We start from the raw sequence: 72,089 nt of genomic DNA, 5'->3' as shown, positions 1-72,089 counted from the left end.
CCCTAGGGGCAAAAAAAAAAATCTCAATTTTTGCTTTTATTAACCCCTGAATATTAGCTCCTAATTTTTATTTCATACTGTGTGGGCTCAGGTAACCCTACTGGTTTCCCAAAGTATTTTAAATTAATATTGCCTGAGGGGCAGATTTATATACACTGTCTTATAACACCAGGAAGGGGAAGCATTCCCCAGTGAGATATAATGCCTATCCCACAATATAATTAGGCAAAAGAGATATAACCATCTTATATAAAGCCCATTTAAATATATCTATCTTTATAAACTTTCATTTCAATTCTATCAACTCTTATACCTAACTTTAGCCTCCATTAAGACTCCATCAACAAGTCTTGGTCATACAAGGAGTCCCAGAAACTTTCCTTTTTGTCCCCTGGTCATTTTATCTATTTTTGTATAAAAGGCCTTGGAGCTCCCAATGAGGAGTTGAGACAAGGCACTCAGGTCCTTTTATCAATCTTTTAATTTGATTAATTGGCCTAACTGTTGCCCCAAGCAATTGTTCAAGTATCTCAGTGTAATTTTCTTCCAGCCTTAATTTTTTTTAAACTGTGGCAAATAGAGCAGACTTGTTTGGGGCACCCATAAGAGATCCCTTTGGCTCATTCAACCTTAGGTAGTGTTGTGTCAAAACCTTTGTTTTAATCTCACAAATGTATGCTTTATTTATCCCCATTTCTTAATTACACTCTAAAGAGTTCCATCCTGTTGGGACAAGTCTCTTTAAAATTTTCACCTTATTAGGAAGATGTCTCTAGACTTTCACCTCAGCTTCTTCTTATTCCCCTGTGAAGCTAATTAATATTAATTAATCTAATGTTTTTGTCAGCATCTATAAGACCCATTGAGGGGAAGCCAAGACCACAAATAAGGCTTCCCAAACCATTGTTTTTGTTTGTTTTAAACTAAGAGAGTTCTTAAGGTTAGTCATTATATTTTTTGTACCCACCTTCTAATTTGATCTTTTCATAGGTACCAATAAAATAGTTTATAATGAGAGCTCTCTAAAAATTTACCAGTTTAGAAGTTTCTCCAACTTAAAGGATCCATCATCTGGCCATTGACCAGTAGTATCTTAATAGCGATTCAAACCAATAAAATGCAAGAAGCATACCCACAAGAAAGTGCAAAGAATGTTACCTTCACAAGATCTAGCAAGTTTAGTCCCAAAAATAGTTTAAGAAAGTAAAGACTTTCATTGTACAGGGGCACACAACTAAGGTTAAGATAACAAATGCTCCTTAAGGGCTGGGACCACTTATGACAAATTTCCCTGAGATCTGGCATAGCCAGACAAAAAGACTGCTTGGAATCCCATTCTATTTGAGTGCCTGCCGAATGTACACCATGTTCGTACTTTCAAGATGGCAGAGATCAAGCTCTCAAAACACAGAACAAAATGCCTAAGAAGATCAGATAGAAAATTTACATCTCAAAGACGCAGGGAGAGAAATACAAGTTCCTCTTAGAAGGGCTTTTGTTTCTTCAGGTTTAAGGTCAGAATTCTGAAAAGATGTTTCATCAAGCCAGGTTTTCTGTTTGTTGGTTTGTTTGTTTTTTAGCTGTGCACACAATTAATTAAAAAAGTAATTTTGGAATGTCAAAGAAACAACAACAACAACAATTTGACCACTTTTAGGGCAAGATTTCCTTTAATTTCCAGTTAAGTAAGTACTTGTACGTATAAACACTGTACATACATAGTAAAATCTTCCCAGTGTCTCTCAACTGAGATAACGCACTCAAGTGTCTTTAAACTGAAGAAAATCTTCCCAGCATTTTTCAACTGGACTCCCCTAGTACTTCAACTGGGGGGGTGGGATTCTTCAGTATATTCCAACTGGGGGACCACGTACCTGTTATACACCACCAAATAAAGCTCAAGATCATCAACCAATAATCGGGATATCTGAGAACCAGGAGAGATTTACCCAAATTTGTCTGCCTTCACCAAGGAGGTGAATGGACACAAGAGACCCTTGCTGGTACCGAGATTCTGGATCCTCATACAGTTCAGACGAAGGAAAGAAGTCTGCTCTGGGTCCCTTCATGGTTGTCAAAACTGTCAACTGAAGAAAAATGCACAACCTAAAAGTTGTGAGTTAAGTTTTCTTCAGGAATCTTACTGACTATAACCTGGGAGACAACCTCTCAGATACCTCTGAGAAAGTGCTCCAGACAGGTAAAGGGGGAGCCAGGATATACAGGAGTTTTTGCTGGGAAAAAAAATTAGCTGACCATCAAAAGATTACTGCTAATCACAAAGAACAAGCATCTCAAGTTAATGATTCTAGCGCTTTCCTAAAGCACTGAATCAGTTTGGGCTCATTGAAATTATTCCTTAGATGTGCATCTTAACTATCTAAGGACCAGTATCCAAAGCACAAAATGCTTCCTGTTTTAATCCATCATGAATTTCTCTCAGTGCACCATCAAGGGGTAGCTACAGACTGATGGCTTGATGTTTTTGTAGAACTGGAATTGAGGGCAACATTCTTTGTTTACTGGAAAGGCAGGGAACATTCCCTGTCCACAAGACAAAAGAAGAATTTGGGGTGGGGAGTGGGGTGAGGGGAGTAGCTAGTTATGGGAGGTTATCAGACAAAGCATAGTAAAGGATGGTATGGTTGTAATGCAGATTTAAGTTGGTGCTTAAATGGTCCTCTCCATTGATAAGAGTTTCTAGAAATTTTGTCATCCTTCTCTTCAGGGTACAGAGAGGGAAACACCCTTACAAATATATTTCCCTTTTAAATGTAAATTTCCCTTACAAAAGGGTAACTTCTACTCAGTTTTCAGAGCTTTTCCTGTGTCTGCTGTTCCTTAAAAATAACCAGCTCAAAATAATCCATATGCCAAATAGGCATATTTTGGGATGGCATATAATATAAGCTTATATTTCTTATAATAATTCATATATTTCTTTTAACAATTCTACATGTGTGATTTCATTTGAAGAAAGAGTCCTGCTAAAGCTAAAATTTTCAAAAATACTGTGATATTGTGACTTATACTAGGAAATATATATTTGATCTTTGATCCTGTTCCTGGCACAGAACTCCTAAAACCCTTGGAATTTCTTAAGTGAATGTAGGGGAGATGTTTTTGTTATGTTAATCAGGTGACTGTTGGAAAGCCCCAGAGGATGAGGGCTGGTTTCCAGTGAAGCTAACCAGGTGGCTTGAGTGTTGAAATGTTGAATCCTCCCCCAAAGCCCCCCAACCTCTTGAGGGGAGAGAGGGACTAGAGATTGAATTCAATTGCCAATGGCCAATAATTTAATCAATCATATCTAAGTAATGAAGCTTCCATACAATCCCAAAAGGACGAGGTTCAAGAACTCTTGGGATCGTGAACAGGTAGAGATATGGGGAGAGTGGTGTGCTCAGAGAAGGCATGGAAGCTCCAAGCCCTTTCCCCACACTTTGCCCTATGCATTTCTTCCATCTACCTATTCCTGAGTTATATCCTTTTATAGTAAACCAGTAATCTAGTCAGTAAAATGTCTCTCTGAGTTCTGTGAGCACTCTAGCAAGTTAGTTGAACACAAGGAGGATGTCATGGAAACTTCCTATCCGTAGCCAGTCAGTCAGAAGCACAGGTAACAACCTGGCCTTGTGATTGGCATCTGAAGCTGAGGGCAGTCTTATAGGACTGAACGCTTAACTCATGGGATCTGACTCTATTGCCAGGTAGATAGTGTCAGGACTGAGCTGAATTGTAGGACACCCAGCTGGTGCTGGAGAATTGCTTGGATGTGGGGAAACAATGCCCTCCCCACCACCACAGTCGAATTGAGGCAAGAGATAGATGGGCCCCAGGCTGAGCAGCTGGAGTTTGTCCCCTGTGGGGGGACAGGAGAGAGGAGGAGCTGAGCCCCAACCAGATAAAAGAAAAAGAGACCCCATATTTCTCATTCTTGAGGTCAAGGAGACCTTACTGACTACACATGAAGAGAAGGGCTCCTCGGGGGTCAAAAGGAGATGGGGTGCCACCCTATAGTAGGTGATATCAACCTACACATGGGCCTCTTCACTAGAATCCATCTTGCCTAAGAGATGCGTGCGCACACAGGGGAGGACCTTAAGATAAACCAGGCAAAGCAAGGTGATTGGACAGAGGAAACCCAGAAGAAATGTCGCATATAGGAGATTCAAGCTACCATGAGGGCACGACTCTCACTGAGTTCACCTGTGTGAGTCTATTCACACGTACTCTTTTTCCTCCTAATGAACACCTTAGTTGTTTCACTATTTTCCCTCTCTTTGTGGAAATTCATTTCTACAAAGTCAACAGGCCAAGTTCTTGTCACTGGCCACTGGTCCCTGGTGGTCTAGTGGCTAGGATTCAGTGCTCTTACTGCCACGGCCTGACTTCAGTCTCTGGCCAGGGAACCGAAATCCTGCTTCAAGCCGTTGCAGGCCAAGGTCACCCAGGGTCAGACCCAGCCAGTTTAAATGACTTGCTCAAGGTCACACAGTCAGTGAAGTAAATAGATGAGAACCTAGATGTCCTGAGTCTGGATATCTAATGTGTGTCCTCCCTATTTGATCCCCATAACCTAAGAAGTAGGTCCTATATCTGCTTAGATGTGAAAAAGGGTAGAGTTGGATTTTAGAATACAGGTTGTTTAAAATACTTTTCCTGCCAGTGTGGTGCACCATATGTTACACCACTGATTTGCTCATTTTCTGGTTTATTATATTCTTTCAGAATCTGATGAATGCTATGGACCACCTCCCAGAAAAGTATACTATGTGCTTGCTGAGTGTTAAACATAATGGGCATTCTGAAATTCATCCATGGGCAAAGGTCTAGGAAGAGGTTGTGGAGCCTAGGTTAGAAATAGTATCATGCTTGTAAATATTTAGCAATCTACTCTCCTCATGTACTTCTGCCATAAATATTTGTTGATAGTTTCATTTATTCTAACGAGTAAGATGAAAGTGAAATAATAATGTATTGTTTTTCTAATGACATAAGGACCTTTTTGCCAAATCAGATAACAGTTTTCAAATACTGGAAAAATATTTCTCAATTCTTTGTGCTATTCACAATGTAATGGCAACAGTCACAACTTACTTTTAGGTTTAATCTGCATTATTAACGCTTTTCCTTCACTGTCTCGAGTCCAGACAATCAACAAAACAATAAATAAAGACCTGATTTGTAGCATTTGCCAATTTCTGTGGTACAAATACTCCCACCAGGGCAGATTTCAAGCTACCAATGTATTGAATACGGAGTTGGGATGATATGTGTAGTAGCACGTTATTATATAGAATTTATATACAATATATTATATAGTATTATATACAATAGACATAAATTCAAGAACAGATATTGTTAAAAAATAGTAATTAGAAATTGAGAGGTTTTTGTGTTTATTACCTTTGTTTTAAAATATAATTTATTTAATAAGTTAATATAACTTTTAATTATGGCTGCATTTGACAACTTGCTTATAAAATTCCTGACAATATAACAATGGGCTCTTTCATGCCAGGTGTGAGCTTGCACACAACTGGTGAGAGAACCCACGGTACTGTACTATTTTGCCTCCTATCTACTCTGCTTATCGTGACTTGCTTAGCTTCCTTAGGACTTGGAAGCCTCCTCCTGCAATTTTCAAGCCTACTTTTTTCTTTTTTTGCTATCAAAATTGCCAAACTAAAAAGAAAGGCAATATTGTTGAGCCACTTCTCTCCACCTATGATGTCCTTGGGAGGGTTAAATTCTCCATGTTCTTCAGTCTTTTTCCCCCACTTTCTGCTAATCACTTTATAATTAAATTTCACTGTGTTTCTGGCAAGTATAATTTATGCTTTTCCCATTGACCTGCTACCTAAGGCCAGATTGAGAATACTCTGTGTGGGCCTATATAGACCTGAACTTTATATAATTTGGGGGAATATTTTAAGAAAACAGTACTCAAAATACAAATTCAAATAAGGTACAGGTCTTTGGAAATTCCTCTGCCTAAATTCACTTGGTTTCCTAATAAATCCTCCTCTCTAGCTCCTAAATTCTGTCTTGAAAATGCATGGGTAGTTGGAGGGTTGTGTGTGTGTGTGTGTGTGTGTGTGTGTGCACACACACACATGTACATTCATATCAACACGACGAGGAACATCCAGAGGAGAATGTGAGCTCGAGGGTGTGTTTTGGCAGGGTTGGGTCCAAGGTAACTTCACTTTCATCTGGAATCTCCCTGTTAATTTACTGGGTGATCCTCAGCAAGTTATTTGACTCCTGGAAGTCTCAGCTTTCTCAATTGTAAAATGAAGGGATTGTACTGAGTCCCTGTCAGTTTTTAATGGCACTTTAAATGTATTTTAAATTGTTAAGATATACGTGTTGGGGGGACAAGTATCTCAAAATAAGTATTTGTAGAATAAAAGTAGGATCTGTTCATGCTTATCACAATGAAGGGTGGTACACAGGTAAGCAAACCATTATTTCCCATTTTAATTATTGTTGGAAAGAGTGACCTGTCAGAAGGAAGAGAGAGAACTGAGTAAGAGATTGAGACTTATTTGTGTAATTTGTGTTTAAGTTCAGGCAATAGCCTCCTTTTAAACCTTTACTGCAGCTCTCCAGCTGTTTAACCCTTTATGACAGCTACCCAGCATCAGTAGCATTGTTACGCTAAATTATTTCTCCAGAAAAGGGGGTATGTCCTTCTCAGAAGAAATTTTCCAGTGGTAATCCCCTGAATTAAGTTCTGTCTCCCTCTGCTGGGCCTTTGTGTTCAACCCCAAGCCTATTTTTTTCTTGCTCCCTTTGATATGCTAAGTAAGGGTTTCATAGATTTCCCAACCTTACCCTCATTGGCTGCTGTTTCTCATTCCACCTTCTTACTTTTTGCAACAATTCTCTAAGTTCCTTCAGCTGCTGACACCTTTCCCAGCCCATCTCTCTCTTCCATGTTAGAGTCCACCCACACCTTCAGTAATGGCCCTATGACCTCCATCCATGGGCACAAGAGTGAGCTTGGGATTGTGAAGGAAGATCAAAGTGGAGTGGGTATTGCTAAGAAGGCTCTCTAAAATGGAGCTGAGAGGCCAATGAGGAAGTGCAGTTTATGCATGTCTCAGCCCAGATGGAATCTGAACTTTCACCACTTACTGTCTCAACATAGGCATCCAGAGCATCTACCCAATGTTCCAGGAACTCATTGGACCCTTACCCTAAATGACTTGTGACAGCCTATCCCTTAAAGATAAAATATGTCCTTTTTGTATCAAAGTCAGTCATAATTCTTGTAACTTTAACAGCTGTATAGCTTTTGCCTTTATAAGCCCCTGACTCTTATTTCTTCCCTGAATACTCTTTCGGTTTTACCCAAATCTGTGTCTCCCAAATTACAATTCCTAATACCCCACATAAAACTCTTTGTTCTTTGTAGCTTTGATATTGCTTATTGTTTTACAGAATCCCAACTCACAATTTACCAAACATGTCACCTCAGCCTAATTATTTAATTTCTCTTTGTCTTGATTTCCTCATTTATCAAATACAGATAGTAAGGGTACTTAATCCATATGTCTCTTGTAAAGATTAAATCAGTAGTCAATGTGCATTAAAGACTTAGCAGAGTACTTGCAGACAGTAAAGACTAAGTAGATGTGAGATATTATATGTTTATACTATTATATGTCATATTATATTATATATTTCTGTGCATACTCCAAAGGCAGGGCTTGTAGGCAATACAAGCACTCTTATTCCAACAGCACAGCTGACAAACTTTACTGAAAAGTTGAAATTTTTGGTAAAGTCAATTATTTTGCATCGTGTAAAAACCCCTCTCCTATCTATCTCCCTTCAAAAATCAAAGTTTTCTGAATTTATACCTCTATTTCTATAACACTTTATAATTGAACTTATTCTTGGTTATTACTAAACATTGTCAGTTTTACCTCTTCCTTTCCCATCTGGATGCCTTTTACTTTCTTTTTTCTTGCCTTATTGCACCAAATGGGACCTTCAGTACAATATTGAGTAGGAGTGATGAGGTGACCATTCTTGCTTTGTTCCTGATCTTAGGGAAAAACTTTAATATTTCACCACTAAATGATATTGTCTGTAATTATTTTGTAGATGTCTGTGATGGTCAATTTTGTGTGTCAACTTGACTATGCTAAGGGATGTACAGATAGCCGGTAAACATTATTTCTGGATATGTATGTAAGAGTATCTCCAGAAGAGATTACCATTTGGTTTAGGAGACTGAGAAAAGAAGATCATCCTCACCAATGCTGGTGGGCATCATCCAATCTGTTGAGTGTGTGAATTGAACAAAAAGGCGGCCTGCTTACTTGACCTGAGACATGCATCTTCTGCCCTCATACATTGTCACTCCTGGTTTGTGGGCTTTTGGATTCAGACCAGAACTTATTTACACCATTGGCTCCCAATTTTCAGGACTTTGAACTTGGAAAGAATTACACCATTTTCTGGGTTCATAAGCTTGCAGACAGCAGATTGTGGAACTTCTTAGCCTCCATAATTGTTTGAGCCAATTCCTATGAATAAATCTCTTCTTATATCTATCTATATCTAATCTATCTATCTATATACTATTGGTTCTTTTTTGCTCAGAGAACTCTAAGCCAATGCCCTTCATCAAATTGAGGATGTACCCTCATACTCCTAATTTTCTGAGAGTTGTTTTTGTCATGAATGGATTTCAAACTTTGACAAATGTTTTTTCATCTTCAGTTTTTTATGGTTACAAAATAACCCTAATTAATGGACATATACGTTGTTCACAAATTTGCTGTTACAAAAGAAATTGTGGTAAGCAGCACCATATTAATATCTTTAAGATAAATTTCCAGGAGCAGGAATATGGAAAGGGTGTTTATTTATAATTTTGATAAGTATAAACAATTGCCCTTCATAGGGATTGTACAAATGTACATTCCCTCCACCAATGTAAAAGAGTTCTCATTTCCTTTCAGGGTTGCTAACAGAGGGTACTTTTATTTTATTTATTTATTTATTTATTTATTTTGCAGTATGCGGGCCTCTCACCGCTGTGGCCTCTCCCGCTGCGGAGCACAGGCTCCGGATGCGCAGGCTCAGCGGCCATGGCCCACGGGCCCAGCCGCTCCCGCGGCACGTGGGATCCTCCCGGACCGGGCACGAACCCGCGTCCCCCTGCATCGGCAGGCGGACTCTCAACCACTGCACCACCAGGGAAGCTCCTATTTTTATTTACTTTATTATATTTCATTTTTGGCTGCACTGGGTCTTTGTTGCTGCCTGCGGGCTTTCTCTAGTTGCCGCAAGCGGGGGCTACTCTCCGTTGTGGTGTGCGGGCTTCTCATTGCGGTGGCTTTAATAGAGGGTAATTTTATTTTAAACTTATTTATTTTTTAAGATATATTTATTTATTTAAGTTATTTTTGGCTGCGTCAGGTCTTAGTTGCGGCACTCGGGATCTTCATTGAGGCATGCGGGATCTTCATTGAGGCATGCGGGAACTTTCGCTGTGGTGCGCGGGCCCTTCATTGTGGTGTGCGGTGTTCTCTCCAATTGTGGTGTGTGGGTTTTCTCTTCTCTAGTTGTGTTGCACAGGCTCAAGGGCACATGGGCACTGTAGTTGTGGCCACGCGGGTTTCAGAGCGCGTGGGCTCTGTAGTTTGCGGCACGTGGGCTCTAGTTGAGGCTCAGTAGTTGTGGCACACAGGCTTAGTTGCCCTGCGCCATGTGGGATCTTAGTTATCTGACCAGGGATTGAGTCCACATCCACTGGCACCAGGGAAGTCCCAACAGAGGGTAATTTTAAACTTTAGGATTTTCCTAATCTAAATTGGTAAAAAGTGGCTTTTCAGTAAATTTATAAATTGCATCTCTTCTTATAAGTGACCGTAACTATCTTCTATTAAGGGCCTTTTTTATATTTACTCTTCCCACCTTTTGCCCTTTTCTTTTTTTACTCTTTGTGTGTGTGTGTTTATGATTTTCTTATTGATTTTTTAGGAAATTGTTTATTATGTATCAATGTTTTTTTAGCCAATTTATTCTCTTTTCACTTTGCTTTTGGTATGTGTGTAAAGGCTATATTTTAGCTTAAGTGAGTCACATTATTTCCATTCTTTTTTTCTGATGAGCCTTTAGAAATGGGCCTTATGAGAACATCTGGGAAACCCTGTAATTTATCAATTCTTTTGACAAATTCATCTTGTGGAAAAGATGTCCACAGTAGTAAATCTTACAATAATAGTTTACTGATTCCTGCTAATTTTTTTTTCACAGAAGTACTCAATATAACTTGTTTTCTTCTTTCATTGGTGTGGATAGAAGGTACAATCCTCATTCACTCACATCATACCTTTAGGATTAGAGGAGCAGTAAAGGTAAAGAAACAGAGTCACACTATTTGATGCATATGGAGTTATGATGTCCCCTTGGACTCATGGTCACCTTGAAATGATTAGTGGCTTGGTTTCAAATAGAATGTTCCATACTTCTGAGGGTATACTCATCATTGGTATCTTAGCCCAAATCACATGTGGTAGTAGGAGAGTCCCAGGGCCTCATTTTACAACCCAGACACTCCAACTTGGGGATTTCTGAGAGCCTAATATTTTAGCCCTTACTTGGATATCAAAGTGCTGAGTTCACAGTGATAAACTCAACCAACTCTTTATTTAACTTGTACTGTCATTGCCTTCAATGTATGACACTATCTCATATGATGCTGGCACATACAACGGAAACAAAAGTTACTTTTTCTTTTAAAATTTATATTAAAGATATAGTGTTATGACATTAATATCTTCCTTCCTTCTCTCTAACTTCCGTTTTCTATAGCTTTTTTTAACCTCAACTCAACTGACCCACTTTTTCCTTAGCTTTTTTTGGATCAGTGTTTCAGTTCCTTTTTTCTTCTTCTTAGGACATACAGGAAAATCTCTTCCTAGAGCTAATTATGTTCATGTTTGTTACACTATTGAGAAATTTATTTTAATACATCAAAAAATATATTTTTAGAACGTCCAGGAAGAATGAGTATATGGTCAATTTCAATTACACCCGCTGCTTGAGGAAATCTACAGAGGTGGAGATACGGAGAGTAAAGTGAAGAATTTCATTCATTTATGTTTTTTGTCAAAGTTTTAAAAGTACTTAATCATAATAGTCATCATTCATTTATTGATGTTTCTATTTAACAAAGAATTGTTAAAATAAATGCATGCAAAATTATTTTCATACTCTGAGTTTTTAAAAAAGTAGATGGTTGATATAATCATTATCATCAAAGACAACTGGTGGACATCTAAGAAGCAAGACAAACAATAATGTAATCAATTTCTGGAAAAATAGAATGGTGGAGGCAATACAGAGCCAAAGCACAATATACCATAGCAGTATTTTTCCAGCCCCCTACTTCATATTTAGGTGCTTACAGCATCTTTAAACCTTTTCTAACTAATTTTAGTGAGGAGCAGGGCAATAAGTAAAGTCAGTGTTTGCATGTATAGTGTCTTTGCATGAATTACCCAAAGATGCCCACTTTGGTAAATAAATTACAAAAAGGCATTCACTTCTGAGTACGTTAAAACATATAAAAGATCCATGTCATGCATAGATTTTCCTATCTACTCCCATGTGCCTGCTCAAACGGGCCATAAGTACCTTGACCCTAGCATATTACAAAATGCCTGCATGTAGTAGATGCCTAATAAAACTTGTTGATTTGAATTGACCCTATACTTTTCTTCCTCTGTCCCTCCAGCTGTTAATAATATTACTTGTCACAACCTACTGCCAATGCATTAAGTGCCAGAGATGTCAAGGTTTCTGACTGAGTCCCCAGTGAAGCGAGAGCAGCTTACAAAACCACAAGAGACCCAATCCATTAATACATTGCTGGGAAAATGATGGATCAAAGCTGCCACCAGGATCAAAGCTGCCACCAGACCCCAGGCCATGGATGTTAAATCTAGCCATCCACAGACTGGTCCCTTCTCCCTAAGTCTCAGGTATTTCTCCATAGAAGCTGTGACAATAAGAGAAACAGGCACAGGGCAGAACTCAAAGTTTTCTCTCTTCTCCATCCTGGCCCCTTGTACGTGGATTGTTCTTTTGTACTTAGAAGAAGATTTAGAAGAATATTTTCCTGCCAACAAATTTCTGGTGAGCCATCCACAAGTGCTCCTGATATGTACAGGCTTAAAACTTAGAGGAAAAATGACTTTGAAGTTAGATATGGGTTTGAATGCCCACTCTTCTACTTACTAGCTATGAGTCTTTAATTTCCAAGCTACTTAATTTCTCTGCACCTCAATTCATTCATCAATAAAGAGAAGATAAAAATACCATTCCTAGTGGGCTGTGGGGAGAATATAGCAAATGTAAATATAAACAAATGCCTAACACAGTGCCTGGCCCAGAGTTGATGCAGAGAAAATGACAGCTATTATTTATTGAAGCAACATCTGAGCAAATACATGCTACTACTGTGCTGACATATCCTACTGGTCATACAGCAGTGAAAGAAGAGGGGTTGAGGAAGGGAGTTCAGAACAATAAATATAGTCATTAAAGGTATAGAGAAGGTAGGGTGGTTATTCTAGGCAGGGAAGACCACATGAGCGAAAACGTAGAGGTCAGAGTAAAAATCTTTATTTGGGGAAAGAGTAGAGGCCATGCTGTCTGAGGCAGAGCTTCCACTTTAGATGAATGAAGAATAAATTGGTTGAATTGGAGAAGTATAGGGAGTATGATGATTTATTGTTGCTCTGCTTATCCCACTCCCATTGACTTGCAATTTAGATCACTATATCACCATTAATGGGCTTAAAGGACTCTCAGTTTTAATTTAGCTCAGTCTGACTCAGGAGATGGTCTTGGGATTGCATCTCCAGGCAGTCACATTCTGGTGATATGAGCCTGGACTTTGCACATAACTTTTGTTCATCTATAATGAAACAATGATGCCAAACCTATAGAATTATTACAAGGATTAGAAAAGAAGATGCATGTGAGGGCCTGGAACCACAGCCTCGATCTCAGGAGTCAACCCTCAGTGACTCATCCATGACATAATCTCTGCTGCTATGGTCGTCCCTTCTGGGGACACAAAGACTTTAAGGAAAGTTTCACCATCTTTGGCTTATATGGCCAAATTTTGCAGATCTTATTATTGATCTTTCCCTTTTAGAAATTTCTCCTGTTGTGTCCTAAGAGTGAGTTTCATTTGGATTGTGAAATCTTTGTGTTTCACCTTTGGATAAAGAGGAATTGTCTCAGGTTAGCAACTGAGAGATTTCCAAGACTGAAAAACACTCTAGACATGTTGGGACACTGTCAGAGGAATGAGGGAGTCAGAGCAGTAACTTAGTCTAAGTATTTCTTTAATCTCGTTTCTCATGTAGATTTCCATTTTAGGTCTGGAAGCCTGGATGAGAAGGTAAAGGATTTGAGCCAGGATAAAATAGGGAGTTCCCCTTACTAGAACTTTAGAGCAGGCTTTCTGAGTTAAGTCTCTTCAGAGACCAAATTTGCTGAAAAGTCAATCATTATGAGTAACTGATCTATGAGGATCAGAGAATAGAGTTGCCAATGTGAGTCAATGGAAAAACGATAGTTTTTTTTTTTTTTTTTTTTTTTTGTGGCTGTGCTGTGGGTCATTGCAGGATAGATCCCTGACCAGGGACCTGTGCCCTCTGCAGTGGAAGCGCAGAGTCTTAACCAATGGACCACCAGGGAAGTCCCAGAAAAGGGATAGTCTTTTTAACAAATAGTGCTGAAACAATTTGACTATGGTAAAAAGAAGCAAACAATTGTTATCACCACCACCACCACCACCATATCAACAAGAAAAAACAGCTCTATCCCTAGCTGCACTATATATAAAAATTAACTAGAAATGGACTAAATGCAAGACAGAGGGTACAACACCAATGTGCATACACGTTCATATACACACCTGCACGCATATACTCACACACACACAAGCTTACATATGAAAGTAGTAACTTACAGTTTTGTTGTTAGCCAGAGAGATTAAGTTTTGAGTAGAGGAATGGGATGTATGTTGTATCTTAGAATTTTACCTGGCTGTTATATTATTAGTAGACTAATGGGTAAAAAGGGAAATAGAGAGAGGAAGGGAAGATTATTGTAATAATCCATGTAAGACTTGATGATGGTAGCATCAAAGAGAGTAAAAAAATGGTCAGATTCTGCATATATTTTGAAGCAGAGCTTTTAGGATTTCTTGATTGATTGACTAGGCCTGGTGGAAGAAAGGAAGGATCGAAAGGTAAATTCCAGAGAAAATGAAAAAAGTTGACATCAACTGGGTGGAGAAAATTGGGGAAATACTAGGTTTTAAGATCAATAGTTGTTTTTTACATGTTAGATTCTAAATGCCTATTAGAAAGCCAAGTGGAGATATTTAGTTATTTTTTAACTTTATTGAGAAATAATTGACAAATTGTATGTATTTAAAGTGTACAATATGATGATTTGATATACATATGCATTGTAGAATGATTAACAAGATCAAGATAATTAACACATCCATCACCACACACAGGCAACATAGTTAACTAGTGTGTGTGTGCGCATGTGTGTGCATGTTTTGAGACTGCCTAAGATCTACTCTCAGCAACTTTCAATTATAAAATACCATGTTATTAACTATGGTCAACATGCTGTATATTAGACCTTCAGAATGTTTTTATTTTTGCGGGAGGGCACACCAGGCGGCTTGTGGGATCTAGTTCCCTGATAAGGGATTGAACACGGGCCCCAGAGGTGAAAGAGCTGAGTCCTAACCACTGGACCACCAGGGAATTCCCTAGAACTTTTTTTTAAACATCTTTATTGGAGTATAATTGCTTAACAATGGTGTGTTAGTTTCTGCTTTATAACAAATTGAGTCAGCTATACATATACATATATCCCCATATCTCTTCCCCCTTGAGTCTCCCTCCCTCCCATCCTCCTTATCCCACCCCTCTAGGTAGTCACAAAGCACTGAGCTGATCTCCCTGTGCTATGTGGCTGCTTCCCACTAGCTATCTATTTTACACTTGTAGTGTATATATGTCCATGCCACTCTCTCACTTCATCCAATCTTACGCTTCCCACTCCCCGTGTCCTCAAGTCCATTCTCTAGGTCTGCGTCTTTATTCCTGTCCTGCCCCTCGGTTGTTCAGAACCATTTTTCTCTTGTTTTTAGATTCCATATATATGTTAGCATACAGTATTTGTTTTTCTCTTTCTGACTTACTTCACTCTATATGACAGACTCTAGGTCCATCCACCTCACTACAAATAACTCAATTTCGTTTCCTTTTATGGCTGAGTCATATTCCATTGTATATATGTGCCACATGTTCTTTATCCATTCATCTGTCGATGGACACTTAGGTTGCTTCCATATCCTGGCTATTGTAAACACAGCTACAATGAGCATTGTGGTACATGACTGTTTTTGAGTTACGATTTTCTCAGGGTATATGCCAAGAAGTGGGATTGCTGAGTCCTATGGTAGTTCTATTTTTAGTTTTTTAAGGAACCTCCATACTGTTCTCCATAGTGGCTGTATCAATTTACATTCCCACCAACAGTAGAAGAGGGTTCCCGTTTCTCCACACCCTCTCCAGCATTTATTGTTTGTAGATTTTTTGATGATGACTATTCTGACTGGTGTGAGGTGATACCTCATTGCAGTTTTGGTTTGCATTATTCTAATGATTAGTGATGTTGAACATCCTTTCATGTGTTTGTTGGCAATATCTTCTTTGGAGAAATGTCTATTTAGGTCTTCTGCCCGTTTTTGGATTGGGTTGTGTTTTTTTTGATATTGAGCTTCATGAGCTGCTTGTATATTTTGGAGATTAATCCTTTGTCAGTTGCTTCACTTGCAAATACTTTCTCCCATTCTGAGGGGTGTCTTTTTGTCTTGTTTATGGTTTCCATTGCTGTGCAAAAGCTTTTAAGTTACATTAGATCCCATTTGTTAATTTTTGTTTTTGTTTCCATTTCTTTAGGAGATGGGTCAAAAAGGATCGTGATGTGATTTATGTCATACAGTGCTCTGCCTATGTTTTCCTCTAAGAGTTTTATAGTGTCTGGACTTACATTTAGGTCTTTAATCCATTTTGAGTTTAATTTTGCGTATGGTATTAGGGAGTGTTCTAATTTCATCTTTTACATGTAGCTGTCCGGTTTTCTCAGCACCACTTATTTAAGAGGCTGTCTTTCCTCCATTGTATACTCGTGCCTCCTTTATCAAAGATAAAGTGACCATTTGTGTGTGGGTTTATCTCTGAGCTTCCTATCCTCTTCCATTGATCTATATTTCTGTTTTTGTACCAGTACTGTACTGCCTTGATTACTGTAGCTTTGTAGTATAGTCCAAAGTCTTGGAGCCTGATTCCTCCAGCTCTGTTTTTCTCTCTCAGGATTGCTTTGGCTATTCAGGATCTTTTGTGTTTCCATACAAATTGTGAAATTTTTTGCTCTAGTTCTGTGAAAAATGCCATTGGCACTTTGATAGGCATTACATTGAATCTATAGATTGCTTTGGGTAGTAGAGTCATTTTCACAATGTTGATTCTTCCAATCCAAGAACATGGTATATCTCTCCATCTGTTTGTATCATGTTTAATTTCTTTCATCAGTGTCTTATAGTTTTCTGCAGACAGGTCTCTTGTCTCCATAGGTAGGTATATTCCTAGGTATTTTGTTCTATTTGTTGCATTGGTAAATGGGACTGTTTCCTTAATTTCTCTTTCAGATTTTTCATCATTAGTGTATAGGAATGCCAGAGATTTCTGTGCATTAATTTTGTATCCTGCTACTTTACCAAATTCATTGATTAGCTCTAGTAGTTTTCTGGTAGCATCTTTAGGATTCTCTATGTATAGTATCATGTCATCTGCAAACAGTGACAGCTTTACTTCTTCTTTTCTGATTTGGATTCCTTTTATTTCTTTTTCTTCTCTGATTCCTGTGGCTAATACTTCCAAAACTAGGTTGAATAATAGTGGTGAACGTGGGCAACCTTGTCTTGTTCCTGATCTTAGAGGAAATGGTTTCAGTTGTTCACCATTGAGAACAATGTTGGCTATGGGTTTGTCATATATGGCCTTTATTATGTTGAGCTAAGTTCTCTCTATGCCTACTTTCTGGAGGATTTTCATCATAAATGGGTGTTGAATTTTGTTGAAAGCTTTTCCTGCATCTGTTGGCATGGTCATATGGTTTTTCACCTTCAATTTTTTAATATTGTGTATCACATTGATTGGTTTGCATGTATTGAAGAATCCTTGCATTCCTGGGATAAACCCTACTTGATCATGGTGTATGATCTTTTTAATGTGCTGTTGGATTCTGTTTGCTAGTATTGAGGATTTTTGCATCAATGTTGATCAGCGATATTAGACTGTAGTTTTCTTTTGTTGTCACATCTTTGTCTGGTTTTGGTATCAGGGTGATGGTGGCCTCGTAGAATGTGTTTGGGAATGTTCCTCCCTCTGCTATACTTTGTAAGAGTTTGAGAAGGATAGGTGTTAGCTCATCTCTAAATGTTTGATAGAATTCACCTGTGAAGCCATCTGGTCCTAGGATTTTCTTTGTTGGCAGATTTTTAATCACAGTTTCAATTTCAGTGCTTGTGATTGTTCTGTTTATGTTTTCTATTTCTTCCAGGTTCAGTCTTGGAATATTGTGCTTTTCTAAGACTTTGTTCATTTATTCCAGGTAGTCCATTTTATTGGCCTAGAGTTGCTTGTAGTAATTTCTCATGAACCTTTGTATTTCTGCAGTGTCAGTTGTTACTTCTCCCTTTTCATTTCTAATTCTATGGATTTGAGTCTTCTCCCTTTTTTTCTTGAGAAGTCTGGCTAATGGTTCATCAATTTTGTTTGTCTTCTCAAAGAACAGGCTTTTAGTTTTATTGATCTTTGCTATTGTTTCCTTCATTTCTTTTTCAGTTATTTCTGATCTATCTTTATGCTTTCTTTCCTTCTGCTAACTTTGTTGTTTTTGTTTGTTTGTTTGTTCTTCTTTCTCTAATTGCTTTAGGTGTAAGTTTAGGTTGTTTATTTGAGATGTTTCTTGTTTCTTGAAGTAGGATTGTAATGTTATAAGCTTCCCTCTTAGAACTGCTTTTGCTGCATCCCATAGGTTTTGGGTCATCATGTTTTCACTGTCATTTATTTCTAGGTATTTTTTTATTTCCTCCTTGATTTCCTCAGTGACCTCTTGACTATTAAGTTGTGTATTGTTTAGCCTCCATGTATTTGTATTTTTTACAGATATTTTCCTGTAATTGATATCTAGTCTCATAGCATTGTGGTCAGAAAAGATACTTGATATGATTTCAATTTTCTTAAATTTACCAAGGCTTGATTTGTGAGCCAAGGTATGATCTATCCTGGAGAATGTTTCATGAGCACTTGAGAAGAATGTGTATTGTGTTATTTTTGGATGGAATGTCCTATAAATATCAATTAAGTCCATCTTGTTTAATGTATCATTTAAAGTTTATGTTTCCTTATTTATTTTCATTTTGGATGATCTGTCCATCGGTAAAAGTGGGGTGTTAAAGTGCCCTATTATGATTATGTTACTGTTGATTTCCCCTTTAATGCCTGTTAGCATTTGCCTTATATATAGAGGTGCTCCTATGTTGGGTGCATAAATATTTTCAATTGTTGTATCTTCTCCTTGGATTGATTCCTTGATCATTATGTGGTATCCTTCTTTGTCTCTTGTAGTAGTCTTTATTTTATGAAGTCTATTTTGTCTGATATGAGAATTGCTACTCCAGCTTTCTTTTGATTTCCATTTGCATGGAATATCTTTTTCCATCCTCTCACTTTCAGTCTGTATGTGTCCCTAGGTCTGAAGTTGGTGTCTTGTAGACAGCATATAGATGGGTCTTGTTTTTGCATGCATTCAGCAGTCTAGGTCCTTTGCTTGGAGCATTTAATCCATTTACATTTAAGGTAGTTATTGATATGTATGTTCCTATTACCATTTTCTTAATTGTTTTGAGTTTGTTATTGTAGTTCTTTTCCTTCTTTTGTGTTTCCTGCCTAGAGGAGTTCCTTTAGCATTTGTGGTAAAGCTGGTTTGGTGGTGCTGAATTCTCTTAGCTTTTGCTTGTCTGTAAAGCTTTTAAGTTCTCCATCAAATCTGAATGAGATCCTTGCTGCAGAGAGTAATCTTGGTTGTAGGATTTTCCTGTTCATCCCTTTAAATATGTCCTGCCACTCCCTTCTGGCTTGCAGAGTTTCTGCTGAAAGATCAGATGTTAACCTTATGGGTATTCCCTTGTATGTTATTTTTCCCTTGCTGCTCTTGATATTTTTTCTTTGTATTTAATTTTTGATAGTTTGATTAGTTTGTGTCTTGGCATGTTTCTCCTTGCTTTTATCCTGTATGGGACTTTCTGTGCTTCCTGGACTTGATTGACTCTCTCCTTTCCCATATTAGGGAAGTTTTCAACTATAATCTCTTCAGATATTTTCTCAGTCCCTTTCTTTTTCTATTCTTCTCTGGGACCCCTATAATTCAAGTGTTGGTGTGTTTAATCTTGTCCCAGAGGTCTCTGAGACTGTCCTCAATTCTTTTCATTCTTTTGTCTTTATTCTGCTCTGTGGAAGTTATTTCCACTACTTTATCTTCCAGCTCACTTATCCCTTCTGCTGCCTCTGTTATTCAGCTATTGATTCCTTCTAGAGAATTTTTAATTTCATTTATTCTCTTGTTCAGCATTGTTTGTTTGCTCTTTAGTTCTTCTAGGTCCTTATTAAATGTTTCTTGTATTTTCTCCATCTATTTCCAAAATTTTGGATCATCCTTATTATCATCACTGAATTCTTTTTCAGGGTGACTGCCTATTTCCTCTTCATCTCTTTGTTCTGGTGGGTTTTTACCTTGCTCCTTCATCTGCTGTGTGTTTCTCTGTCTTTTCATTTTGCTTAACTTACTGTGTTTGGGGTCTCCTTTTCACAGGCTGCAGGTTCGTAGTTCCCATTGTTTTTGTTGTCTGCCCACAGTGGCTAAGGTTGGTTCAGTGGGTTGTGTAGGCTTCCTGGTGGAGGGGACTAGTGCCTGTGTTCTGGTGGATGAGGCTGGATCTTGTTTTTCTGGCGGGCAGGACCATGTCCGGTGGTGTGTTTTGGGCTGTCTGTTACCTTATGATTTTAGGCAACCTCTCTGCTAATGGGTGGGGTTGTGTTCCTGTCTTGCTAGTTGTTTGGCATAGGGTTTCCAGCACTGTAGCTTGCTGGTCGGTGAGTGGAGCTGGGTCTTAGGGTTGACATGGAGATCTCTAGGAGAGCTTTTGCTGTTTGATATTACGTGGAACCTGGAGGACTCTGGTGTCCAATGTCCTGAACTCAGCTCCCCCGCTTCAGAGGCAAAGGCCTGACACCCGGCTGCAGCACGAAGACCCTGTCCACCACACAGCTCAGAAGAAAAGGGAGAAAGAAAGAAAGAAAGAAAGAAAGAAAGAAAGAAAGAAAGAAAGAAATAGAAAGAAATGGAAGTTATTAAAATAAAAATTAAAAGTTATTAAAAATTTTAAAAATAAAAAAGTAATTAAGAAAAACTAAAGAAGGAGAGAAGAAAGCAGCCAAACCAAAAACTAAATCCACCAATGATAACAAGTGCTAAAAACTATACTTTAAAAAAAAAAAAAACAGGGCTTCCCTGGTGGCGCAGTGGTTGAGAGTCCTCCTGCCAATGCAGGGGACACGGGTTCGTGCCCCGGTCCGGGAAGGTCCTACATGCTGCGGAGCGCTAGGCCTGTGATCCATGGCCATTGAGTCTGCGCTTCTGGAGCCTGTGCTCTGCAACGGGAGAGGCCACAACAGTGAGAGGCCCGTGTACCGCAAAAACAAAAAAACAAACAAACAAAAAATGGACAGACATAACCCTAGGACAAATGGTAAAAGCAAAGATGTACAGACAAAATCACACAAAGAAGCATACACATACAAACTCACAAAAAGAGAAGAACAAAAAATATATATATCTATATATATAAAAAAAGGAAGAGAGCCACCAAATCAATAAATAAATCTACCAATGATTATAAACTCTAAATCCTAAACTAAGATAAACATAAAACCAGAAACAAATTAGATGCAGAAAGCAAACCCCAAGTGTACAGTTGCTCCCCATCTGGGGATGATTCATTGTCTATTCATGTATTCCAGAGAGCCAGGGTACATCAAGTTGATTGTGGGGATTTAATCCGCTGCTTCTGAGGCTGCTGGAAGAAATTTCCCTTTCTCTTCTTTGTTTGCAAAGCTCCTGGGGTTCAGCTTTGGATTCAGCCTGCCTCTGGGTGTAGGTCGCCTGAGGGCGTCTTTTCTTCATTCGAACAGGATGGGGTTAAAGTAACAGCTAATTAGGGAGCTCTGGCTCACTCAGGCCAGGGGGAGGGAGGGGTACAGGATGCTGGACGATCCTGCAGCTGCAGAGGCCGGTGTGACGTTGCAACAGCCTGAGGCGCGAAGTGTGTTCTCCTGGGGAAGTTGTCCCTGGATCCCGGGACCCTGGCAGTGGTGGGCTGCACAGGCTCCTGGGAGGGGAGGTGTGGATAGTCACCTGTGCTCGCACACAGGCTTCTTGGTGGCGGCAGCAGCAGCCTTAGCGTCTCATGCCTGTCTCTGGGGTCCGCGCTGATAGCCGCGGCTCATGGACGTCTCTGGAGCTTGTTTAGGCGGTGCTCTGAATCTCCTCTCCTCACGCACCCTGAAACAATGGTCTCTTGCCTCTTAGGCAGTTGCAGACTTTTGCCGGGACTCTCTCCTTGCTAGCTATGGCGCACTAGCCCCCTTCAGGCTGTGTTCACGTAGCCAACCCCAGTCCTTTCACTGGGATCTGACCTCCAAAGCCCGAGCCTCAGCTCCCAGCCCCCGCCCGCCCCAGCGGGTGAGCAGACAAGCCTCTCAGGCTGGTGAGAGCTGGTCGTCACCAATCCACTGTGCGGGAATCTCTCCGCTTTTCCCTCTGCACCCCTATTGCTGTGCTCTCCTCCGTGGCTCCGAAGCTCCCACCTCCTCGTCCCCACCAGTGAAGGGGCTTCCTAGTATGTGGAAGCTTTTCCTCCTTCACAGCTCCCTCCCAGAGGTTCAGGTCCTGTCCCTATTCTTTTGACTCTGTGTTTTCTTTTTTCTTTTGCGCTACCCAGGTACATGGGGAGTTTCTTGCCTTTTAGGAAGTCTGAGGTCTTCTGCCAGCGTTCCGCAGGTGTTCTGTAGGAGTTGTTCCCCATGTAGATGTATTTCTGGTGTATTTGTGGGGAGGAAGGTGATCTCCATGTCTTACTCCTCTGCCATCTTGAAGATCTCTAGAACTTCTTTTTATAACTGAGAATTTCTGCATGAAGTTATTTAATAGGCAATTAGATATATAAAAGTCTGGAATTTAGAAGAGAGGTTCAGACTAAAGATGTAAATTTTTGATTCAGGTAAATGGTGTTTAAAGCCATGGAACTAAATAGAATCATCTTGAAGACAGGGTCAAAGACTAAGCACTGGGGCCATTAAACTTTTACAGGTCAAGAAGATGAATAGGAACTAACAAAGGAAATTGAGAAGGAATAGCTAATCAGAGGGAAGGATAGCAAATGGTGGAGTTTTGGAGATCAATGGGAGTGTTATGAAGAAAGAGCAACCAGCTGGATCAAATTATGCCAGGAAGTCAAGTAAGAGGGGAAAGGAGAATTGACTATTAGGTTTAGCATCATGGTCGTTGCCAATAACCTTAACAAAAGTAAATTTGGTAGAGTGAAAGTGACAGCTTCATTAGACTTTGAGATTGGAGAGGGAAAGTAGAAACAGTGAGTAGAGACACATCAGGCAATTTTGCTGTAAAGAACATATAAATGGAATGGTAGTTGGAAATGAATGTGGGATCAAGGGGCTTTTGCTTTGTTTTTAAGTAGAAACTATTACAGCATGCTTGCATGCTGATAGAGTGATTCATTAAGAAAGTGTTGGGGAGTGGGAAATTTCCCCCTCTACCTCTCCTGAATTCTTGTGGCAGGACTAATAATAAAATTGACACAAGACAGATTAACAGGAGAAAAAGAACCAAATGTTAAATCATGCAAATGGAAGTCTCATAGAAATAGGACCTAAGAAGTGGCCACAGCTTTTATACTTTTTAGACAAAGAAACAATAAACTGGTGAAAAATTGACAGGACAAAGAAACTTAGGTTTGGAGTACTCAGTGAAGAATCTAAACAGAATTTAGGCTTAGGGTAGTAAATTTAAGAAGTAAAATGTTTATACTGGCTTCTTGGCCTGAATTTCCTATCTCTGGTGAGAAGGGTATCCTAATACCTCCAGATGCAGGGAGAGTGCCTTTTGCATGAGTGACTTATTTCCTGCTTTTGGGGATACAGAAAAGAGTGTCAAAGTGTCACTCTTCCATTGGCCGTTTCTTAAGTAACTTAATTCAAAATAATCAACATGCTACTGAGGCACGTTTCAGGGTGGCCTACCCTGGGCCCCAACAGAAGTAAAAATTGAGAGGCAGGATTGAACAGGGACAACTTTAGAACAATGTCTGAGTAGGAAAGAAGGAATTTCTTCTCTGGTACAATCAATCTGTGCAGGAATAGGAACAGGGAAAACATTTTTTTATCTGAAGGGAAAGCATAGTATATGGAGCAGGGAAGTTGGTACCTTTAGGAGTGGAGCACATAGACATTCTCTTTATGATTACCTCTACATTCTCAGTAAAATCAGAAGCTAAGCCATCCTCTGAGACTAAGGAGTGATAAGGAGTTATCGGAAGTTGGAGGTGAAATAATCATCTGGGAGAGTAAAAGAATGTTTATAAATGTAGGAGGGTTGCTGGGCAGTTCTAAGGTACCATCTGAACGAGGTGCTGACAGATTTAAAGTGAGAGAGTCAGCAGGATGTGTGTGTGTGCATGGGTACGCATTGGTGTGTTTCCAGTCACATTCTGTTGTTCAGATGCAGTCATTGAGAAAGTGATGATTTGGATTTGTTCAAGGTTTGTGTTTTGCCCTGGAAAGTTCAATTCAGGGAGAGAGGAGCAAGGACCTTGGGAGTTTGGGCAGTGGAGTAATAATGACCTTGGGCTTTGAAATCTAAGCTGAGTAAGGATCAAAGTGAGGATATGTAAGGAAGCAAGAGATGGATAAATCAATGAATTGCAGGTTCTAGGCCATTTGAGGAATTGTTGGATTAAATTAATTAACAAGTAGTAGTGGTAGTAGTAGTGGTCAAAGAGGAGAGCAATTGAAGTGGAGTTCATGAGTTATTAGTAATGACATAATGTAGTATATAACTCAGGAAGTCTATGTAAAAGTAGATTGAGAGACAAGATTATGGGAGGAGAGGACATAAAGAAATTATGAGCCCATAATATTGGAAGCATCATCTGTATATGTCCCAGCTATCTATTTTTGTATAACATATCTCCTCAAAACTTAGATAAAACAATGTATTATTATTAATATTTTTTATTTTGGCTGTGTTGGGTCTTCATTGCTGAGCACGGGCTTTCTCTAGTTGCAGCGAGCGGATGCTACTCTTTGCTGTGGTGTGCGGGCTTCTCATCTGTGGTGGCTTTTATTGTGGAGCAGGGGCTCTAAGCACACCGGCTTCAGTAGTTGTGGCACACGGGCTCATTAGTTGTGACGCACGGGCTTAGTTGCTCCACAGCATGTGGGATCTTCCTGGACCAGGGCTCGAACCTGTGGTGGATTCTTAACCACTGTGCCAGCAGGGAAGTCCCAACAATGTATTATCTCTCACAGTACTGTGGTTAGTTCCAGGTAATAGCTGGGATTACAGTCTTCTAAACACTCAACTGTGTGGAAATCCAAGATGGCTCATTCACATGGCTGACAGTTGATGCTGGCTGCTTGCCAGGAGCTCAGCTAGGCTGTTGACCAGAGTGCCAACATATGGTCTCTCCATGTAACTTGGACTTCTTACATCACATGTCTTGTGTTCCAAAGGCAAGTGTCCCAAGTGTGAGTGCTCCAAGAGGCAGGAAGCAGAAACTACAAAGCCAGTGAAGGGTTACACCCAAACTGGCACAGTGTTATTTCTACCATATTGTGTTGGTAGAAGCAACCTCAGGGCCCACACAGATTCAAGGGGGTGTGGGGAATAGATTCTAACTCTTGAACGTGGTGGCAAGGTAACATCGCAGAAGAACATGTCGAATGGAAGATATTGTTGTAGCCATCTTTGGAAAATAAAATTTGCCATAGCCTGGATACTGAAATCAATACGAATAATAATAGGACTAGTGTTGGAGGGAGAGAGTGAGCCAGGTGTTAAAATGCTGATTAGGAGAACAAAGAGCTATTTTGTTGTAGATATCTGCAACAAAGAGAAATAGAAGATAATGAGTTTGTTGGTATGAGCTTTAGCAAACTTGGGGTTTGAGGAAAAAGGAAGGGATAATGGTATAAAAATGGCAAGGAGGAACAAGAAGGATATCTACCTCACTCTCAGGTCAAGTGATAAAAGAGGAAAGAACTATCTACCCTTAAAGAAGGCTACAGGAAAGAGGTATTCTCAAGGGACAGCCAATCTCAGAGAAAGAAGGTAAAGATTATGTGTATACGATGGATTTTGCTAGTGACGAATGAAGAATTCCAGAAAATGGGGAATTCCCTGGAGGCCCAGTGGTTAGGATTCCACACTTCCACTGCAGGGGTTCAATCCTTGGTCAGGGAACTGGAAATTGTGGAAGGGTGTGTGGGGTTGGAGAAGGGTGGGAGACAGAGTTAGGTTAGGGAGTATACAGAGTCACGAGATGATAAATAACCTAAGAATCTTGAGATTCATTGGTGAAAACAAAATTACTGAGCATGATGGAATTAAGGCATGATGGTCTCTCTAAGACAAGTTGTTAAAGTTGCAAGAATTGGGGACAGTATCCTTGGAGCAAAGAGAGCGTTGTGAGACCCTTCTTCAGTTAAAGACCACTTTGGCCCCAGGAGTATGGGGATCTCTATAAGAAATAAAATGACTTTTAATATGTCCATGGGTAAATATTATATAGCTTCTTTTCTCTTTTGTTTTTGACAAGAGTATTGAAGTATAAATGACGTTAATAAACTACAGTTCTCAAGTGTACAATTTAATAAGGGTTGTGATAGTGTGACCATCACCAAAGTCAAGATAATGAACATATCCACAACCCCAGATATTTACTCAGGTCCCTTTATAATCTCTCTCTCTAGTCCTCCCTCCCTTCATTCTTCAGGCAATCACCAATCTGCTTTCTGTCATTACAGATTAATTTTAAATTACAAGAATTTTATGTAAATGAAGTAATACACTATGCACTCTTATTTTGTGTGTCCTTTCACACAGCATAATTATTTTGAGGTTCATCCATGTTGTTAGGTGTATCAGTAGTCCACACTACGTTTATATATTCACACGTTGATAGTTATGTGGGTGGTTTCCAGATTATAGTGATTACAAATATATCTGTTATGAACATTCATGTACACGTCTGTATGGACATATGCTCTCATTTATTTTTGGTCAATACCCAGGAATGTATAGGCTGAATCATATGGTAGATGTTTGTTTAACATTTTAAGAATCTGCCAAACTGTTTTCCAAAATGAGTATACTATTTACATTCCCACTAGTAAAGTATGAGTGTTCTAGATGCTCAGTATTGTTATTATTCTCTCTGATGATGTCTGCTTTTTATTGAGGGGTGTGATTATGACATTTACAGTTAATGTTTTTCTTGACGTAGTTAAAATGTATTCTCTTGCTAATTGTTTTCTCTTTGTCCTATATGTATCCCTTTTCTTCTTTTTCTCTCTTCTTTTGGATTAAGTTTATTACAACATTTTATCTCCCTTTTCTGGTTTATTAGCTGTTTTGTAACTTTATTCCTTGCTTTACTATTCATGGTGTAAACCTTTAACTTATGACAGTTTTTGTTCTAATGATGTTATATGATACAACTTTACTTATAGCATTATAGCCTTACAATTGAATATTTTCATTTCTCCCCTCCCAGCCTCTGGACTATTGTCAACTATTTATTTCTACATATGTGATAAACCCACAATTCTTTATTGTTACTTTCAATTTAACCAGATGATTGTTTAAATACATTTAAATAACAGGAAAAAAAATCTTATTTATTTACCCAAACAGTTACAATTTCTAGTGGTCTTCATTATGTTGTGTAGATCCTTATTTCCATTTGGTACTATTTTCTTTCCACCTAAGGAATATTTAACATTTCTTTAACATTTCTTGTAGTGTGCGCCTACTGTTAATGAATTATTTTAACTTTTGTATGTCTGAAAAACTCTTTTTTCTCCACTTTTGTTTTTGAAAGACATTTTTACTGGGTATAGAATTCTAAGCAACAGGCTTTTTTCTTTGAGTACTTAAAGACGTTGTTCACTTGTATTCTCATGCATTTTTTCCAACAAGAAATATTCTTCCATCTTTATATTTCTCCCTCTGTGCATATATAATCTTTTTTCTCTAGCTGCTTTTACATTTTTCTTTCTCACTTGTTTCGAGAAACTTAACTACAATGTACTTTGGTGTAGTTTTCTTGTTTCTGGGTTTCATTAAATTTCTTGAATCTATGGATCTATAGTTTTCATCAGATTTGAAAATGTTCTACCATTTTTTCATTTCATATGTTTTCTGTTCCTTAAGAACCCCTGCTTTCATTCAAAGTCACCGATTACACATATAATAGGACACTTCAAGTTATCCCACAACTCACTGATGCTTTGTTTAATTTTTGGTATTTTTTACTCTCTTTTTCATTTTGTTCAGTATGTCTTCCCATCCGTTAATCTTTTCTTCTGCAATGCTTAGGCTGTCATTAATTCCATACAGTTTATTTTTCATCTCAAACATTATAGTTTTCATCCCTAGATGTTTATTTAAAAGAAGCTTCCATGTTTCTATACTTAACATACTCAATCTTACCTGTAGCTCTTTGAACACATAAAATGTAGTCATTATAACTGGTTTTTTTGATTGTTTGTTTTTTATTTTTTTGTGGTATGTGTGCCTCTCACTGTTGTGGCCTCTCCCGTTGCGGAGCACAGGCTCTGGACGTGCAGGCTCAGCGGCCATGGCTCACGGGCCCAGCCGCTCCGCGGCATGTGGGATCTTCCTAGACCGGGGCACAAACTCGTGTCCCCTGCATCGGCAGGTGGACTCTCAACCACTGCGCCACCAGGGAAGCCCAATCCATAACTCTTTAAATGAAGAATGTGTGGACCAGGAAGTCAAACTAATTGCAAGCTATTCTGAGTCCCAGAAGGGCAACCCCTGCTCTAGAAATTGATGCAGGAGTACTAAGAAGTACTGATTGTTCTAAGAACCAATCCTTACTTAGTTACATGGATGGGCTGTACGTTGTTCTTTTTCTTTTTTATTTATTTATTTATTTATTTATTTTTGGCTGTGTTGGGTCTTCATTGCTGCACACGGGCTTTCTCTAGTTGCAGCGAGTGGGGGCTACTCTTTTTTGCAGTGTGCGGGCTTCATACTGCAGTGGCTTCTCTTGTTGAGGAGCAAGGGCTCTAGGTACAAGGGCTCAGTAGTTGTGGCTCGTGGGCTCTACAGCGCAGGCTCAGTAGTTGTGGTGCATGGGCTTAGTTGCTCTGCAGCATGTGGGATTTTCCCAGACCAGGGTTCGAACCAATGTCCCCTGCATTGGCAGGCAGATTCTTAAGCACTGAGCCACCAGGGAAGTCCCCTTCTTTTTTAAGTCTTTACTGAATTTTGTTACAATATTGCTTCTGTTTTATGTTTTGGTTTTCTGGCTGTGAGGCATGTGGGATCTTAGCTCCCTGACCAGGGATCAAACCCACATTCCCTGCATTGGAAGGTGAAGTCTTAACCACTGGACTACCAGGGAAGACCCTGTATGTTGTTCTTTCTCATTATCAAGACAATTCAAAGAAAAGGTCTAAAAATGCACCCTCTCATCCCAAATGATTCATTTTATTGCACAAATGCCACTGACTTTGTAGCTAATGGTCAGACCTCAGAAATAGAAACACTATTCCAGAAAATAGTGAAAGGTATTTTTATATTAATCTAACATTTTACTTGTGAAAAAGTATCTGGCAGGCAAGGAAAGTCCTGTGTATTTTTTTAGGAAAAATTCTGTATCATTTTTCTCTATAATGTAAAGGATCTCTAAGACTTTGTACACATGTAAATATAAAAAAATAAAATATAATATGCACTGTAATTTTTAGAAGCTATATATTTTACTAAACATAGGATTACTCAGTAAAAATTTGCTTAATGAATCTGCCCTAAGAATAAATTTCTTTTTGGAGGGGTTTAAATGATACAAAGTAATGACTTAGTATTGTAATAAAATTTCATAAATTTTATTAAAAGCAGATTCCATTTCTTCACATAGTTAAGTAAGTTTTGTGTTTTTTAAAAGCCCATTTTATTGTATTACTTCATAAGAGTAAGTTTGCTCAGTGAGACTGTCACTGATAAAGACATGTACAAAGTTAGCACCAAACAGCTATAAATGCAGATAGCCACAACGACCTTTCCAGTATGTACAAACTCCCTTTACACATACACACATATATTTACAGCTAATAAATAACATTTAAAGCCAAAGCATTGCTGATATATATAGTGAAGTCTGTAGAAGCCAGAGTTCCCAGGGGCATACACTGATTTGATTCATATTTTCTAAAGTTGATGCACACTTGCTCAAAACCCAAATCCAGAGAATTAATGAATTAACAATAAAGGGTGATGCCAACAACATGTCGCACAACATTTTATTTTTAGAGAGAATTCATTCCAAGCTGGCTGATGTCAATCACAACATTCATCCTATTTTGTACAGGCAAAACCATATTTCTCAGATGAAGGGCTTAAGTTCTGGCACCACTGGAACAATTTCTACTCCAATGTGTTCCAATACATCTCTTGATCATTTACCTTCCAAGCCACGCTGAGGAATAATCATACATGTGGGGCTTCATATGTGAATATGTGTTCAGACACCCACACACATTCACAGTTTGGATTCCCAGCAATAGCCTCTGAGATATTTGACTTCTTTATCATTTTATAATAATATATAGAAAAGCATTCTGAAAATATGAGATCTAGTTTATAAATAATTGTTCACTCACTCTTGACTAGTTGTTAAAAACAACAACAACTCTCATGATATTCCATGTGATTATAACAATGGAGGATCCTTTTAACTGCCCACGATGGTTTTAAGCACTGCCTATGAATATATCCTGTAACTCTTCTATTTCTTTACTTAGTAAAAACAATCCTTGTCTAAAATTTGTAAGAGTTTGCATGATGCAAAATTTGACCTTGAACACATATTTTCTTATCAAAATTAGGGAAGAAAGAGACATGCTCAAAGTCTGACTGAAGCATGGCTGAAATAAGCCTAAAATTAAATAGTAACCATCGTATATTACAGGACTTCAAATCAATGAATATAATTTTGAAAATCTGATAATAAAATTATTGTTTCATTTTCTTTCTCTGTAGTTAAAATTATGTGTAAGCTGATGATAACAGGCTCATTTTAAATGCCTATCCAGGGAAATTTGTTAAAATATAATCTTGAGACAAAGCAAGAAAAGGAAGGGGAAAGACTAAGCCATAAACAGTAAAGCCTATTAAGGTTTAATTGATCTCAATATTATATGTCCTTTAATTTGTAACTTTTTTATGATGCAACAAACCGCAGGGAGTATTTAAAGCTTTAGTGCTTTATCAACTCTATTCTCCATTCCTCTCTCCAAGTCACTAGTTCCTGGTTAACTCCTGGGCTACATCCCAATGGCAAGAGGATCATTCCAAGAAAGTAGGTATTTTGACTGATAAGTAAATGGGTCCGACTCATGCCACCGAAAATCACTTTCTATATTTAGACTTGGAGAAAACTTTGAAAAGGTTATCAGTCTAGAAAATGCAGAATTCAAATTAAAATGTGAGGCTCTAATCAATTTTAGGCTATGGCTAAACTTACTATATGAAGAGGTCTGATTATTTTACCATGAGCCCAAACAATTCTTATTTCTTTCTCAAAGGACAGAAGGCAGTGCTTTTCATATCTGCTATTTTTTAATGTTGAAAAATGTGCTATTTGGCCACTCTACTCCTCAAATTGAATTAGCCACGTTTCAGTATTTGAGACTGTCTCCTAAAATAACTAACAAGGCTATAGAGCTGGGATTAATACTCAGGAAAGTCCACCTTTAACCACCCAAAGCACTGGGCGTCTTTTGTAAAAGTTACTTCATTCTTCATAGAATTCATAGGCTGTTCTTTCTTCTGTAGATTTTCCCAGTTTCTGAGAGAAAACAGAGGAAGAACGGCAATTTATTACCTGCTTAGTGTTTTATAGCCCTTCCCCCCTCCCTCCACTACCTTCATGGTGAAAAAGTAGTCACCTGGAAGTTCAGAACAAAGGTTGTGAGAATAAACTGAATCAGAGGAAGTGGCAGGCTCATAGCAATAAAAGACACTCTAATATATACTTAGCCATGTCCTGATAAGCAGTATCATTTTCAGAAGACTGAACCAAATGATTTCAAAATTTAGGAAGATTGCTTACTTCTAAAACTTGTTAAATAAAATACCTATTTTTTCTTTTCTTGAGAGTTCTAACGAGTTATATCAGAAAGTGAGAGAAAGAGAAGCTTTTATTTGATTGATTAATTTAGTCACAGAGGCGACAAACTGCAGAGGGTTATTAGTCTGGTTCATAATTACCTCCTAGAAAAAGATCAGATGTAAAACAAAAAAAAAAGCTCTCTAAATACATGTTGTTCCAGTAGTCTTATAATCAGGTGAGGAATGTATCATAACTATCTCAGATAAAGTCTTATAACTTATATAAATAATATGACCAATATGACCAGAAATACTTCATAAACAGCTGGAGTTATTTCCTAATTTTTCGAGTTTTGTTTTTAAATTCACATTATATGTTTAGAGTTGTGGATGATTTGGAGAGAATGTATGCAGAGGTGTGTTTGCGTATGTTTATAGGTAACGTAAAAGCAATGTATAAAACTTCATATAGGAGTTCCTTTCAAAGAGTTAAAGCAAGTGTGAAATTGCCTCAGATTTGTGATGAGGAAAAACAAAGCAATGAAGCTCTTAGTAGAAGTCTCCACTTAGATAAATATTCAGTTATTCTCCCTGGCTCAATACCAGTAACTATTCTCTATTTCAAGTTTATCTTGAGTGCTCTTACATTAATGTTTTCAATCCAGATGGCTTCATCTTGTCACTCAAAGTACATATGTCATAATGCCATTATGTAAAAAAATTAAAAAATATAAATATTACATGTGCATAGAGAAAGTCTGAAAGGATATGAATTAAAATGCTAGTTGGGGGTTGTCCCTGGGTGATAGTTACAATGATTTTATTATCTTTTTGCCTATTTTCTCTAATCTATTCAAAATCCATAATTATCCATGGATAAACTATCTTATAAAATGGAAATTAAAAATAATAGAGATATTCCACATTAGGGTCTTTAATATACTTTTTTTGATTAGAAAATTCTTATTCTGTACTTTCATCTATAAATGTAACTGGGAGAAGACAAACTGAAAGCAATTGGCTTTTCTATTTCCAGATGATGTTGTGACCAACTTTTCCCATTGTTTCTTATGTCACTGCCTTCTATGATATGATATGATATGATCTAAGCTTTCCCCCTTTATACTTATAAGCCATCAGCACTTGGCTTCTGGCAGTGGAATGAGTGGAGGAATGAAAGTGGCACACTTTGGGAATTCAGGAGGGGACGGGGAAGGTCACATGTTCAGTCTCTACTTAGTACTGACACTCTGGAATGATTCAGCTGACAGCTGCCATGTGGATTAGCCTTAAAGGTCAGGTAGAAAAGAGCCAGGCAGTTGTTTTGAGATGGAAAAGAGAACCATCTCCTAAACTCTAAGTCCACTAGCTTTCCGTCTTTGGGGGTTTTGAGATGGATGCTTGGTGGCCGCCCCTTTGGCTCTCTGTCCTGGAATCTGCTGGCACTTGGAGAATCAAGGAGGACTCGGGCTGCAGCTGATGTTTTGCTCCCCTGGGTACATCTTGGGAGGAGCTGCACCCACAGCTGCAATCACAGCTACTAACTTGTGTTGTATCCACTGCACATAGGGTCTATAAATGGGGCAGTACAGGAAAAAGCAGAAGTGAAGATTTTGTGGTAGTTCAAGATGTAAAATAAAATCTAAAAAGTGCACCTGGGGTGAAGGTCAGAGCTGGCAGAAAGAACAGAAAGAAAAAGAAAATAGAGGAAGTACTGCCAAAAGCAAACGCACTGGTCTAATGTGTATGCAGGAGGCCTGAGAAAGGCCACCCGAAGGCTCTGATCACAAGCCTCAGTCCAAGCCTTTAGTTCAGGGGTGAAGGGTAATGCATGAAGCAGCATCCCTCAGAGAGCAAGTTCAAGATACCCAGACAGCCTTAGCCCACGATGCTCACCAGCCAGACTTTCTATTCAGAGACTTGTCATGGCATTTCACAAATATCACAGGTGACTTTCCTTTCTGCAGATGAGACATCTTCTCCCTGGAACAGAAGATCACCCTGTGGAAGAAAATGGACGTAAGCCCACCATATTGGAACAATAAAAATGTTCAAAAATAAATGGTTCAGTCAGGGCTGTTTGAATCCTACATAATCGTTCTGATTGTTTTGATATTTCCAATATTTACCTGTTTATACTCAGGCCACTCAGGTCAGCAACACATCCGAATCAGAGGGTTATCTGAGGGCTTAACCCACTGTCCAGCAGTAAAGCTAGTTCATCAGTACAGACAGGCACACAGACAGCACAGACAGCCTGGAACAGGCTTAAAATCACAATATTTTCACCAAAAAATGACACAAGATCAATTTTACCACTTCTTAGTTGTCTGCATTAGGGAATTCACAAACTAGCCTTCAACTGGCCCTGCTGGAAAAACAAATACTCTGTATAGCCTCTCCATTCACAACCTCTTTTCCCCCCTTTTGGTTATAAAAGAAAATGACAAAAGAGAAATACATTATCAACACTTATTTATTTATTTATTCATTCATTCATTCATTGGTCATGCCTCGTGGCTTAGGGGATCTTAGTTCCCCAGCCAGGGATTGAACCCAGGCCCTCCACAGTGAAAGCACTGAGTCCTAACCACTGGACCACCAGAGAATTTCTTATCAATCCTAATTTAAAGAGTCATTTTATTTACAATAATAGTATACTACAGTTTGCAAAATCCCTGTACATTTAGTATAAAATTTTAAATCTTATGGGGCTCTCTATGCAATTCATTTTATCTATGTGGAGTGGGGTTGGGAAGAGAGGATGAGATTATCTTGGAATCTTGTCCTTCTTGAAGAGGTTAGTTTTAATCTTTGAATGTCCAAGTGGCATCTCTGAGGTTCTCTGCATAACTGTTTTGTGCTTGCAAAAATCAGTGCTAAATGAGAAGCTGAGATTCTTGACTTCTAATCTCAACTCTCACTCAATGACTGTGGCAATTCAGAGTTTAGGTTTTCTTTCCACAAAATGCAGAGATACCATTACTTCCCTAGTATGACAATAAAATAACACACCTAAAAAATGATAGGTGTAATTATCTAGGTAATGTAGTTTTAAAGACAAAGCTTACTAAAGTTTCACCTGAACATTGGAGGCTCCATAAATACTATTTCTAGGTAATAACATTAGAGTGAATGAAAATGAACGGACAGGGGCGAAGTCGAGAGGGGTGGAGTCAAGATGGCATACTAGGAGGACTCGGAATTCGCGTCTCCTCACAACTAGGGCACCTACCAGGCACCGGTGGGGGACCACGGACACGTAAGGGGACTGGAGGAACCCCCAGCGACCAGGTAGAAACACGGAGAATGGGGGGAGTGAAGGGGGATGAGAAGTGGAGGCGGGATGGGACTGGCACCCCTGAGGGGTGGCTGGGGGAGGGGAAGGGATCCCACGCTGGAAGGGGTAAATTGGGGAACCACTGGGGGGCAGAGGATCAAAAGGAAGCATGGCCAGGTTTCCTCTGCCCACTTGGACCCCGAGGAACCTGCTGAGATCCCAGGCCTGATCCTCTACCCACCAAGGCCCCCTCCAGCCATGCTGGCCCTGAGGAAGTGGGAGGGTGAGAAGGGGGAGCAAAAACAAAGGCCGGACCTCCGGCACCCCTGAGGAGCAGCTGGCGGAGGGGAGAAGTTCCTACACCATAGGACCCACCCACAGTTAGGGGGTCCAGTAGGGTGGGGGAGACCCTAGGGGAGACGGTGGTCGTGGGACATGAAGGAATGGAAGGGAACGCAGCCAGTGCTTTCCCTGTCCACTTAGCAAATGGGAAGCCTGTTGGGCTTGCGGGCCTAATCCTCTGCCCTTGGAGCCTCCCTCCTGCCACGCAGAACCTGAGCCCCACCCCTACACCCCCAACCAGGGCCCCACCTCTACACTCTGAGGGCCCCTCCAATGTGCTCAGCCTAAACCCCACCCACACACGCTCACTCAGGGCCTTACCTCCAAATTCCAGAACCCCACACTCCAGAGGCCCTCCTTCCAATGTGCTGCCTCTCCCCTTCTGTGCACTTCCTAGGCAGAGGCCCTGCCCCACGCTTGAACGTCACCCCGCCTAGGTCCCGCCCCATGCTCAAGCGTCAGTCCCCCACCAGCCTAGGTACTGCCCTACCCAAAACCCCGCCCCTGCCTAAGTTCCACCCCCTGCCTAAATTCTACCCCCATAGCCAAGGATTTTTTTTTTTCTGTGTGGTTTTATTTTACCTTGTTACAGTTGTTTCAATTATAGTTTTATTTTTCCTAATATATTTTTTTTTGTTTGTTTGTTTGTTTATTTATTTATTTATTTTTGGCTGCACTGGGTCTTTGTTGCTGCACCTGGGCTTTCTCTAGTTGCAGAGAGTGGGGGCTACTCTTCCTTGCGGTGCGCAGGCTTCTCATTGCAGTGGCTTCTCTTGCTGCGGAGCACAGGCTCTAGGCACACGGGCTTCAGTAGTTGTGGCACATGGGCTCAGTAGTTGCGGCTCGCAGGCTCTAGAGCACAGGCTCAGCAGTTGTGGCACACAGGCTTAGTTGCTCTGTGGCATGTGGGATCATCCCAGACCAGGGCTCGAACCCGAGTCCCCTGCATTGGCAGGCGGACTCTTAACCACTGTGCCACCGGGGAAGTCCCCCTAATATATTTTTTATCTTTCTAATTTTATTTTGTTTTTATCCTTTTATATGGTACTGCTCCTTCCTTTCTTTCTGATTTCCTTTTTTGTTCTTAACCATGCCACAAAGCTTGTGAGATCTTGGTTCCCAGGCTGGAGGTCAGGCCCGAGCTCCTATGGTGGGAGCTCCGAGTCCAAACCGCTGGACTAACAGAGAACCCCAGACCCCAGGGAATATTGATTGGAATGAGGCCTCCTGGATGTCCTCATCTCAGCAACAAGACCCGGCTCTATCCAACTGCCTGCAAACTCAAGTGCTGGACGTCTCAGGCCAAACAACCAGTAAGACAGGAATACAGCACCACCCATCAAAAAGAGAGAAAAAAAAAAGAAATGACAAAGAAATATGTTACAGACAAAGGAGCAAGGTAAAAACCTATAAGACCAAATAAATGAAGATGAAATAGGCAATCTACCTGAAAAAGAATTCAGAGTAATGATAGTAAAGATGATCCAAAATCTTGGAAACAGAATGGAAAAAACACAAGAAACATTTAACAAGGATCTAGAAGAACTAAAGAGCAAAGAGTGATGAACCACACAATTACTGAAACTAAAAATACTCTAGAAGGAATCAGTAGCAGAACAACTGAGGCAGAAGAACGGATAAGTGAGCTGGAAGATAAAATGGTGGAAATAACTGCCAGAGAGCAGAATAAAGAAAAAACAATGAAAAGAATTGAGGACAGTCTCAGAGACCTCTGGGACAACATTAAATGCACCAACATTTGAATTACAGAGGTCCCAGAAGAAGAAGAGAAGAAGAAAGGGGCTGAGAAAATATTTGAAGAGATTATACTTGAAAACTTCCTTAACATGGGAAAGGAAATAGTCAATCAAGTCCAGGAAGCACAGAGAGTACCATACAGAATAAACCCAAAGAGAAATGCACTGAGACACATATTAATGAAACCATCAAAAATTAAATACAAAGAAAAAATATTAAAAGCAGCAAGGGTTAGTGTTAACATACAAGGGAATCCATATAAGGTTAACAGCTGATTTTTCAGCAGAAACTCTACAAGCCAGAAGGGAGTGGCAGGACATATTTAAAGTGATGAAAGGGAAAAACCTACAACCAAGATTACTCTATCCAGCAAAGATATCATTCAGATTTGACAGAGAAATTAAAACTTTTACAGACAAGCACAAGTTAAGAGAATTCAGCACCACCAAACCAGCTATACGACAAATGCTAAAGGAACTTCTCTAGGAAGGAAACACAAGAGAAGGAAAAGACCTACAAAAACAAACCCAAAACAATTAAGAAAATGGTAATAGGAACATACATATCGATAATTACCTTACACGTAAATGGATTAAATGTTACAACTAAAAGGCAAAGATTGGCTGACTGGATACAAAAGCAAAACCTGTATACATGCTGTTTACAAGACACCCACTTCAGACCTAGGGACACATACAGACTGAAAGTGAAAGGATGGAAAAAGATATTCCATGCAAATGGAAATCAAAAGAAAGCTGGAGTAGCAATTCTCATATCAGACAAAATAGACTTTATAACAAACACTATTACAAGAGACAAAGAAGTACACTACATAATGATCAAGGGATTAATCCAAGAAGAAGATATAACAATTATAAACATTTATGCACCCAACATAGGAGCACATTAATACATAAGGCAAATGCTAAAAACCATGAAAGGAGAAATCGACAGTAACACGATAATAGTAGGAGACTTTTAACACCCCACTTTCACCAATGGGCAGATCAGCCAAGATGAAAATAAATAAGGAAACACAAGATTTAAATGACATCTTAAGCAAGATATTCTTAATTGATATATATAGGACATTCCATCCAAAAACAACAGAATACACTTTCTTCTCAAGTGCTTATGGAAAATTATCCAAGATAGACCACATTTTGGGTCAAAAATCAGCCTTGGTAAATTTAAGAAAATTGAAACCATATCAGGTATCTTTTCTGACCACAACGCTATGAGACTAGATATCAATTACAGGAAAAAACTAAAAATTACAAACACATGGTGGCTAAACAATATGCTACTAAATAACCAAGAGATCACTGAAGAAATCAAAGAGGAAATTAAAAAATACCTAGAAACAAATGACAATGAAAACAAGACGACCCAAAACCAATGGGATGCAGCAAAAGCAGTTCTAAGAGGCAAGTTTATAGCAATACAATCCTACCTCAAGAGACAAGAAACATCTCAAATAAGCAACCTAACCTTACACCTAAAGCAATTAGAGAAAAAAAACAAAAAAAAAACACCCAACGTTAGCAGAAGGAAAGAAATCATAAAGATCAGATCAGAAATACATGAAAAAGAAATGAAGGAAACACTAGCAAAGATCAATAAAACTAAAAGCCGGTTCTTTGAGAAGATAAACAAAATTGTTAAACCATTAGCCAGACCTATGAAGAAAAAAAGGGAGAAGACTCAAACCAACAGAATTAGAAATGAAAAGGGAGAAGTAACAACTGACACTGCAGAAATACAAAGGATCATGAGAGATTACTACAAGCAATGATATGCCAATAAAATGGACAACCAGAAAGAAATTGAAAATTTCTTAGAAAAGCACAACCTACCGAGACTGAACCAGGAAGAAATAGAAAATATAAACAGACCAATCACAAGCACTGAAATTGAAACTGTGATTAAAAATCTACCAACAATCAAAACCCCAGGACCAGATGGCTTCACAGGTGAATTCTATCAAACATTTAGAGAAGACCTAACACCTATCCTTCTCAAATTCTTGCAAAATATAGCTGAGGGAGGAAGACTCCCAAACTCATCCTACGAGGCCACCATCGCCCTGATACGAAAACCACACAAAGATGTCACAAAAAAAGAAAACTACAGGCCAATATCTCTGATCAACATAGATGCAAAAATCCTCAACAAAATACTAACAAACAAAATCCAATAGCACACTAAAAGGATCAAACACCATGATCAACTGGGATTTTTCCCAGGAATGCAAGGATTCTTCAATTCAATTCTTCAATTGATATGCATATATCAATCAATGTGATACACCACATTAACAAACTGAAGAATAAAAACCATATGATCAACTCAATAGATGCAGAAAAAGCTTTTGACAAAATTCAACACTCATTTATGAAAAAAACCCTCCAGAAAGTAGGCTTAGAGGGAACTTACCTCAACATAATAAAGGCCATATATGACAAACCACAGCCAACATTGTTCTCAATGGTGAAAAAATGAAACCATCTCCTCTAAGATCAGGAACAAGACAAGGTTGCCCACTCCCACCACTATTATTCAACCTAGTTTTGGAAGTTTTAGCCACAGCAATCAGAGAAGAAAAAGAAATAAAAGGAATCTAAATCAGAAAAGAAGACGTGAAATTGTCCCTGTTTGCAGATGACATGATACTATACATAGAGAATTCTAAAGATGCTACCAGAGTACTACTAGAGCTAATCAATGAATTTGGTAGAGTAGCAGGATACAAAATTAATGCACAGAAATCTCTTGCATTCCTATACACTAATGATGAAAAATCTGAAAGAGAAATTAAGGAAACACTCCCATTTACCATTGCAACAAAAAGAATAAAATACCTAGGAATAAACCTGCCTAAGGAGACAAAAGACCTGTCTGCAGAAAACTATAAGACACTGATGAAAGAAATTAAAGATGATACAAACAGATGGAGAGATATACCATGTTCTTGGATTGGAAGAATCAACATTATGAAAATGACTCTACTACCCAAAGCAATCTACAGATTCAATGCAATCCCTATCAAATTGCCAATGGCATTTTTCACAGAACTAGAACAAGAAATGTTACAATTTGTATGGAAACACAAAAGACCCTGAATAGCCAAAGCTATCTTGAGAAAGAAAAATGAAGCTGGAGGAATCAGAGTCCCTGACTTCAGACTATGCTACAAAGCTATGGTAATCAAGATAGTATGGTACTAGCACAAAAACAGAAATATAGATCAATGGAACAGGATAGAAAGCCCAGAGATAAACCCGTGCACAAATGGTCACCTTATCTTTGATAAAGGAGGCAAGAGTATACAATGGAGGAAAGACTACCTCTTCAATAAGTGGTGCTGGGAAAACTGGACAGCTACATGTAAAAGAATGAAATTAGAACACTCCCTAACGCCATACACAAAAATAAACTCAAAATGGATTAGAGACCTACATGTAAGGCCACACACTATAGAACTCTTAGAGGAAAACATAGGCAGAATACTCCATGACATAAATCACAGAAAGATCCTTTTTGACCCACCTCCTAGAGAAATGGAAATAAAAACAAAAAATTGGGACCTAATGAAACTTCAGCGCTTTTGCACAGCAAAGGAAACCATAAACAAGACCAAAAGACAACCCTCAGAATGGGAGATATTTGCAAACGAAGCAACTGACAAAGGATTAATCTCCAAAATGTATAAGGAGCTCATGCAGCTCAATATCAAAAAAACACACAACCCAAGCCAAAAGTGGGCAGGGGACCTAAATAGACATTTCTCCAAAGAAGTTATACAGATTGCCAACAAACACATGAAAAGATGCTCAACATCACTAATCATTAGAGAAATGCAAATCAAAACTACAATGAGGTTCACGTCACACCAGTCAGAATGGCCATCATCAAAAAGTCTATAAACAGTAAAGGCTGGAGAGGGTGTGGAGAAAAGGAAACCCTCTTGCACAGTTGGTGAGAATGTAAGTTGATACAGCCATTATGGAGAACAGTACGGAGTTTCCTTAAAAAACTAAAGCTAGAAATATTATATGACCCAGCAGTCCCACTACTGGGCATATACCCTGAGAAAACCATAATTCAAAAAGAGTCATGTATCACAATGTTCATTGCTGCACTATTTACAATAGCCAGGGCATGAAAGCAATCTAAGTGTCCATTGACAGATGAATGGATAAAGAAGATGTGGTACATATATACAATGGAATATTACTCAGCCATAAACGGAAACGAAATTGAGTTATTTGTAGTGAAGTGAATGGACCTAGAGTCTGTCATACAGAGTGAAGTATGTCAGAAAGAGAAAAACAAATACCATATGCTAGCACATATATATGGAATCTAAAAAAAAAGGAAAAAAATGGTTCTGAAGAACCTAGGGGCAGGACAGGAATAAATACACAGACGTAGAGAATGGACTTGAGGACATGCGCAGGGGAAATGGTACGTTGGGAGAAAGTGAGAGAATAACATTAACATATATATACTACCGAATGTAAAATAGCTAGTGGGAAGCAGCTGCATAGCACAGGGAGATCAGCATAGCACAGGGAGATCAGCTTGGTGCTTTGCGACCACCTAAAGGGGTAGGATAAGGAGGGTGGGAGGGAGACACAAGAGGGAGGGGATATGGGGATATAGTATCCATATAGCATGCATATAGCTGATTCACTTAGTTATACAGAAGAAACTAACACAACATTGTAAAGCAATTATACTCCAATAAAGATGTTAAAGGAAAAAAGAAGAAAAAAATGTGAGCTACCTTTGTAGGCTAGAGATTAAGGCAAAATAACCATTTTTTAAAAAAATGAATGGAGAAAAATAAATTTAATTACTTTTTTTGAGTCTCTCCTGCCTTTACTCTGATCTTCTCAATAACAAAGCCGGGGCTGCTCCACCAGTTGGACCAGCTGAAGTACGAATCGCTGATCCATTTGAGTTTCAACATTAGCAATTCTCCAATATCCACCTCAGTATAAATTAGAAAGGAGTATGTTTTATTTGTGGAGACTTCAGGCCTGAATAAAAAATCAACATATTTAGTTAGTTCTGGAAAGCAGGGTGTTTTTTTTTTTCTTTTTCTTCATCCTAAGATATAAATAGCTTTACTCTTCGGGGAATATTTTTCAAATGCAAAAACTGTCCAACAAAATATGCAAGATGCATGTCAATGGCATTTAGTGTATTTTAAACAATATCTACACTAATGTGTACCTTTAATGTATTCCAACTTTTATCCTAACAATATGAACTATGTAATATAATTCTTAAGAGAAAAAAGTTCATAAGTCCACCATTTAGAGATATTATTTTCATTTTCATATATTCCCTTTCAATTTGTATTGATATGTGAACGTGTCCTTTGTTACAGTCATAGTGTACATAATACAATTCTCTATGCTTTCTTTGTTCACTTCATATTTTATCTTTCACTTTTTGCCATGTTTTACCTAGTTTTCTATAATTACAGTTTTTAGAGGCTAGATTGATTTTCTTGATTTGTTAAACCACAATTCACTTAGCCATTGCCTCAGTTTTGGACACTTGCTTTGCTTCTAATTTATGCTACTATATGTACCACTGCAATGAACATCTTTTGCCATATAGCCTTTAAAAAATTTTTCTGTTAAATATGTTTTTCTAGGTGTCCTATGCCTCTTCTGTTCCTCAGACCAATGATTAGAGCAGGTAGCAGTGCCATGATAAACCCACATGCTGGAGGTCATGTTCCGTGGCTACTCACAGGGTGAAAGGGATGTTCTCACTCTCAGCCACAGTGCCATACAGAGAGATCTCGAAGGCCTGGTTGCTGTGTGTATCACTCTCAGTCCCAGAAAAATGTATCTTTACTTGGTAATGGAAGACTGTAGAGAGAAAAGCAGAACAACCTCTGATCAGTCTTTATGGAACACTACAGCCGAAATAAGCAGGCAATTCTGAACGACAGACAGTATCTTACTAATGATCAACAGGAAGTGCTCATACATGACTATAATTATGTGTGGCTTGGAAAGATTTCTTCATGTCTGTACAGTGCTCACTGCTAGAAAATTCAGAATTTGAATTCTACTCCCTTGCATTAAAGTGTGATTGTAGTGGATAGGAAGAATCCAGGTGTATCTGAATTGCTAAAGCCAACCCAGAAAGTAGTCAACTTTGATGGGGTACTAGGAAGATCAAACCAAGAGGCCAAAATTCCCATGAAGATTTCACTATGAACTCCACCTTTCCTTGGCTGTTTTGTCCCTTAGCATCTGGAACAAGCACATTTGGTATTTTTTACTGTCACTGTATGTGACCATGTTTCTTCATGTTTCTTGGGTATGTCTGACCTCCCTACCCTGTATGTAGGCTCCTTCAGTTCAGAGAGTCACGTGTACCTTCTATTCTCCACTGTCTAGCACACAGTCAGTAAATAATAGGCTCACAATAACATTATTTCATTAAATCACCAGTGAGGCTGTAAAGACAGCCAGTTCCTAAAGTGTTCTGTATCAGAGAGAGCCTTCAGAAGCAGGCACTTAAACTTCCACACCTCCTCCTACTCTCCCCATCTCTACTAAAAACCCTGAGCAGATGGGATGCGGGAGAGGTTAGGGGATAGGAAAGGCAGCAGGCTTGCAACACAGCTGTAAAGGATGAAAAGCAAGAGTTTGGGTTAAATGGAGCCCTTGCAGGCATCGCCACAGACCAGAGCAAGGGAAGTCTGACTGCCGAAGTGTCCCCGGAGAACACTGAAGCAGGATGCTGGGGATGAGTGAGCCCTGCCCAATTCTTCAGAAGATTATGGTCTCCTCTATACCTGACACACACTTCCCTACTCTGAAAAGTCAAGGAAACAAAGGATTCCCTCATTGCTTAAAATGTTTCCTTGAATTATAGATGCTCCAAACCTCTGGACCACCAAATGCACCTCTAGATTCTAACAAACCACCTTAAAAATGGGTGCCTCCCACCAAACCAGCTTTACAACAAATGCTAAAGGAACTTCTCTAGACACGAAACACAAGAGAAGGAAATGACCTATAGTAGCGAACCCAAAACAATATATAAAATGGAAATAGGAACATACATATCGATAATTACCTTAAATGTAAATGGACTAAATGCTCCCACCAAAAGACACAGATTGGCTGAATGGATACAAAAACAAGACCCTTATATATGCTGTCTACAAGAGACCCACTTCAGAACTAGAGACACATACAGACTGAAAGTAAGGGGATGGAAAAAGATATTCCATGCAAATGGAAACCAAAAGAAAGCTGGAGTAGCAATTCTCATATCAGACAAAATAGACTTTAAAATAAGGACTATTAAAAGGGACAAAGAAGGACACTACATAATGATCAAGGGATCGATCCAAGAAGAAGATATAACAATTGTAAATATTTATGCACCCAACATAGGAGCACCTCAATACATAAGGCAAATACTAACAACCATAAAAGGGGAGATCAACAGTAACACATTCATAGTAGGGGACTTTAACACCCCACTTTCACCCATGGACAGATCATCCAAAATGAAAATAAATAAGGAAACACAAGCTTTAAATGATACATTAAACAAGATGGACTTAATTGATATTTATAGGACACTCCATCCAAAAACAACAGAATACACATTTTTCTCAAGTGCTCATGGAACATTCTCCAGGACAGATCATATCTTGGGTCACAAATCAAGCCTTGGTAAATTTAAGAAAACTGAAATTGTATCAAGTATCTTTTCCGACCACAACGCCATGAGACTAGATATCAATTACAGGAAAAGATCTTTAAAAAATACAAACACATGGAGGCTAAACAATACACTACTTAATAATGAAGTGATCACTGAAGAAATCAAAGGGGAAATCAAAAAATACCTAGAAACAAATGACAATGGAGACACAACGACCCAAAACCTATGGGATGCAGCAAAAGCAGTTCTAAGGGGGAAGTTTATAGCAATACAAGCCCACCTTAAGAAGCAGGAAACATCTCGAATAAACAACCTAACCTTGCACCTCAAGCAATTAGAGAAAGAAGAACAAAAAAACCCCAAAGCTAGCAGAAGGAAAGAAATCATAAAAATCAGATCAGAAATAAATGAAAAAGAAATGAAGGAAACAATAGCAAAGATCAATAAAACTAAAAGCTGGTTCTTTGAGAAGATAAACAAAATAGATAAACCACTAGCCAGACTCATCAAGAAAAAAAGGGAGAAGACTCAAATCAATAGAATTAGAAATGAAAAAGGAGAAGTAACAACTGACACTGCAGAAATAAAAAAAATCATGAGAGATTACTACAAGCAACTCTATGCCAATAAAATGGACAATCTGGAAGAAATGGACAAATTCTTAGAAATGCACAACCTGCCAAGACTGAATCAGGAAGAAATAGAAAATATGAACAGACCAATCACAAGCACTGAAATTGAAACTGTGATTAAAAACCTTCCAACAAACAAAAGCCCAGGACCAGATGGCTTCACAGGTGAATTCTATCAAACGTTTAGAGAAGAGCTAACACTTATCCTTCTCAAACTCTTCCAAAATATAGCAGAGGGAGGAACACTCCCAAATTCCTTCTACGAAGCCACCATCACCTTGATACCAAAACCAGACAAGGATGTCACAAAGAAAGAAAACTACAGGCCAATATCACTGATGAACATAGATGCAAAAATCCTCAACAAAATACTAGCAAACAGAATCCAACAGCACATTAAAAGGATCATACACCATGATCAAGTGGGGTTTATTCCAGGAATGCAAGGATTCTTCAATATACGCAAATCTATCAATGTGATAAACCATATTAACAAATTGAAGGAGAAAAACCATATGATCATCTCAATAGATGCAGAGAAAGCTTTCGACAAAATTCAACACCCATTTATGATAGAAACCCTCCAGAAAGTAGGCATAGAGGGAACTTTCCTAAACATAATAAAAGCCATATATGACAAGCCCACAGCAAACATCATCCTCAATGGTGAAAAACTGAAAGCATTTCCACTAAGATCAGGAACAAGACAAGGTTGCCCACTCTCACCACTCTTATTCAACATAGTTTTGGAAGTTTTAGCCACAGCAATCAGAGAAGAAAAGGAAATAAAAGGAATCCAAATTGGAAAAGAAGAAGTAAAGCTGTCACTGTTTGCAGATGACATGATACTATACATAGAGAATCCTAAAGATGCTACCAGAAAACTACTAGAGCTAATCAATGAATTTGGTAAAGTAGCAGGATACAAAATTAATGCACAGAAATCTCTGGCATTCCTATATACTAATGATGAAAAATCTGAAAGTGAAATCAAGAAAACACTCCCATTTACCATTGCAACAAAAAGAATAAAATATCTAGGAATAAACCTACCTAAGGATACGAAAGACCTGTATGCAGAAAATTATAAGACACTGATGAAAGAAATTAAAGATGATACAAATAGATGGAGAGATATACCATGTTCTTGGATGGGAAGAATCAACATTGTGAAAATGACTCTACTACCCAAAGCAATCTACAGATTCAATGCAATCCCTATCAAACTACCACTGGCATTTTTCACAGAACTAGAACAAAAAATTTCGCAATTTGTATGGAAACACAAAAGACCCCGAATAGCCAAAGCAATCTTGAGAACGAAAAAAGGAGCTGGAGGAATAAGGCTCCCTGACTTCAGACTATATTACAAAGCAACAGTAATCAAGACAGTATGGTACTGGCACAAAAACAGAAAGATAGATCAGTGGAACAGGATAGAAAGCCCAGAGATAAACCCACGCACATATGGACACCTTATCTTTGATAAAGGAGGCAGGAATGTACAGTGGAGAAAGGACAGCCTCTTCAATAAATGGTGCTGGGAAAACTGGACAGGTACATGTAAAAGTATGAGATTAGATCACTCCCTAACACCATACACAAAAATAAGCTCAAAATGGATTAAAGATCTAAATGTAAGGCCAGAAACTTTCAAACTCTTAGAAGAAAACATAGGAAGAACACTCTATGACATAAATCACAGCAAGATCCTTTCTGACCCACCTCCTAGAGTAATGGAAATAAAAACAAAAATAAACAAATGGGACCTAATGAAACTTCAAAGCTTTTGCACAGCAAAGGAAACCATAACCAAGACCAAAAGACAACCCTCAGAATGGGAGAAAACATTTGCAAATGAAGCAACTGACAAAGGATTAATCTCCAAAATTTACAAGCAGCTCATGCAGCTCAATAACAAAAAAACAAACAACCCCATCCAAAAATGGGCAGAAGACCTAAATAGACATTTCTCCAAAGAAGATATACAGAATGCCAACAAACACATGAAAGAATGCTCAACATCATTAATCATTAGAGAAATGCAAATCAAAACTACAATGAGATATCATCTCACACCAGTCAGAATGGCCATCATCAAAAAATCTAGAAACAATAAATGCTGGAGAGGGTGTGGAGAAAAGGGGACACTCTTGCACTGCTGGTGGGAATGTGAATTGGTTCAGCCACTGTGGAGAACAGTATGGAGGTTCCTTAAAAAACTACAGATAGAATTACCATATGACCCAGCAATCCCACTACTTGGCATATACCCTGAGAAAACCAAAATTCAAAAAGAGTCATGTACCAAAATGTTCATTGCAGCTCTATTTACAATAGCCAGGACATGGAAACAACCTAAGCGCCCATCATCGGATGAATGGATAAAGAAGATGTGGCACATATACACAATGGAATATTACTCAGCCTTAAAAAGAAATGAAATTGAGCTATTTGTAATGAGATGGATAGACCTAGAGTCTGTCATACAGAGTGAAGTAAGTCAGAAAGAAAAAGACAAATACCGTATGCTAACACATATATATGGAATTTAAGGGAAAAAAATGTCATGAAGAACCTAGGGGTAAGATAGGAATAAAGACGCAGACCTACTGGAGAACGGACTTGAGGGTATGGGGAGGGGGAGGGGTGAGTTTTGACAGGGCGAGAGAGAGTCATGGACATATACACACTAACAAACGTAGTAAGGTAGATAGCTGGGGGGAAGCAGCCACAAGGCACAGGGATATTAGCTCGGTGCTTTGTGACAGCCTGGAAGGGTGGGATGGGGAGAGTGGGAGGGAGGGAGACGCAAGAGGGAAGACATATGGGAACATATGTATATGTATAGCTGATTCACTTTGTTATAAAGCAGAAACTAACACACCATTGTAAAGCAATTATACCCCAATAAAGATGTTAAAAAAAAAAAAAAAATGGGTGCCTCTATCAGATATATTTTACCCTGGGAAACTGTTCTTCAATGCCATCTCTTCTCTCATACTTCCACCAGGACTCCATATAAACTAGCCTTTCTGACATTAGTCCCTCTCTCTAGATTTATCTGATTATCTCCTCTTCCTGTCTCCCTTCAATTCCTGCAGGTCTTGCTCTGAACAAGCTGCCAAGTTTGAAATTCAACTGTGAACAAATTCATGACAAAATGGGAATATCTTAGAAAGTTTGGTATAGACTTCCCTCCCAGGAATAGTTATATTTTCAAATACAGGTGATTCTTGCCTTCACTGAAAGCAAACTTTAGGAGTTTGCAAACTTTTTCTATAAAGGGCCAGAGAGTAAATAATTTAGGCTTTGTGGGACCAAATAGTCTCTGTCCCAACTACTCAGCTCTGCTGTAGAGGCATGAAAGCAGCCTTAGTCAGTACAGAAATGAATTCGTGTGGCTATATTCTAATAAAACTTTATTTACAAAAGCAGGTGGTGGGTTGGATTTGGCCCATGGGCCATAGTTTGCTGACCCTGGATGAATGGTTTCAGATTAACTTGGAGCCTGGTGCTAATGCAGTGGTCCATGCTAATGGTCACAAGTACAAAGGATGGTGGCAAGCAGGGCTGCTGCATAGAGCAGTGCAGTTGTGCCCTGGGTCTTACTGGCAATGGGAATTAGGAGCTTCAGTAAAATGGATTAGTACAACTCCTTCTCTACCAACAGAAACACAGGTGAGGAATCGGAGTTTAGCAACATCGTTTTATCATCTCTGTTGCAACGGACAGAATCAGTACATGTGATGCAACAAGCATGATAAGAAAAATAGGATCAAATCAATTCTCCTATTTACAACAGTCTCCAGCCTACCTTTGTAGGGCATCTGAGAACGAGTCTTCAGGTACATTTTGCTGCTTCTTTTGGCTCTGACTTTATTGACCTCATAGCCCAAGTTGTTGCAACGGTTCTTTCTGCAACTCAGGCAGAGCCCTTTTTCAAAGGCTTCCCTGGAATTGCACCGGTAGGCCTTACTTGGATTTTCTTCATTCAACAGAGAGTCAATGAAGAGATGAATGGAACGCTCGTGGGAGCACTTCACTAGCTGGTCCACATCTGGGGCAAAAGAGACACAAAGAACATTTCAACTCTGTGACAGTCCACAATGAGTGTTTCGTCTTGCATGTCTAAAATAGTTGAGGTGTGGTGGTAGAATAAAATGACCCCCTTGATTGTAGGTCCTATTTAAGGAGGTACTCTTGGCGGCAGCTTCTCACCTACCCCCAACAGTGCCAAAGTTACAAATTTATAGGGAACTTTTGATGTTTTTGCTGTCTCCATTTGTGAGTATGTTTATGAAGCTATGATAAGAGACATCCAAGATAGAAGTTAATTTCCCCCAGTTTATCACAACTTTCTCTTATATTCAAAGCATATAATACTTCTAAATGCTTCTAGAAACATAACTCTAGAAACCATATCATAAAGGGCAGGCATAATTGTTAAATTAATAGTATTTTATCATATATATTGATACTATGTACAATTGAGGGGTGTGTCACTGCTAATGATTTTTACATTAAATGAATTATAGAAATAATCAGCAATGTCATAAACGTGCAGCTATCACCATAAGCTTTATAACAATTGAAGTTAGTAACATTATGCTGTAAATTCTATAATATATGCCCAAAACACCTGAGCATATTGACTACAGGTAGGTCCCATTGTCCACAAGGTATGCAAAGGCCCCTTAAAACAAATCATAAAATTAACACAGCTAACATGATTATTAAAGTAAATATTAAAAACTAATATTAAATCGTATTTTCTTCTTAAAAATTTGGAATATTTATTCTTAGGGAATGGCGATTTGTTTCTGACTTGTACATCTCTTTAAAAGGCTGACAAAAGAAATATGGACTAATTAACATGTCCTTTACTTTTAGTAAAATTCAAAATAACTCTACTTGTTTTGCAGCAGTATTCGAAGTTTAGCATGTGGCCAGATAACACTTTCAAAGGCAGTGCAGTTCTCTTGTCTAAATCTCACCATTTTTTTTTTCCTTTTATTACTGCAAGTGCAGTAGTTTACAACATGAGTGTAGTTTACAATATAAGATGAAATGTCTCTCTGACCACAGGAAGTACTGAGCCTCTGAGGTGGTCATGCTAAATGTGACAGACTTCTTCAAAAACATATCTTTGCTAAATGTGTGTATTCAAACTACCTACTTGTGGAGAATGGGTAGGACCCTTGGCCAGTAAGAGTTAAGGTGAAAACTTAACATTTAATTAACTTCTAAATTATATTTACCTCCAAGGCCTCTCTCTGCGATCACACGGATAGCTTCTGCAATGTTACATCCTGGTTGGAAAGTGCCTCCGTTAGGATAAATGTCAACATGCCCTACTGGTTTCTGAATTCCAATACTTCGGCCAGGTGACCCTCTGGTGAATGTGTGTAAGACATCTACAAAATCCGCATCATCTGGAGAAAGGCGACCTGGGGCTTCTGCATACTCAAAGTTGGGTCCAGCTGGATCTAGGCCTTAGTGGGAAAACAAAAAGTCCTCAGAGCTTTTTAAATTCCCATTAGTTTTAGTCTCCTCCAGTATCACCTTATCATTCCATTGTTCATCATTTGAATGTAAATGGCAGCCACATAGATTCTTATTAACACCTCCTATTCTATAGTGACTGGATTTTTAAATTACTGAGATTCATAAAAGCAGCTTAACTCCTTCTCAAATAAAATTTGAGTTTCTCAAACTAGCCATTAAATAACAATTTTCACTCAGTATGACTTGATTCCCTTTTGTATCAATAAATTATTTCTGAGCCTGGTTAGAAGGCGTTTATATAGTGCTGGGCTCTTTCTTCCTCTCTACACAGGCCAAACAACCAATTGCTATTGGCCCAGATGACAAGACTCCTTTTTCCAGATGGCCTCTGGTGTTGGTCCTTTTTCATTTTTCCCAGTATTGATGTGAGAGGTGACATATGTGTGTGCAATAGACTATCAAAGCACAGAGCAGAGGGAGGAGGGAAATGGGTTTCTCGGAGACACCACTGGGCTCTCTGTGCTTAACTCTGCACCATTTCCCTTCTACTGCCATTAGACGGTAAGCTCATGAGAGCAAGCGTCTGTATTTTATCTTACTCCAGAAAAAGAGCCCTCCCATGGGATAACCAAATGGCCAGGCGTACCCAGAAGACTACCACTCACGTATGGTTGTTTGACAAACAGTCTGATTCTCTTTCAGAAAATGACAGGCATCTCAAGTCTTTTGTTATAAGAAAAATGGCATTGCTTTCTTACCGGTAATTCTGTTGACCTTCTTATTGGTCAGACTTCCTGCAATGCCAGCAACATGGGCTCCAAGGCTATATCCCAAGAGATGCACATTGTCCAGAGGATAATTAAATTCATCCTTTGGAAGAAGAAAAGAAAAAGGTATTTGATATTTTACAGTTCTTTGCAAAATATCAGTGCTAAAAGAAATAAAAGTTTAATAGTATTCCCGCCAAATAAATAAATAAATAAAATATATTGCTTTGAAAATATAGGCAATACTGAAAATTAATTCTACTTATTTTAATTTCTTGTTACAGATGAGAGGAACATATACTACAGTATTGAGATTTTCTCTTTCCTTAAAAACATATTTAAATTAGAAAGTTTTCCCATACATCTGAAATAGAAATGTATGGAAACATGAATTTCCATACATCTGAAAATATATGTATATGTGTATATTTATATATAGATATTTGTATATATCTATTGAATAGATACATACATATACAAATATATATTTAACTCATTATTCTCTACTCTAAATACCCTGCATCACTTTATTCTTTAAGGTTAGCCAAGCAATGACTTAAAATCAGAAAATATTACAGGGGAAAGGACCACACACACGTTGAGTCCAGTCTCCTCATTCAACAGAAGAGAAGTCTGAGGTCCAGGAATGTGATCTGATTTGTCCAAATTCACTCTCCTGGTTAGCAAAAGAGTCAAGAAAAGAACTTTTATCTTTTAATGAGCAGCCAATAAACAGCTTATTTTTTACCTCTAAGCATCTGACTTAAATAATTTGGTCCTGTGAGAGTATTAGCTTCCTTTCAACCCCGAGATACTTTCCAAAGGTAATTTTCAGAGAATGGCCTCAGAGAGTCAGAGGGAGTAAAACTCCTGACTCTCAGCACCTCATATCCTACAGACTTTTCCTGCCATTTTTCCCTAGTTCATCTCCATCACTCCCTTAACCCTCAACAAAAATCTGGATCCTTAATCCACACTAAGGAATAAGTACTATTAATATTTTTGTCAAAGAGATCGATATTCTAACAAGTCAAACCCTGGATAAAATTTCCATGTGCCAGCCAACTGGGAGGGAAGGATTTGGCTGAACATGACATCTTCCCTCTGCCCTGAAATAACAAGCTTTTGTCCCTCCTGCCCACTTAGTTCTTGGTCTCAGCAAATCCATTCACCATGAAAATATCAAAGGACAGGGCAGGGCAGGACTACGCCTTATGGGCTTTATAGCTTTATCATTCTTATCATAATGATGCTTTTAGTCAGAAAACAATGTCCAGGCTTATTCTAAAGATATGAGTTGACCCAGAAAATATCTATATCTAAGTGAAAAAGAGCAACAACCAGTCATTAATTCAGCTGTAGCCAAGAGATCTGTTTTGGACATACAAGGCTCCTTCCCCCAGTCTTACCGCCATCCAGTTGATAAACTTGGCCACATCCTGTCCCACCAGTTTGGTGTACCCCGCAGACACAGGATAATGCTGCTGGGCCCGTGACAGCCAGTCCACCACGATAACGTTGGAGTCCGGTTCCCTCTTGTACAGGGCAGCCACGAGTTTTGGCACCCAACTCTCATACATTCCTGTCACCTGAAGAGGATGATACCAGCATTCTTAAAATATCCACCTACAACTTGTTATAGATTTGTCAGCCCAATACACCTACATTAAATGGAAAAAAGAAACAAACCCACGGGAAGCCCATTGGCTCAGACACAAAACTCAAACCACAAGAGTATTCAGAGTCTTCTGCCTGACCCTTCTGAGGCAAATTTGTGTACCCCAAAGAAGGACTGTGTTGAACTCAGGAATGGCTGACTGAGGTCTCAATTTTAAAAGCATATTTTATAAGTTCAGTAAAACTTCAATAATTTATAGTATTAAAAGGAAAGATCAATCTGAATAAGTTAAAAATTTGCAGCAGAATTTCAGACGATTTTAAAAGAAATTTAGTTTAAAAAGAAAAAAGAAATTTAGTTTAAATAATTTCAATTAGGCTAATAAGTTAATTGGGAGATGTGAATGCCCTTTATTCTTATAAAGGGTCATTTACGTACAACATTTGATGTGATAATGAAAAAAATAGTTTTAAACATACTCATCTATTCCAACAGAAGGTAACTTTGTTTAGCAATCTCTTAATACATAAGAAAGTTATTAGTTTCAGTTCAGACTTTTTCACAATTCTCTCAAATTCTTGATTATCACAGTGCAAATTAATGAGGCTTAATAATTGCCTTTCCCAAATTATTAGATTGGTCCTGTTTTGGAGATAAGCAGACTGCCAACTGTAATTCTTTGCTTCTTGTTGATAAAAGCCCCCAAATTCAAAGACTCATGCTATCAAAGAAGAGACATTGGACATCTTTGCAAAGATGCTTACTTTAAAATAATCGAAACACATTAAAAAACTGCAGATGATAAAATTCCATGCCTTCCTGCCAGGAGCCTGTACACAGCAACAACCTACTTTAAATCCGCAAATCTATCCACTCCTAATATTACCTGAGAATAGATCATACTGTAGCCACAGTAAAGGTTACTCAACTATGTACTCAACAGGAAAGGTTCTGAAATCCATGTTTAAGGCAGCTTTTAAGGGGAAGCTTGTAAAACCTATATTCTTCTTAGAGTAATGCCAATAGACAAAAATAAGACTCTTGAATTCCCAAACCAAGGGACTTCATTTAAAACTTTGATCTTAGACGGTGGGTTCTTTTAAATCTATGCTTCCATTTTGTTTAGTCTATTTTCTAGGCTAAAACATTAAAACATGATCTCTCTCTTCACTCCTGACGCTAACTGCACAATTTTTAACCAAATTGTTGTGCTCTGTGGAAGGAAAAAGCAAGCCTGGGACTCAGGAGATGTTGGTTCCAATCCCAGCTCTTCCACTGATTACTTCTATGAACACAGGCGCTGTATTAACCTTACTAGGCTACCTATAAAACAAAGCGGTCAGAATCAGATGACCCGGAAGTTACTCTCCACCTCCAAAATTTCTTCTTGTGACCATTTCGGTTCCCAATCTACTTGCAGTGATAAAATGCCAGCTCTATAATCTATTTCCAGCATTAGGAGAAAACAAAAAAGAAAAAGCACACAGGTGATGTGAGCCCATTAGGAACGTGTTTAAGTCTTCTTTGAACATGTCTCAGTGAGGCTGCTTCAAGCCTGGGTACAGCCTGGGTCTTTGGAGGAACCAGCTGGAATGCCCACCCAGCAAAAAAAAACCCTAAGGAATCGGTCCTGCCTCCCTTTCTCCTCTCATAGAGGTTGAAGGCTGGCCACCCTTCGCAGCTGCCTTTTGAGAGAGGATGATGTCATTTCTTCAGAATGCAATGTTAATCACTCCTCTCAGCCAGGGGTGAGGATATCCAACACCACAACGAGAACCCTGGACTTAAACACAAGCAGGTGGCCAAGCTCCAGGACAGCTGTGTCTGACTGCCTTCTGGCAGGTGTCCTGTGCACACTGCATGCTAAGCATTCTTTCAGGTTCGTCAAAGCTGCAGAACAAAGCTGCAGAACCTCCTCACTTCCCCTAGTCCTACGCCCTTGAGTCGCTGAGCAGCTTACCTCAGACACGGCAGGAAAATCTCATTTGCTCTCAGCCCCTGTTTTAAGTTTTTCTGTACTATCAGTGTTTCTAAATTAGGTAATCTGTCAAAGGGCAAGGAACCCAACATACTCCTACAGTGAATGATACTTTTAGTAACTGCCTAACAACCAATCTAATTCTTTCTTTTTTTAATTTAACATAAGACACTGCTATAAGTAACCCCAACAAAGGGGTGGAAAACAAGGACCCAACTTCTTCAATTCTGAAAAGGTATTATTTCCTAATTTTTTCTTCTGTGCTTCCTTAAATCAGTACCAATTTTTAAAGGCTTTGATTCTTAGGCATACAGCTGAACTTGAAGCTCTCCTTGCCACCTGCCCCAGGTGGTCCCACTGCACCAGCCAGGGAGTTGACTGAAATGGCTGAGATCGGTTATCCAGCACGGCTGGATGAGTTATAGCACATACCGACCAGCTCTGTACGATGAAACTCAGTCCCACAGCCAGTGGCCCAGCCTCTGAGCCCAGGCACTCAAAAAAGTCAGGACATATGATGTGAAGAATATAAGTGGGCTTACTGGGCAGTAGGGCTAATGATAGAAATTGGTGCTATCTACTGATACTAGGTGAGTCGTGTCATCTTAATGTGAGAAGGAAATGTTTTTCAAATATTCTTAAATTATAAAATTCTCTCAGGGATAAGATTGAGATGCCTGAGATATTCAATTTATTTCTGTCATATAAATGTTTATTAAGCTTAAACTTTTTTGAAAAGTATTAACAGCCAAGACCATATACAACTAAAATGTCTCTAAAATCACCAAAGATTATGTTTTCCTATTTAAACCTCTTAAAATACAAAAAGATCTATGTTAGGAATTTGAATATGTAATTTTATCATAAGATATGTAATTTACTGTGTTACCTCTAGTAAATAGATGTATTTTATTAAAATAAACATCCCTGTGAATTCTGTTACTAGTTGCCTTCATCTCTATAAAAGATGTAGCAATTGTCCTACACTGTCAATAACAAAGGCACTTACGTAGGAAAAGAAATCAGGACTGGAAGTATCAATCATAGCTAATTCATCTCATTAGAATTTAGTGTCTATTACCTTATTCACAAGCTCTGACACAATGGGAAGATATTATCTCTTTAACCATCAATTTTATATGTCCTTTTTAATAAACAGTAAAATCTGCTCACTAAGGAATGAAAATATTGAAAACAAGCTAAAGTAATTAAGTAAAAACTATACCATATAAAGTGACTAACTAGCATATTTATTCAGATTCTTATCATGTCGCTGACAGTTCCCTGGCTAGCCCTCTTTCATCTCAAGTAAAGCTCCCAAAAGTTTACAACTGGAGAATGTTGAAAGTGGAGGGACGTCTAGTCTAATCTCATTGTTTTACAGATTAGTAAACTGAGGCCCAGGGATGAGAGGTATCTGGATCCACATCACAGAGCTGGAGAATGGCAAAGCAGAACCAGAACCAGCACCTCCTCCCTCCACTCCAGCTCTCTCCTCCCCCTTACAGGTTATCTTCCTTAGGAAAGGACTTTGGCGAAGTGGTGGATGAATCAGGATCATGCCAGTTTTCCACTGTCTCCTCTAAATGGTAAACTATATTCTTCTCTGTACTTGAGCAAAGGCCCAGAGGAATGGCTGGTTCAAGGTCACAGCTAGGTACCGTGGTAAAATGAAGGCTGGCACTGTCCAGAGGAAGTACCCATGAACCTTTGGCCTTAGATTCCTCAGTCCCCACCCCGAGCCAGAATTGTCTCTACTCAAGTTTAAAGCAAAGCCATCACTGTGTTCCCATCACTGGGCTCCCAACAACTGGGGCAAGACAATCAGAATGCTTGGTTCATGCCACTCAGCTCCTTCCTAAGGAGCCTTTCTTACCGTCCAGCCGTGGAGCACCATAAAGGTTTTGCTGCTGTGGTTAAATTGACAGTTAGCCACAGATTCTGTCACTCCAGGAATGAGGTGGCAGGTGTCCTCAGCTGTGTCTTCGGGGGTCCTGAGAGCAAATTTACTTTCGATGTCTATAAAATCTTTTCCTCCTGTAATTCCTGAAAAGGAAAAATTGGATAAGAGGCTAATTAGACGGTTGTTTTACTTGCTGGACTGGTATGTTTTAGATTCACAAGCAAAACACCACCAATGCTACTTTTGTTTCTAAAGTTAAAAAAAAAAAAGCTGAATGTGGATTGAAAGAGAATGACTGATCCTCCAGCGGTGCTCAAAGTTGACAGAGACAGCCTTAAAATAACTGAGTTAAGTAATATTGACCTCTCCTGTGTCTTCCATCCTTTTCTTCAGCTCTTTTTCAGTCAAGGGGTGTGTGTGTGTGGTATATACAGTTTCAAGTAAGACAACTTCTATTTGGGAATTCCTTAATTAATCTTCTCTCAAAATATGAATTTAAGTGAGTTAGCTGAGGTTATGCTGCCAATAGTGGGAGAGAGAGTAGGGACCAGAACCCAGGTCTCTCGGTTGTAGTTCTTCTAGAGAACACTGGCTCAGGGCACTTGTGTTGTGTAGTTCCACTTACTTCATATATGATTTCACCCTCTTTAAATCTCTGATTACATCAAAAGATTGTCTTCCTGCAAAATGTGATACAATAAGGTTTGTTTGAAGGAAGGTTGTTTCCTTTTCACTAGCATTATTTTTTTTAATTTTAGAAAGAAGAAAAGCTGGAAACATGGGGAAGTTTTTGTATGGAATCATTCCCACCAGCATGGCAAGATGCATCACTTCAAAATGTTTTTAAAAATCCTTTAGCGGGTTGTTCAGAAATATCTGTGCTATGTGTGAGTTATGGTTAATTCTTCCCCCCAGTATTTCTTTTCTCAATTTTGTCTCTACAGTCTTCCACACAAAGTCCTTGCCTAAAGTACTGTAGCAAAGGTGGTTTTGGAAAGAATCCACTTTGGTTCTTCATGGTTAATCCCAAAGTGAGTCAGGAGAGAAAGAGAACTTTGGCCTATTTTTTGACTCTCTGGACAATACTTCTGAATGTTGATAAATGTTCACAGGGTATTTGTAGGTAGTACATATAATATCACAGTGAACACTTTAAGTAAATTGTATTGCAAATAAAATCAAACTCTTTTATAAAGCAAGCACACCAAAGGGAAGTTATATTAAGAAGTTATCTAATGTCTGGTCAAGTAAAAAAGAAGTAAAAAAACCATTCACTACAAGAAGGTAGTAACTTATACATTTTAGATTTGGCTATTTAAAAGTTTCAAAAGATAAATAACTAAGGTTGCTTAGAAATACTTCTAATTTCTTAATCTAAACCTTCTTCCTTTTCACAAAAGTTGAAAATCCATAATTTCAAAAAACCTTGCGAAAGTCAGACCAAAAATTAAAATAAGAATGATATAGTACAGTGAAAGTACAGGCATTTGAATCAAATTTATCATATAATTTTCTGAGGACTGACCAGCATTCTCCTTTTTAATTATTTCCCAAAATTCCTTAAACAATAGTGTGGTTGCTTGCAAGTGACTCATTATATGCAACAAGTTGATCTCTCTCTCTCTCTCTCTCTCTCTCTCTCTCTCACACACACACACACACACACACACACACACACACACACACACACCTCTAGCACCTAAACCTTCTAAGAAGATTTATTCAAATAAAAGACTGTGATAGACTATTGATATTTAAAGCTTTTTTTTCATTTCCATATAGTAAAATTTCACTTGAAATCCATTCATTAATCAAGAATATTCTCTGCCTCTCAACTCATTTGAAGATGTGGGTCTTCCTTTTCCTTCCTAACCAGAAAGCACTCTGGTGGCCTAATAATTTATCTGATGGTCGAAAAAAATTATAGATTTTTAATCTGATTCCACTTTCAGATTCTGCCCAAGAAGTTCTTTTACTGTTAGAAAGTGCTTTAGAAAATTGAAAACTAAATTAACTTTACCCTCTACATATTTGCTCTTTATCAAATAACTCATGTTTCCTCTCATAACAGTCTTATTTTAACATGTTCGATCAGCAAGCTTTTTAAAGCAGAAATACTCTGAACAATCTGGCAGACAGATCTTGCCCACTACCTATTTGCCAAACTGATATTTAAGATTATTGCCTTGCATAACTCCAGAGGATACCAGTCACTTTTATTCTATTTTTTCCTAGAATTGTGCAACACGGTGGCTCTGGTGTTGCTGGTGGTTTTGAAATGACTAAGAATATTCTTTGAAATTATTAAGGCAGGATTCCAGTTTCCCACAACCAACCTTTCCTGTTGGGTACATCACTTGTAAAGAAAAATGATAGGAAATTCATACGTTCTCAAGCAAATTTGTATTTGGAAACTTTTGTTTCACTTTTCATGGAATTTTTTTTTTTCATTTTAAGTTACAGAAAACATAATGAAGCCTTTGACAAGAAAATAATACCACTCTATATGTCACGTGATGTTTTCAATTCTCTGTTTGTTCTTTATATGTATTCATAAATGTTACTGGTGTTTAGTCAGTCTTTCCCTCTCTTTGGCGTTCTGACAGGTATTTCCACACTACTGGTGTTTCCAACCCCTCAGGGATGTCTTGGCATTCTAAAGATGAGTGTGCTTTCCAAACATCCACCAGCCCTCACACAACTGACTTAGGCCAGGAAGAGTTAGGGAGAGGGATGGACCCTCATTTATGGGTCATCAATTCATTATGGGTCATTATGAGTATGTTTAGTTGACCTAATATATACACTGGGATTGCTCCTGGCTGGCAGATGAACTGATTTGGCTCAACTGTTGCTAAAAAAATTATTGTTTTTCATACATGGAAATGATATTAGTGACTCTGCCCTTAGTCCTTTAAGGGGAGAAGGACCTTTCACCAGATCCCCTTAGAAATTAAAGCCACCTTAGGACAGTGTGTGTCAGGGAAGAGATGCATAGGTTTAGTCATTTATAAGGGCCCCTATTCTGAATTTGGTTTATCATATCAGTAACATCACACCATCAGACCTGTTCTTATCAAACACTAAGGGGAGAGATTTTGGGGCACCAGGAAAGTTACAAGTTAATGCATTTCTTGACTATATTATCTTTATCCCTAAATTCCTAAATAGATAGCTAAAAATCTATGTGTATAAACAAAGACAAGGAGTTATCGTAATATGGATAATAACTCACAGGAATGAAATTAGGCTGAGAAGTCAAAGCACTTTAAAGGTACATTTATAGAGGGTACATTATAGGAGGAACACTGAGCATCCCAGGAAAGAGACTCTAAAGGCAGTTCACAGTTATCAGATAAATAAGATTAACATTTATATGAAAACATGAGATACAAGAGCTCAATTATAATGCAATTCTCTTAGAAGTTTCTACTTCCTTTCTCTCTTTTTCTTTCCTCTCTCTCTCTCACACACAAACACACACTCCTAAAGAACTTCATCAGTAATTCACCTCCTCTCTGAGGCTGATGGTCACAGTTATTGACAGCTTCTGTAGAATGCCAAAAAACAAGTGAAAAATAAAACAATGGGGGTGGGGTGGGGGGTAATCAGTGCTGTTATCTGACTGAATTAATTGAGGTTTTCAGATATTCCAATGTAAACAATGTGCCTGACTTACCTAACAAGCTGATTTACTTTTCTTTTTTTTTTTTTTTTTTTTTTTTTTACGGTACGCAGGCCTCTCACTGTTGTGGCCTCTCCCCTTGCGGAGCACAGGCTCCAGACGCGCAGGCTCAGCGGCCATGCATGTGGGATCTTCCTGGACCGGGGCATGAACCCGCGTCCCCTGCATCGGCAGGCGGACTCTCAACCACTGCGCCACCAGGGAAGCCCTACTTTTCATTTTTTATAGAAAAAAAGTGTTTGCTAAAATAGTGGCCGTAAAATGTGCAGCCCAATTTCTCTTCCCAGAATAAAGCAAAAAAGGAGGGCTGAGCTAAAAATACACTGCCTGAAAGAAAGTGAAAATTTCCCATTGTCAGTCTTCCCCAGTGCCTGACTCCCACCTTTCCATACAGCTATTAATCAATCACTCTCTTGCTGAGCTCTGCTCCCCTTGCAGGTGGTACCTGCTACTTTGCTGTCATCACCCAACATGTTTAATTCAGATGTTAGCCTAGAAATTCACTAGGGCCAGTCAAATAGAACTGCAGCTACTGAGCTCTTCAAATTTCCTAATGGGGCCACGCAGAGGCTGTGGTGCCTCCAAGAGCAAAGAGCTGAGGGCAGTGCCTGTATCCTCATATTCTTCCTAGAAATCGAGAATGAATAAGTAAAGTCAGAGCCCAGAGGGGGTGCTGCTTGCCATTCCCTCACACTTGTACCTTTCTACCCTGAATTTCTTACATTCCTACCTAAATTCATTTGGAGGATAAAGGGGGCAGAAATTTGCTGTGTTGGGAGAGCCACAATATAAAGGGGAAGCAGGGGAGCGGGGCAGTAGAGTGAGAGTGGGAGGGAAGGATGAGAAGGATTAATTTCAAGTCCACTTCAAAATGATTCCTCCCTTACAAAGCATTTACAGCCATGAAAAGCATGTGTTGATTAAAATCCAATTTAATTCATTAATCACTTGTATCCATTTACATCAAAGAGTAAAGAATTAGAGGGGTCTAAGAGAACTCTTTTTAGAATTTTTTATTTGAGTATAATTGCTTTACACTGTTGTGTTAGTTTCTGCTGTACAGCAAAGTCAATCAGTTATATGTATACATATACCCCCTTTTTTAGATTTCTCTTCCATCTAGGTCGCCACAGAGCATTGAGCAGACTTCCTTGTGCTATACAGTAGGTTCTCATCGGTTATCTATTTTATACATAGTAGTGTATATATGTCAATCCCAATCTCCCAATTCATCCCATCCCCACTTCCCCCCTTGGTATCCATAAGTTTGTTCTCTACATCTGGAGGGGTCTAAGAGAATTTTGAGTCTGGTCCAAACTCCTCATTTTAGAATTGAGGAAGCAAAACCCAGAGAGGTGACCACTGACCAGCCCAGGAATTTAGGGTCCTGAATCTCTCAGGGAGTCTAGAAAAAACTCAATCTGTGGATGACACTTATTTGTGTGTGATTTTTAGTCTAAGTAACATTACTCTGTAGTGTACTTTCTGAAATAAGAATTTGGAGTTTGTTCCAACCTTTTTCTTGGACCGTGTAAAACACTATCCAGCGGCACATGCTACTTCATAAGATGTTTAAGACTTTCTAATTGAACAACTTAGTGCTGAAATAAAACAAGTGTTTAGCAGCAACCAAAGTCAGAGACACACTCGACTATAACATGAACCACTGCAGACTGCGCCGCCTGAAAGCACGACCAAAGGACACCGCCCTAACTGCAAGTCCACCAAGGAAGAGAAAAGAAAATGTTGCCTCCTTGCATGACTTGCTTCAGTTGCCTTTTCAGTTGCTGCTGTGTGTTAACTGAACCAAGGTTCAAGTTACACAGGCTGCCTCTACTGTGGCAGGTCTCGGGCTGGGCGCTCACCTTCCCTGCAATAAAGAAATGCACATCCGGCCTCGAAGCCTCAACCCTGGTGAGAGGTAACTGGGGTTCAGCCAGTGGCCTCCCGGCGGCGCCCAAGAAACCCCAAGTGCTCGCGACCGCACCGCGGGACAGGGCGCCCGGAGCCGAGCTCAGCTCGCAGGACGGTAAGGGTAGCCAAGTGCAAACCTGGCAACCCCCAAGTCAGCGGCCACAGACTGCTGGTCGCTCTGCCACGTTTTTCAGGAGGGTCAACCCTTCGCTAGGTTTGCTGGCCGCTAAGAAAAGCCGAGCGTACAAGAGTCGAAGTTAAACAGCTTCCCCGGCGCCCCAACTCTTGCAGGACGCTGCGTCCCCAGGACTCCGCGTCCCGCGTCCTCTCCTCCCACCTCCACGTGCAGAGCAAGAATGTCCTGTACTCCTAAGTGGCGGCCAACACCTCCCCCCACCGACCCGCGGCCACGGGCCAGCTTCTCCAGGAGAAGGGGCCACTTTCTAACCGCGCTCTCAATGACGGGGACTGAGCCGCGGCCAAGGCCAAGCCAGGGTCACCTTGGCTCCCTTGCCTTTCATTCCAGGCCCCCCCCCCCCCCCCCACCACGAGCGAAAAGGTTGCTGCAGGTCACCGCCATCTGAGCCCTTCCTCCCGCCCCCCTGGTCCCGCCCCTCACACTCCCCTCCCCCACCCCCCCGCTCCCTTCCCTGCTGAGCCCAGGCGGACGGGAACTCAGCCTCAGCCAGAGTGGAGGGGACAGCGCGGGAACGCGGGAAAGAGAGAAAGGAGAAGTGGGAGCCGCCCCATAGAGATCGGAGGAAAAATTCCCTCCGTGGCCCTTCCAGATCCCACCCCGGTGACCCTTTCTGGGGCAAGCGCTCGGGCTAGGAGAGTCCCCGGCGCGCATCGCAACCCCTTCCTACTTCCTCCTTCCCATCTTCACAACGTGTGCAAGTGGCCGCTGAGCAGATTCTGCAAATGGAAGGGAGTCTGCGCGCAAAACTTACGGTCGGCGGTGGCCACCCCTCCGCGGGAGACGGTCAGACTCTGAAGCCACACGCTCAGAGCCACCAGAAGCAGGGCTTTGCTCTCCATCTCGGGGCGCGTCCCTCTGTGGGAGTTACAGGGCACCCGGCTGGAGCGGGGACAGACGGATGGACCGGTCGAGTCTGAGGCGGGAGCAGGCTGGAGCAGCGGTCTGGCGCAGGGCAAGTCACCCTTTAAAGAGGAGGCAGGACAGCTAGAAGTGGCAGGTTTCCTCGGAGAAGGAGGAGGAAGAGGAGGAGAAATTGAGTCTGACACTGTTTCCACTCCACGGCTGCTTATGTGATTGGAAATATGCAAATAAACCTCATCACCTATTGGCTATAAAATCATAAGCTGGGGGGAGGGTCCTAAATTCACTTCCAAATATTTGAGCAAATTGTAATGAGGATCAACCCTGCCAGCAAGAAGAGGGGGAAAGGGCAGAAAGGAAATTTTACTTTCTCTATGAGGCCTATTTGCTTTTCCTAAGGGGTCTGGCTCTGCTGGGTGCCCAGCACAAGCAATAAACACAGGTTTGTGTGAAATAATCTGGAATCACCAGTTTTCTAAGGAAAGGAAGTTAAGTTGTTAAACTACATTTGGTCAACACTGAAACCCACTCCTCCTCTGATGGATCCTGTTTGTAACTTGCAGTGTTTTTTGTTTGTTTTGTTTTCGGTTTATCCCCCCACCCCCCACATTCTCCTGGACAATGTCAATCTAAGGACCCATGAACACACGTTGTTCTGCAGCTTGAACTTGCACAGTCTGGTATTTTAACATTGGCAAAATGGCAAGTGGTTGTGGAAAGTCCTCTTGCTCTAACTAGTTTCTAATTTCTGCCTCACGAAAATTATACCCAGTCCTCAAACTCATCAAGGAATGCAAAGATTACATTTTATCCTCAGAGGCAGAATATTGAGGCCAAATAGTCTAAAACTATATTGTTAAGCTAAATGAAAGAAGCCAGTCACAAAAGACACATATCCTATGATTCCATTGATATAAAATATCCACCAGTAGGCAAATCTTAGAGAGTAGATTAGTGGTTGCCTAGTGCTGGGGAATAGGGGAGGGAGGAGAATGGAGATGTTTTCGGGGAGATGGTGATGAAAATGTCTAAAATTACATTATGGTGATGGTTGTACAACTGGGTAGATAAATGAAGAAAATTGACTTGTACACTTTATTTATTTATTTTTGCGGTACGTGGGCCTCTCACTGCTGTGGCCTCTCCCGTTGCGGAGCACAGGCTCCGAACGCGCAGGCTCAGCGGCCATGGCTCACGGGCCCAGCCGCTCCACGGCATGTGGGATCTTCCCGGGGCACGAACCCGTGTCCCCTGCATCGGCAGGCGGACTCTCAACCACTGCGCCACCAGGGAAGCCCAACTTGTACACTTTAAATGGGCAAACTTTATGGTATGTAAATTATATCTTAATAAAGCTATTAAAAAGATATATTGAGGTATGCAAGTAAAATACTAAGAATAATAAAATCACTTTGGATATTGCATTTTTTTTTTGCCAAAATGCTGAGAATACTTTCAAATATCTTTTTAAGTGTAAAGAATTAGAATTAGCCAAGAGGGATAATTAACTCTATACTCTCCACTTTACATCTGAGTAACGGGCTCATAAACCAAAACCTCCAATTCACTGTCTATATTGGATTATTTTTCTGAATACCTTTAATGCTTCCTTCTACTCATCCCTCCTTCCTTCCCTCTCTCTCTGCCTCTCCTCCCTCACAGACACACACAACAATCTACATTTGTATGTTAGAAAGATGAAAGGCCATACAATTTAGGCTCATATTTTCAGTTTTTCTCAAAAACAAAATACCCGATAATGCCCAAATAACTCAGTTTGCTATTCTACAGAATAGAGTTCTATCTTTAAGCTACTGTGTTAAATGTCACAGCACAATTTGTCTTGTATTGCAAATATTAAACAATACATCGCGTACATGCAGTCTATACTACAATACATGTAAAGGAATGTTGAAATGTGCCAAGAATTAAACCCTCAGAAGAGTTTCAGAAGTAGCAGAACAGACCAAGCAGCAGATGAATAATTATGATGTGGCAGTCATCCAAAAATTCTATAGTAAATTCTAATTTTAAAAAATGACACAAGATGAGTACATTTGCATTGCCTGTGCTCAAGGTATAAATAACATATAAACAAAAGTGCAAAAATGTCTACTATCTTATATAGAATACACAAGCAGTCTATTTTCACACATAAATATCATTTGTTAAGACAACCAAACCAATCTGCACAGCTGTGCCTTTCAGAGAACTGCAAGAAGATTTTACGTAATTGCTAAAGGGAAGTGTGATGCTTATAACTATATGCTTAAAATGATTTTCCGGGTTAACAGACACAAAATCAGAGCAGTCAAGAGTTAGAGTAATTTTTATTTTAAATATGAAACAGATTTTGGAGTGGTCTGTACTGTTACACTGCATGTCCATCAGAGTTGCAGAGATTTCCAGGAAGAATTCACCCATAGCAGCTCAGCGTGGTAGAAAAGCAGACAGATTGGCTTCAATACCGGGGACAAGCGGTGGGCAGGTGGGTGTGGCGGCAAGGCACTCTCTTGATTGGCTGCTCTCAGAGCATCAGATGCCTGCGTTCTCTTGCAGAGGCTCACATGATCTCCAAGTACAGACTTACATGTGCGTTAGAGAAGTGCCTCGCCCAAACTTCAGCAAGGTTATTTGATCACGGATAGTGTGAGCCTTGACTTCTTCCATGATTGACACTTCCCTTGTAACAGACTTAAAAAGCTTCAGGTTAAAAGATACTAAGCTTTGTATAAACGTTTAACAAACAAGTACTCTTACGGTAGGACATTTGCTCCTGTTATAAGCTTAAAACTGTAAGTAAAAAGTTAAATGGGCATACCTGAAGAAACGACCAGAAACTCCAGAACTCCACATGTAAGGAAGTTTCTTTCTTCCTTCCTTTATTCCTTCCTTCCTTCCTTCCTTTCTTTCTTTCTTGTCTATCTTTTGTCATCTGCTATTTGCACAGGCTGGGCGCTTTCCATCCCTTTTTGCATTTAATCATTTCAAAACTTAATGATATTCCCACTGTACAGATGAGGGAATATGAAACTCAAGGAAGATTAAACAACGGTAACCGCAAATCATATGTTTGTTTTTTTTTTTTGGGAGATCCAAAGGAAGAACAAAAAATGTTTTTTTTTTTGGAGATCCAGAGGAAGAACAAAAAAATGTATTTTATGTATGATATTTTAATGTTGCTGTAATTGCAAACCAGAAAAGGCTGGGAAGCAGATATTTTTTCTACATGCATAGTTTAGTGCAGATTTTATTTTGTGGCTGTTTTGCTAAATTAGTATGATGAAATGTCTAAGTGGGCTCTAAAAGAGCATCTGTACTGAAGTGAATATGGTCTCTATCAAAAAAATTATATTTAATGTAGAAAAAAGCATGGCTAATACAAATAAAATTTATAAATACAAAATCATAATTATAAAAAATTTAAGTCTATTGACCTTAATAAAAGCAAAACCAAGATGTTTACTAAATATTGCCACAGAAGTCTTTTCTGCTGCTACCTACCTATATCCCAGCATTAAAACGAGGGAGGAGCCCAATCTGAATCTGAACAGAGATGATATGACAGTGAGGGTGAGGATGAGGTTGAGGTTGTAGCTCTGGAATCTGGGGACTGAGGCAGTTGATAAGTGGAGATGTTGGTCTTGCAGACCTCTTCTTTTACTCATTACCCAGCAAAGCTATGTTGAAGAAATTCCAAGTAGCAGTTCAAGGGAAGATTAAACTCGGACAGAATATAGTTCTCCACTGGTAAAGTTAGGTGTTACGTTCTAAAAAAGTTAAAGTACAAATAAGTGTTATATTTTGCCAATTTGCTACTGTCTCCTTCCTCCACCAGGTTTAAATAAAGGGAGCAGGTTACTTTCTTTGCTTTGGCGGCAAAGAAATTGTGGGGTAGGGGGAGAACTGCTTCAGATGACAAAAGTATGGTGTTAAATAAGCTAGATACATTTTAAGGATTTTAGTTTTCTTGAGTTGGAGGTATTCATCTCCTCCCCTCTTCCAAACACACAAGAAAACAAACCAAAAAAATGAAGAGAAAGAAAAAAATCATGTGATAATATCAACATTAAAAGATTTGTCTAGGGACTTCCCTTGTGGCACAGTGGTTAAGAATCCGCCTGCCAATGCAGGGGACACGGGTTCAAGCCCTGGTCCAGGAAGATTCCACATGCCACAGAGCAACTAAGCCTGTGTCCCACAACTACTGAGCCTGTGCTCTAGATCCCACAAGCCACAACTAGTGAGCCCGTGTGCTACAACTACTGAAGCCTGATCGCCTAGAGCCCATGCTCCACAACAAGAGAAGCCACTGCAATGAGAAGCCTACACACCGCGATGAAGAGTAGCCCCTGCTCGCTGCAACTAGAGAAAGCCCATGCGCAGCAATGAAGACCCAATGCAACCAAAAATAAATAAATAAATATAAATTTATTTTAAAAATAAATAAATAAGTTTTGTCTAAATAAAGTTAATAAGAGAAATAAAAGATACGTAAGATAAATAAAAGATTGAATAAGAAAGAAAATAAAGATTATGTAAATTGTACATAAGGTGAAGGAAGGTACTGCTCTTTTCACCTCTGTGGTCCTTCCCACAGCATCAATTTTTTTAAAAAGAGAGACAAAATGAAAAAGAAAAGGACAATGCATTGCAATGACATGTCCTAGAATAAGGCTTTACAGTGAGGGGGGCACATCAGAACATGACAGAGAGACAAATTCTGTCACAGAGGAACTACAACAGGTCAGGGGAGTGCAGAGAAGGATATAGACCTTTCCTAGAAGACAGCTCATGAAAACTAAAAAGAATGTCACATACATAACCCACAGATTTATAATCCATATTTGTTTATAAGTAGTTTTTTTTTTCCCTTCTCCGAAAAAAAAAAACGTAAGTCCATGTAGGAAATCAAAGGAGACTTTCTATGAGACTTGAATATGGAAGACCACAAATGTTTTATGCAGAGGGCTTCACATTTACCTTCAGACAAAGCATCGAAGCCCTAGATGGAAATGAGCTGAGCTTGACTTAGCGTAGACATGTTTGAAGTGCCCCCTGCTGACTTCCTGGTGATACTGTAACGTGTCAGAAAAGCCATTTTAAGAGGTTTGACTTGGAATTGACTGAGTTAACTTTAAGCTCTTATATTGTTATTTGGGGTTTTCTTGTTTCTTTTGTTAAATTATATGTAAGGTGCAGGAAGTTATTGCTCTTTTCACCTCTGTGGTACTTTCCACAGCGTCAAACTGTGCAGTGAAGTTAGGAAGCTCTTAGTCAATAGTTGTTGGGTGAATTAATAACACTAAGTAGAAGATTATCTAGTGCTAAATAAGGGAGAAAGCAGGATATTTTTTTATTTCGAATTTTCACTAGATTTAGTAATTAGGAAACTTGACTGTGCACACACACACACGCACACACACACACACACATCCTCCTTGCTATAATCTAGTTAGGCCAAATCTATCTGGGTTAGAGAAATGGAGGATAACTTCATTTGACTGGAACTTTTTGCTGGCCTCATATATTTCTCTTCTTCCTTTTAATTAGCTCTTTAGTTAAAAAGGTAATATACTCTTGATCAAAGTAAAACCACAGAAGACAAAATTTCAAGCACTACGAAAGTGTGTGCAGTCAAACAAAAGTCTTTCTCTCACCTCAGACTTCCAATCCTCTACTCTCTCTCCAGGAGCAACTAGTTTCCTTTTATGTGTATCTTTCTAGAGAAGGCTATGTATTTGCCTGCATAAATGTGTTTGTAAACGTGTGTACATGTATGTGTATATTCATCCACACACGCACAACTTGCTTTTTTGCAGTAATGTCACACACTGTAAGCACTGTTCTACAATTTATTCTTTCACCTAATAATATGACTTAGAGATGAAGGCCCCCCCTTTTTTTCTTTCTTTTTATGGCTGTGTAAGTTGTACCATCATTTATTAAACCAGACATCTATTAATAGTTATTTAGGTCTTTTGGTAATATAAACCAGGTTGTAATGAACAAAGACAAATTCTTTGAAAATATTGAGTCCAAAAGTATGGCTATTTATTATTTTAATAAGTAAAGATACTTGTTCTCTAATGAAATTGCACAAATTTACATTCCTACCTACAGTGTAGGAGAGTTGGGTGATTGGGGACATTCTGGCCATTGCTGTGTATTATTGAACTATTTAATCTCTACCAACCACAAAGTGAAAAATGGTGTCTTGTTTTAATTGTCATTTAAAATAATAATCGGGAATTCCCCGGCAGCCCAGTGATTAAGATTGCACTTCCACTGCAGGGGGCATGGGTTCCATCCCAGATCCCACAAGCCATGCTGCACGCCCAAAAATAAAAAATAAAATAAAATAAAAATAATATCAGCTAACTCTCATATAGCCCTTGCTGTGTATAATAGTTACTATCATATATTACAAATATATTACAGTAGCTTTTTTAAGATATGTCACATATATAATACATCCATTTAAGCTGTACAATTATATTGTGTTTAATATGTTCAGAGTTGTGTAAACATAATCAATTTTAGAACATTTTAATCATGCTCAAAGAAGCTCTGTACCCATTAGGTGTCACTCCCCTCCCCACCCTCACCCAGAGCCTGTCCTAGATTACTTTCTGTCTCCATAGATTTACCTATTCTAAACATCTCATGTATATGGAATCATATAATATGTGGTTTTTGTGACCAGCTTTCTTCACTTAACATAATATTTTCAAGGTTCAGCCATGTTGAAGTATGAGTCAATACTTCATTCCTTTTTATTGCCAAATAATATTCCATTATATGAATGTAACCCAGTTTATCATATACATCAGTTGATGTATATTTGGGTTTTTCTCACTTTTTGTTTCTATGAATAAAGCTGCTATGAACATTTGTGTACAAGTTTTTGTGTGAACAATATGTTTTTAATTCTCTTAGATATACCTGGAAGTGTAGGCTTGCTGGGTCATACGGTAACTAACTCTGTGTTTAAGTCTCTGAGGAACTGCCAGACTATTAAGAATCTCTTTCTTCATAGAGTTTCCAGATTTCTCTCTGAGGGTTTGTTGCCACTTCCTTGTGTTGCAAAATAGTACTCATTTCTTGATTATTACATATTATATATATTTATATATATATAATAGGATATTATTTACAGTCTGTCTATTGCATGAGATTGTGGTCTTGCATAGTTGGGGATGAAATCTTATTCATACTTTCTGTCTCCTTAATACCAAGCATAGAACTGGGTACCAGAGTAGGTACTCAAACATTCATGTAAACAAATGATTGAATAGAAGAAGAAAGGAAAAGTTTAAAAGGTGAAAATTGGCATATACTGCAATGTGTTTACATTTATCTCAAAACATATTTTCTATTTTCCTTGGCAAAACAGTTAAATAAAAAAGCCAGCATTAAAGGGATCAGTTGAAACCTTAAGTCTTAAAGAAGTTTATGTATGAATTGAATATGGTGGTGTGGGATATTCACAAATAAAAGGTAAAGGTAAATACAGGAAATCAGAATGAAATCAAGAGGATCCAGATCTCAGCTTGCGTTGTCATAACCATTTGTGGTTACACGATCATGGTTTCTTACTATTATTATATGACTTAGATATGTCATAGAAACATATAATTTTTTTTTTTTTTTTTTTTTTTTCAGTACACAGACCCCTCACTCTTGTGGCCCCTCCCGTTGTGGAGCACAGGCTCCGGACGCGCAGGCCCAGCGGCCATGGCTCACGAGCCCAGCCGCTCCGCGGCGTGTGGGATCTTCCCAGACCGGGGCACGAACCCGAGTCCCCTGCATTGGCAGGCGGACTCTCAACCACTGCACCACCAGGGAAGCCCCAGAAACATATAATTTTATGGGTGATTTTTTTCTCCTACTTGAATGGATATTTTAGTGTAAAACTAATGGCCAGTTTCATGAATATTTTGTCATCAATGATAAAGTTAGAGTACTATTTTATCAAAAAATATTTGTATGCTGTCCAATACCTTTCATTCAAGATATTTAAATAGGCTAATAATAGTATAAAGTGTCACATATGAACAGTCTTCACAGTTGTAAAGCCTAAGGCATTATACTCAGAATTGAGAATTTGCCTGGATCTAGCCTGATTCTCAAAGAACCACCTGGGAAAACCAGCACACAAACTGATCTTCAGGATTATTTCTAAAAAAACTCTGCTCTCTGACTTCACACATCAATTACTATAGTTCCTATCACTACAGAGAAATTTGATTGAGCCTTGTGTGAATTTCTACACAGCCACCTCAAGCCTACT

At 39.1% G+C, this 72,089-nt stretch overlaps 1 protein-coding gene across 1 annotated transcript; it reads right to left on the bottom strand.

The window, feature by feature from the left end:
• Window positions 1–29,392: 29,392 nt before the first annotated feature.
• LPL (lipoprotein lipase) lies at window positions 29,393–63,975 on the bottom strand. The gene is made up of 10 exons (XM_032636144.1): window positions 63,687–63,975; window positions 57,111–57,280; window positions 53,048–53,227; window positions 51,630–51,741; window positions 50,625–50,858; window positions 49,181–49,423; window positions 42,789–42,909; window positions 41,881–42,063; window positions 33,535–33,639; window positions 29,393–31,375 (listed from the first exon to the last, which is right to left on the bottom strand). Coding segments are annotated over exons 1-10 (1,437 nt in total). The 5' UTR covers window positions 63,775–63,975; the 3' UTR covers window positions 29,393–31,374.
• Window positions 63,976–72,089: the final 8,114 nt, after the last annotated feature.

This window comes from Phocoena sinus, chromosome 6 (assembly GCF_008692025.1).
Source record: "Phocoena sinus isolate mPhoSin1 chromosome 6, mPhoSin1.pri, whole genome shotgun sequence".
Lineage (NCBI taxonomy): Eukaryota > Metazoa > Chordata > Mammalia > Artiodactyla > Phocoenidae > Phocoena > Phocoena sinus.
This window is presented reverse-complemented; position numbering and strand designations above follow the sequence as displayed.

Bases quoted from the DNA above. Each gene is read 5' to 3' on its own strand.
- LPL (XM_032636144.1), bottom strand. From the start codon at position 63,774: ATGGAGAGCAAAGCCCTGCTTCTGGTGGCTCTGAGCGTGTGGCTTCAG. The intron at 57,281-63,686 runs GTAAGTTTTGCG...TTTCCTTTTCAG, and splicing joins AGGGGTGGCCACCGCCGACC to GAATTACAGGAGGAAAAGAT. The intron at 42,910-49,180 runs GTAGGCTGGAGA...TTCTCTCTACAG, and splicing joins TTCTCAGATGCCCTACAAAG to TCTTCCATTACCAAGTAAAG.